Source organism: Jaculus jaculus, chromosome 7 (assembly GCF_020740685.1).
Source record: "Jaculus jaculus isolate mJacJac1 chromosome 7, mJacJac1.mat.Y.cur, whole genome shotgun sequence".
Classification (NCBI taxonomy): domain Eukaryota; kingdom Metazoa; phylum Chordata; class Mammalia; order Rodentia; family Dipodidae; genus Jaculus; species Jaculus jaculus.
In genome coordinates, this window is record NC_059108.1 from 118,386,743 (window position 1) to 118,458,831 (window position 72,089).

At 44.5% G+C, this 72,089-nt stretch overlaps 1 protein-coding gene across 1 annotated transcript; it reads right to left on the reverse strand.

Moving 5' to 3' along the window:
* Window positions 1-20,136: 20,136 nt before the first annotated feature.
* Window positions 20,137-40,359, reverse strand: Sgpp1 (sphingosine-1-phosphate phosphatase 1). Its single transcript, XM_045155428.1, has 3 exons — window positions 39,652-40,359; window positions 24,454-24,543; window positions 20,137-22,643 (listed from the first exon to the last, which is right to left on the reverse strand). The coding sequence occupies exons 1-3, from the start codon at window positions 40,312-40,314 to the stop codon at window positions 22,092-22,094; spliced, it is 1,305 nt and encodes a 434-aa protein (XP_045011363.1). The 5' UTR covers window positions 40,315-40,359; the 3' UTR covers window positions 20,137-22,091.
* Window positions 40,360-72,089: the final 31,730 nt, after the last annotated feature.

The following is a 72,089-nucleotide window of genomic DNA, read 5'->3' on the forward strand; positions in this document are numbered from 1 at the left end:
GGAGAATGGAATTTCAAAGGGAAAAGTGGGGGGGGTATTACCATGGGATACTTTTTATAATCATGGAAAATGTTAATAAAAATTGAGAAAAGAAAAAAAAAAACTTCGAGCCAGGTGTGGTGGTGCACGTCTTTGATCCCAGCACTTGAGAGGCAGCGGTAGGAGGATCGCCGTGAGCCCGAGGCCACCCTGAGAATATGAGACTACAGAGTGAAGTCCAGGTCAGCCTGGGCTAGAGTGAGACCCTACCTCAAAAAAAAAGAAAGAAGAGAAAAAGTTCAAAACTTCAAGGAAAGCTTGCATAGCAAAAATGAAAGCACTTTTTTGTAAATTTAATCAGAAATTTCAGTTTGTCATCTCTATCACACCTTCCAAGGCTTAGGGTCCATTGTAGACAAGGTGGTGGAAAGAAAATAAGAGCAGGCAGGCGTGGTGGCGCGCACCTTTAATCCCAGCACTCAGGAGGCAGAGGTAGGAGGATCACCTTGAGTTCAAGGTCACCCTGAGACTCCATAGTGAATTCCAGGTCAGACTGGGCTATAGTGAGACCCTGCCTTGAAAAATGAAAAAAAGTAAGAGCCAAAGGAAGGGTAGGACTCCTTACAACGTGCTCTTCCAGACACAAAATGGTCTGGATATCCATGACCTCACAGTAACTGGCACTACCTACACAAGACCATCATAATAATTAGGAGGAAAAGATCATGACATAAAAATAAAAGACCCAGGTTTGATTCTCCAGGTTCCATGTAAGCCAGATGCACGTGGTGGCGCATGTGTCTGGAGTTCATTTGCAGTGGCTATGATGGAGAAGGAGTTGTGAAGGGAAAGTGGGGGGGGGGAAAGAGGAGGGAATTATCATGGTTTATTGTCTATGATTATGGAAGTTGTCAATAATAAAAAATTCAGTTTGTTTACTTTACTTTATTTATTTATTTTTTAAAATTTAATTTTATTTATTTGAGAGTGACAGACAGAGAGAAAGAGGCAGATAGATAGAGGGAGAGAATGGGCGCACCAGGGCTTCCATCCACTGCAAACGAACTCCAGACATGTGCGCCCCCTTGTGCATCTGGCTAATGTGGGTCCTGGGGAATCGAGCCTCGAACCAGGGTCCTTAGCCTTCACAGGCAAGCGCTTAACCGCTAAGCCATCTCTCCAGCCCAATATTTATTTATTTTTAAGGGCAACCAACTTCTACATTTTTTTTTCCTGGTTCCTTTTTTTAAAAAAAAAATTTATTGACAACTTCCATAACCATAATTGTAAACAATATCCCATGGTAATTCCCTCCCTCCCCCCACTTTCCCCTTTGAAACTCCACTCTCCATCATATCCCCTCCCCCTCTCAATCAGTCTCTCTTTTATTTTGATGTCATGATCTTTTCCTCCTATTATGATGGTCTTGTGTAGGTAGTGTCAGGCACTGTGAGGGCCTAGATATTCAGACCACTTTGTGTCTGGAGGAGTCCTACCCTTCCTTTGGCTCTTACATTCTTTCTGCCACCTCTTCTGCAATGGACCCTGAGCCATGGAAGGTGTGATAGAGATGTTTCAGTGCTGAGCACTTCTGTCACTTCTTTCCAGCACCATGATGCCTTCAGAGTCATCCCAAGGCCACTGCCATCTGAAAAGAGAAGATTCTCTAGCCAAAAGTGAGTGTAGCATTAATATTAGGGTATGAATATTAAGAGAAGTGCTTACTGGGCAGTTTGGTGAGCATAGTATATACATTTAGCCAGACACCAGCAGACCAGACATTACACCTCTAGGGCTCATGACTACCCCTGTTGTAGGTTTTCAGTACCAGGAATGTATTCCCTCCTGTGGAGCAGGCCTCCAGTCAAATTAGAGGCTGGTTGGTTTACCCCATAACAGACATGCCACTATTGCACCCATTGGCTCATTTGGTCTGGCAGGCCAAATTCAATTTACTTTAGAAGAAATTTAATTTTAATACATGTTACTGAATATACTAGTGTTTTTTTTTTGTTTTGTTTTTGTTTTTGTTTTTTTAAGGTAGGGTCTTGTTCTAGCCCAGGCTGACCTGGAATTCACTATGTAGTCTCACAGTGGCCTTGAACTCACAACAATCCTCCTACCTCTGTCCCTGGCATTAAAGGCATGCACCACTTGCCTGGCTGTAGTGTTTTGTTTTGTTTTGTTTTTCAATTTGTTTTGGTCTTTTTTTTTTGACAGAATCCTTTTTTTTTTTTTCATATTTTGATCCTATGTTTTTTTCAAACTTTTTTTTTAGGATTTCACTGTACTCCATGCTGACCTGGAATTCAGTATGTAGTTTCAGGGTGGCCTTGAACTCATAGTGATCCTCCTACCTCTGCCTCCCAAGTGCTGGGATTAAAGATGCATGCCACCACACCTGGATTTTAAACTTTTTGTTGACAGCTTCCATACACATAGACAATATAGCATGATGGTAGTCCTCTCTCGCCATCCTCCCTTCCCCCCTCTGGAGTCCTCCCTCCACTGAGTCCTCTTCTTTCCAACTAGTTTCTCTTCTATTTTGATGTCACTGTTTTTTCCCTCCTATTATGCAGGTCTTGTGTAGTGTCAGTCACTGTGGTCATGACTATCACTTTGTGTCAGGCAGACAGTATTATAAGCACTCCTCTTCTTCTTTTGGCTCTTACATTCTTTCTGCCACCTCTTAGGCAATGGTCCCTAAGTCTTTGAGGGTGTGATAGAGATGTCTTACCTAGTGCGGAACCTTCCACTTATTAACCCGAACTGTCCTTGAACTTGCTTGGAGCCAGGATGACCTTAAATTTCTGATCCCCAGGGCTGGAGAGATGGCTTAGTGGTTAAGGCATTTGCCTGCAAAACCAAAGGATCCCGGTTTGACTCTCCAGGGCCCATGTAAGCCAGATGCACAAGGGGGCACATACATCTGGAGTTCGTTAGAAGTGGCTGGAAGTCCTGGTGCGCCCATTCTCTCTCTGTGTCTTTCTCTCTCTCAAATAAATAAATAGGGCTTGGGCTGGAGGGATGGCTTAGTGGTTAAGGCATTTGCCTGCAAAGCCAAAGGACCCAGGTTAGATCCCTCAGGACCCACGTTAGCCAGATGCACAAAGGGGCACACGCATCTGGAGTTCGTTTGCAGTGGCTGGAAGCCCTGGTGTGCCAATTCTCTCTCTCTACCCTCTTTCTCTGTTAAATAAATAAATAGGTCTGGAGGGATGGCTTAGTAGTTAAGGTGTTTGTCCTCAAAGCCAAATAACCCAGGTTTGATTCCCCAGGACCCACATTAGCCTTATGCACAAGGGGGCACACACATCTGGAGTATGTTTGCAGTGGCTGGAGGCCCTCGAGTGCCCATTCTCTCTCTCTCTCTCCCTCCCATTTTCTTTGCCAAATAAAGAAGCAAATTAAAAACAAGTTAGAGCCTTGATCATTTCCCATCCTGCTTCTATCCTCCCCACTCTCTCCCTCCTTCCCTCCCTATGCCATGATCTTAAAAAAAAATAAATAAGAGAGTGTCGGGGGGAGGGAGGGAATTACCATGGGATATTTTTTTAATAATCTTGGAAAATGTTAATAAAAATTTAATAATTAAAAAAATAAGATTAAATAAGTAAAATAAATAAATAAAAATATATTTAAAAATTTCTGATTCTCTTGCATCTACTATGCACCATCATGCTGTATGCCACCCCTATCCCCCAGGAGGAGCTAAGGGCCGAGTACATGCTAGACAAGAACTCTATCAGCTCAGCTACATCTCCAGCCTTGTTTTAGGGTTTTTGTTTTTGTTTGCTTTGTGTATGTGTGTGATGTCTGCATGTGCTCACATGGTGCCCCATCCACTTGCCTGTGGCATGGTGCTCTCGCCTGTGGTGGCTGGAGTGGAACTTTGGATATTATGCTCCGTTGTCCCCGACAGGACTTGACAGGTACTATGGATGTGTGTGAACACGCACGCACAGCTATTCATGTGGATCCTGGGAATGGAACTTCAGTGTTCTCTTGGGCTTCCTCAGGTCCTCATTCTTGCATAAGAAGTGTCCCTGCCTATGATTATGGAAGTTGGAAATAAAAAAAAAATGTGCCCCCGCCCAGGGTCTCACTCTAGCCCAGGCTGACCTGGAACTCACTCTGTTGGTCCATGCTGGCCTTGAATTCACAGGGATCCTTCTGCCTGTGCCTGGCATTAAAGAATTGGGATTAGAGCTGGAGGGATGCTAAGCGATTAAGGCACTTGCCTGCCTTAGGACCAGATCTGATTCCCCAGGACCCATGTAAGCCAGATGCGCAAGGTGGCACATGCATCTGGAGTTCATTTGTGATAGCTGGAGGCCCTGGCACTCCCATTCTCTGTGTGTGTGTCTCTCTCCAGCCTCCTTCAAATTAAAAACAAAAATAGGGCTGGAGAGATGGCTTAGCGGTGAAGTGCTTGCCTGTGAAGCCTAAGGACCCCGGTTCGAGGCTCGGTTCCCCAGGTCCCACGTTAGCCAGAGGCCCAAGGGGGCGCACGTGTCTGGAGTTCGTTTGCAGAGGCTGGAAGCCCTGGCACGCCCATTCTCTCTCTCTCCCTCTACCTGTCTTTCTCTCTGTGTCTGTCTCTCTCAAATAAATAAATTAAAAAAAATTAAAAAAATATATATATATATACATATATATATAAAATAAAGTGCTGCCACTGCAAATGGACTCCAGATGCATGCACCACCTTGTGCATCTGGCTTACGTGGGTCCTGGGGAATCGAACCTGGGTCCTTTGGCTTTGCAGGCAAGTGCCTTAGCCACTAAGCCATCTCCCCAGCCCCTATTTATTTATTTTCTTACTGTCATCTTTTGATTAAATGAAAAAGCCATATTGGAAAAAATAAATAAAGTGCTGAGATTAAAGGCATGCACCACCATGTCTGGCTAAGTGCCATTAATCACTGAATCATCTTTCTAGCTCAACATTAGCTTTTGAGACTAGGCTTCACTATGTAGTCCAGACTGGCTTCAAATGCTGGTCTCAGTGCTAGGATTACAGGTGTGTGATGTTGTAATTGGAGTCTTAGGACAGAAACCTCAACTCTGGGAGCCCCAACTGGCTCAGGCACTTATCTCAATATACCAATTAAGACTGGAGGAATGGCTTACCAGTTAAGGCATTTCCCTGCAAAGCCAAAGGACCCAAATTCAATTCCCCAGGACCCACATTAGCCAGAGGGGTGCATGCATCTGGAGTTCATTTGCAGTGGCTGGAAGCCCTGGTGCACCCATTCTCTATCTCTCTCCTGCTTTCTCTGTCAAGTAAATAAATAAAAGTAAATAAAACTTAAAAATATGCCAATTAAGGATGCATAATCATAAAAAACAGAGAATGAGTGAATTGGAAAGAGGAATAAAGAGGTCCAGTGATCTTGAGTTTGTTTGAAAGGTAATTATATGAGCTTTAGATATAACTAGAAAACTTGGACAGAAGCAAGAGGTAAGCATAGTTGAGCAGTCCTGGTTCAGGCATGGTTTTGCCAATCATTGTCTCGTCACTGGTCTTGAAAGATGGCTGGATAAATTATTAATCCGTTTATCTCGGTCATGGCCTGAGGAGACCAGTGTGGTTCCTAGAAGACGTTCTGCTCATAGACAATTGTTCTTCTCCTGGGGGTATTCAGTCTTGCAAAGACTTGCTGTTCCAGGAATCCAAGGTTTAGGACCATGACTTATCTTTGTTCCTTCAGCCTGAAAGGGGAATAAGATAGCTGGGTACGTAGACACTTCTTAGTGACCCACATGCCTAGGCAGAGTGTCAGTGACTTTCCCATTGCTAAGAACAATACCTAACCAAAAGCAGCTAAAGGAAGAACAGGGTTTATTTATCCTGGTTTAGTTTCAAGGGGACATTGCCTAGTGGAAAGGCCTGGCAGATCAGCTTGCCAATTGTAATCAGGTAGCAGAGAATGAACAGTAAGTGGGGCTGGGCTATAAAACCTTAAGGCCAGCCCCTCAAACCCACTTTAGGTTCCACCTAAAGTTTCCACGAGCTTCCAAAACAGTGTCACTAGCTGGGGACCAAGTGCTCAAACACATAAACCTATTGCGATTTTTTTTTTTTTGAGGTAGGGTCTCACTCCAGCCTAAGCTGACCTAAAACTCACTGTGTAGTCCTGGGCTAGCCTAAAACACACAGCAATCTTCTTACCTCTTCCTATCTAAGACAAGTGTCTTAACTGCTCAGCCATCTCTCTAGCCTTTATGATTGCTTTTGTTTGAGACACAGTCTTACGGCATAGTCCAGGCTGTTCTGAACTCACTGTGTAGTCCAGGCTGGCCTTGAGCTCATGCTGCCCTGCCTGTCTCAGCCTCCTGAGTATGGGATTGCAAACTTGAGCCATCATGCCCTGCACTGGTGTTTTATATGTTTTTTTATTTTTATTTTTTATTTTTTCAAGGTAGGGTCTCACTCTACCCTAGACTAATGTAGAACTCACTCTATAACTCCAGGCTGGCCTTGAACTCACAGTGATACTCCTACCTCAACCCCCTAAAGAGTGATGAGTTAATAGGTATGAGCTGCTTTTCCTAGCTTTCTTTCTTTCTCTATTTGTTTGTTTAGTTGTTTTTAAATATTTTATTTTGTTTATTTGACAGAGGAAGAAGGGAGGGGGGGAGAGAGAGAGAGAATGGGCATGCCAGGGCCTCCAGTCACTGCAAATGAACTCCAAACTTGTGCATTCCCTTGTGAATCTGACTAACATGGGTCCTCGGGAATTGAACCTGGGTCCTTTGGCTTTGCAAGCAAATGCCTTAACCACTAAGCAATCCCTCCAGCCCATTGTTTGTTTGGTTGTATGTTAAAATCATGATGGTGGACTGGAGAGATTTCTTATTGGTTAAAGCTCTTGCCTGTGAAGCCTAAGCACTTAGGTTCAATTACCCAGAACCCATGTAAGCCAGATGCATATGGTGGCACATGTGTCTTGAGTTTGTTTGCAGTAACTAGAGGCCCTAGTGCACTCATTCTCTCTCTTTCTCATAAATAAAAATAAATAAATATTAAAAGAAAAAAGAGCCGGGCGTGGTGGCGCACGCCTTTAATCCCAGCACTCAGGAGGCAGAAGTAGGAGGATCACTATGAATTTGAGGTCAGTCTGAGAGTATATAGTAAGGTACAGGTCAGCTTGGGCTACAGAATGAGAACCTACCTTGAAAAACCAAAAGTGAGAGACAGTGGTAGGTGGATCGCTGTGAGTTCGAGGCCATCCTGAGTCTAATAGTGAATTCCAGGGCAGCCTGAGTAAGAGAGTAGAGTGAGACCCTACCTTGAAAAACAACAACAAACAAACAGGATAGAATTATGGATTTAAAGAAAAGAGCAGCACTCAAGCACTCAGGAAACTGATGTAGGAGGATCACCATGAGTTCAAGGCCAACCTAAGACTACATCACGAATTCCAGGTTAGCCTGGGATAGAGCGAGACCCCCTACCTTGATGAACCAAACCAAACCAAAACAAGAGCTATAGGAGAAGAGCAGAGCAGGTCTGCTAAGTGGTCATTGGGTACTAAATAAAGGAAGAATAAACATGCAGGCGTGGAAGCTGGATGGGGGTAGAGAGTGAATGCAGTCTGGCCTGTTTGTTGGGTTCGGTTTCCAAGTTTGTCAGTCCATTTGTGTTGGATCACAGATACTGCTCACACCCTGGGTGACTCTGCTCTCACCTCCCTTCCTTTGGGAAACCAAGTCACAGGTGCTGATCTAGGCCGTGGGTGGTGCTTCCCAGCTGGAGTCTCACATGCAATTCTCCCCTCTGGGCAAGGCTTCCGGCGCCTAGTTGGGAATGCTGGCCTTGTCCTTGTGCAATCCTTCCTCATGCCCAGTGTCTAAGTCCTGCAGACCCTGCCTCCGGTGAGGAGTACTGCAGCTCTGATTCTCTCCCACAGCCTAGCTGTCTCTGCCAGCCAGGTTTCAGGATATGGTCCTGTGACAATTGCTTCAGGTTTCCTGAGAGTGGATTGCAGAGGGTCTTGGGCAGCCCTACAGCCAATGCAGCAGGACACTTCCTAAAGTAGTATTCCATGGGTGGTTGAGCACCAAGTGCTGAGAAGCGAGATCTTCACAGTGTCTCCTGTCAATGCTGCTGCCACACTGGGTCCCCCTCCCTGTTTTTCTGCTCTTTGCAATATCCACTAGTAAAATACAGTGCAGATTTTCTGGGTCTGTCTTAAGCCTCAGCTCCCACAATCTGCTGTTGGAACGCTTTCTCACTGGGATATGGGAGTTCCCCAAACTGAGCCAATCCCTCTAAGACAGACTCCTTCTGGCTTTGTAGTTTCCTACTGTACTTTGCTTTTAAGCTGGAGATAGATGTTCCTGGGTCACCACCTCTTCTAATGGCTGTGACCTGCTTTCCTCAGTTTCTTTCCTGGACACTGGCAGAGCGCTCGTGGGTACATTTCTCCTCTGCTTTCCCACACTGGCTCTTTCCTGGTCGTAAGGTTTCTGGATGTAGTACAGCCAGCCTCCTCACAAAGCAGGTATGATTCCAGGCTAGAAATCATGCCAAGAACAGAGTGGGTTGAAACCACAAACAGGTGCATCGTTGCAAAGTCTCTCATCTAAACTGCATCATGGAGTCCAACACTCAGTCAGTCCTCCATTTCCTATATCTCTAGCATTTTCTAAGGTCACTTGCAGCTGAAAGACAGGAGGAAAATGACACATCACTTTATTTTAAAAAATATTTTATTTTTTCTTATTTATGTGAGAGAAAGAGGCAGGTAAAGTAAGAGAGAATGGGAGCACGCTAGGGCCTCTAGTCACTGCAAACACACTCCAGATGCATGTGCAGCTAGCTTACCTGGGTCCTGGGGAATCGAACCTGGGTCCTTAGGCTTTGCAAGCAAGCACCTTTGCTGCTGAGCCATCTCTCTAGCCCTGACACATCACTTTAAATCATAACATTCCATCTCTGGCCCCTAAACTCTTATTTTCCTCTCAGAATGCAAAATAGATTTAGTCTATTTTGAAAACATTTCAGTCTTTTTTTTTTTTTTTTCTTTTCTTTTTCCCCAAGGTAGGATCTCATTCTAGTCCAGGCTGACCTGAAATTACTTATGTAACCTCAGAGCAACTCAGGACTGGTTTCAAAGTCTATACCAGTCCCAATATTGTCCAAAGGTCCAGTCTCCTCTAAGAATCAAGGCCATTTATTTTATTTTTTCATTTTTAAATACTTTACTTATTATTTATTTATTTATTTGAAAGAGCATATGTGTGAGAGAAAGAGGCAGACAGGGAGAATAGGCACACAAGGGCCTCTAATCACTGCAAAGAACTACCTATGCATGCACCACCTTGTGTATCTCGCTTTATGTGGGTACTAAGGAATTAAACTTGGGTCCTTAGGCTTTGCAGGCACCATTTATTTTTTTAAAAAACATCTTTTAAGACTTTTTATTTATTTATTTGAGAGAGTGCCAGAGCGAAAGAGGCAGATAGAGAGAAGGAGAATGATGGGTGCACAAGGGCCTCCAGCCACTGCAAACGAACTCCATATGCATGCGCCACCAGTGCATCTGGCTTATGTGGGTCCTGGGGAATGGAACCAGGGCTCTTTGGCTTTGCAGGCAAGCTTAACCATTAAGCCATCTCTCCAGCTCTCAAGATAATTTCTTCCTTCCTTCCTTCCTTCTTTCCTTCCTTCCTTCCTTCCTTCCTTCCTTCCTTCCTTCCTTCCTTCCTTCCTTCCTTCCTTTCTTTCTTTCTTTCTTTCTTTCTTTCTTTCTTTCTTTTTTTCCAAGGTAGGGTTTCACTCTGGCCCAGGCTGACATGGAATTCACTATGTAGCCTCAGGGTGGCCTCGAACTCACAATGATCCTCCTACCTCTGCCTCCCAAGTGCTGGGATTAAACTGCACCCAGCTCTTTTTGTTTTTAATTATTCATTTATTTATTTTTAAGAGAGAGAGAGAATGGGCATACCAGGGCCTCCAGCCCCTACAAACAAACTCCAGACACATGTGCCACCTTGTGCATCTGGCTTTACATGGGTCCTGTGGAATTGCTCCTGGATCCTTAGGCTTTGCAGGTAAGCACTTTAACTGCTAAGACATCTCTCCAGTCCAAGGGAACTTCTTTCTTTCTTTTTTTCAAGGTAGTGTCTCTCTCTCTAGCCCAGCATGACCTGGAATTCACTATGTAGTCTCAGGGTGGCCTTAAACTCATGGTGATCCTCCTACCTTTGCCTCCAAGTGCGGGAATTAAAGATGTGTACCACCATGTCCAGCTCCAAGGCGTTTCTTAACTGTGTGCAGCTGTAAAATCAAAATACAAGTTACACACTCCTAGTGTAAAATGGCACAGAGTGCTGGACATGCTGGCGCACGCCTTAATTCCCGCACTTGGAAGCAGAGGTAGGAGGCTCGCCATGAATTTGAGGTCACCCTGAGACTACATTGTGAATTACAGGTCAGCCTGGGCTAGAGCAAGACTAACTCAAGAAAAAAGAAAAGGCACTGAGTTAAAAAAAAAAAAAAAAAAAAACCTAGCTGGGCATGGTGACATGCTCCTTTATTTTTATTTATTTATTTATTTTGGTTGTTTCGAGGTAGGGTCTCACTCTAGCCCAGGCTGACCTGGAATTCACTATGGAGTCTCAGGGTGGTCTCGAACTCACAGAGATCCTCCTACCTCTGCCTCCCGAGTACTAGGATTAAAGGCGTGCGCCACCACGCCCGCGACATGCTCCTTTAATTCCAGCACTTGAGAGGCTGAGGTAGGAAGATTTTTATAAGTTCAAGACCAGCCTGAGGTGGAAAGTGGAATGTAAAGGGACATAATAGCAGTGGTTAAACATCCTCCTGTGCAGCCCTTGCCTTTAAGGGCACAGAATGGAGGCCCCCACCCAAGCTGATCTTCCTGACAGATAAAGGAGAGGTTCCAGGAATCGTTTCCACAGGCCTTACTGCAAAATGCAGGTGTTTTCTGTTATCTAAGAAATGGGATGACCCCTCTGTGCAAGATATCATGACCTTCCTGTACCTCTTTGTTTCTGAATATCTTTGTGATTACATAGCATAGAAGGTTTCTTGCCTCAGTTCTGCCTATTTGATCTATGTAATGAACACTTTGTGACTTCTTGTAATAGCCTCTCCTCCCCATTTAACTGTAACTTCATGGCTTAACTATCATCCTGTTTTTTTTTTCTTCTATAAACATCATATGGTTATTTCCAATAAGAGTGGACACTCCAAACAGTTCAGGGTCGGGGTTACATCCTGAGATCCTGACCTGTGGGGGTATAGACCTGGTGCACCAGTTTCTTTCTTTTTCTTTTCTATCTTTTTTTTTTTACCCAATAAAACATTGCCTCACATTCCACGAGTCAATGGTCTCACTTGTGTAACACTGGACCCCATAACAGGGGTACACAGTAAGTTCCAGTTCAGCCTGGGAAAGGGTGAGACCTTGCTTTAAAAAACAAAACCCAGGAGCCGGGCGTGGTGGCGCACGCCTTTAATCCCAGCACTCGGGAGGCAGAGGTAGGAGGATTGCCATGAGTTCAAGGCCACCCTGAGATGACAGAGTTAATTCCAGGTCAGCCTGGACCAGAGTGAGACCCTACCTCGAAAAACCAAAAAAAAAAAAAAAAAAAAAAACCCAAAAAACAAAACCCAGGGATAGAGGGATGGCTTAGCAGTTAAGGCATTTGCCTGCAAAGCCAAAGGACCCAGGTTCGATTCCCCAGGACCCACGTTAGCCAGATGCAAAAGGTGGTGCATGTGTCTGGCGTTTGCAGTGGCTGGAAGCCCTGGCACGCCCATTCTCTCTCTCTCCCTCTCTATCAAATAAATAAATAAAAATAAAATATTTAAAATATATATATTAAAAAAACAACACCACCCAGATGGGCGTGGTGGCGCATGCCTTTAATCCCAGCACTCGGGAGGCAGAGGTAGGAGGATCTCCGAGAATTCGAGGCCACCCTGAGACTACATAGTGAGTTCCATGTCAGCCTAGGCTAGAGTGAGTCCCTACCTTGAAAAACAAAACAATAATAATAATAATAATAATAATTTAAAAAAGCACCCAAACCAGCCAGCAACTCCATATCTGGCACCTGCAGCTCTTGATGGAATCCTCTCTTCCGACAGGCTGGGGCAGCCACAGGTTTGCAGGTCAGTCACCAACAGCACCCACAGCCTCTCTCTTGTGACTCCTTGACTGCATCTGTCCCAGGTGTACATCACATGGTCCTGGGGTCTCCAGCATGCTGGCCTCTCCATTACAGTTTAAGCTTCCCCTTCCTATGTTCACACAGTGGCCTCAAGCTCTCCTTACAGGGAGTCTGCCCCTATCACACACTGCCTGGCCTTAGCGGCTTTCTTGAACTTGGGCACCTGACTCCATGTTCACCTCACTCTTGCATCTTTCATGCCTGCAAAACCAGTGCTATTTAGACGACACTGCCAAGGTCAGCTGCCACCTTGAGATCTAGTCCGGTTCCCTCCTGCCACAGCTACCATGGCCTCCGTGGGTCTTGGAAGGTGAAACTAGGAAACACTTCCCTAGGGGGTTGTTTTGGAGCAGGGAGCACCTTCAGTGGCATTCTTAGTTGAGACCTTCACTGGGTGAGGTCTTGCCATGGGTGGGGGTGGGTGGGGCACATTTCCTATAGTCCCAGGGCAGAGCAAGTTTCTCTTAATGGTGTTAATATCTTTAACAATTGCAGTTGCTTTCTCTGCACCCACATTCCCTACCACGTTAAACTTGATTATGCCCCTTTCCTTGGCAAACTGTGCTTTTTTTGTTTGTTTGTTTGTTTTTTAATATTCAACTCCAGACACGTGTGCCCCCCTTGTGCATCTGGCTAACGTGAGTCCTGGGGAATCAAACCTGGGTCCTTTGGCTTTGCAGGCAAATGCCTTAACCACTAAGCCATCCCTTCAGCCCATTTTTTTTCTTGAGGTAGGGTCTCACTCCAGCCCAGGATGACCTGGAATTCACTGTGTAGTATCCAGGTGGCCACAAACTCATGGTGATCCTCCTACCTCTGCCTCCTGAGTGCTGGGATTAAACGCAGGTGCCACCACACCTGGCAAACTGCACATTTTTCATAACTTACAGTCTCTCTCACCGCGGATCAGAAAAATGGCAACTAGCTGTGTAAGTTCCCAGGGTGTAGTTGTACATATATTTTTTTTAAGTTTTTATTTATTTATTTATTTGAGAGCGACAGACAGAGAAAAAGAGGCAGATAGAGAGAGGGAGAGAGAATGGGCGTGGCAGGGCCTCCAGGCACTGCAAACGAACTCCAGATGCGTGCGCCCCCTTGTGCATCTGGCTAACGTGGGTCCTGGGGAACCGAGCCTCGAACCGGGGTCCTTAGGCTTCACAGGCAAGCGCTTAACCGCTCAGCCATCTCTCCAGCCCTAGTTGTACATATTTTAACCATCATATGAGGCCGATTGAGTGATAGAACCTCTGTGACTATGGAGAGATGGAGTGGTGCAAAATCAGAGCCAAATTACCTTGGGTTACTTTTAGCCCCTTAGTAGCCATTTTTGACCACCTCTGTGTCCAACGTAACATCCTGTGACTCTCAAGCAATCAAGTGAAACTTTTGGAACGTACTAACAGACGACCCGAAGTTTCAGAATATTATCAGACAACATCCGAGGCCTACAGTCCTGCTTGGCTGTAGGCCACCTACCAGATGTTTTCACCAGTGTTTTGGATTATGGCCTTCTTTTTTTTTTTTTTTTTTCCCGTACCCGTAAAGACATCATAAAATTGTTAACACGTTAGAACATGGAATTTAGAATAAGCTGAATCTGTGTTCCTGAATCACGGTGGCTCATATTTTGCTCCAGAATAAACTGTCCCTTTGAAGAAACAGCCATGTGCTTTTCACCAGCAGCATTAAGCATGCCACGGCCTCAACAATTTCCTGTCTTTAAATTTCCTCTACCAAAAAAAAAAAAAAAAAAAAAACAAAACCCAAAATAGACCATTCATTTTCAGTTCAGTCTCATACAAGTTTTCGGGACAAGAGCAGAAGGCAGCCAGTTTCTGTGCCAGAATGCACCATGAATGGCCACTACCCCAGTTCCAGCAGCGTCCTCCGCCTCCTCTGAAACCTGAAGAACCTAGTGGCCGCGGTCTATGTTTCTCTTGGCAATCTGGTCTTCAGAACCCCCACCATACCCGTTACGCTCTGCTTACAGCACTGTAGCGTTTATGGCCCAGAACTCCAAACTCTTCCATAGCATCCCACAAGCCAATTCTTTTTAAAAAATATTGTATTTTTATTAATTTGAGTGGGAGAGAGAGAGGGAGGATGGGTGTGCCAGGGTCTCCAGCCACTGCAAACGAACTCCAGATGCCCCTTGTACATCTGGCTTATGTGGGTCCTGGGGAGTTGAACCTGGGTCTTTTGGCTTTGCAAGCAAGTGCCTTAACCACTAATCCATCTCCCCACCCCCACAAGCCAGTTCTAAAAACTGCCTATGAACCTCAAAGTGAAGGTTGTCACAGACCCACTCCTCAGCACTAACTTTCTGTATTAGTTAATTTTACATTACTATGCCCAAAAAAGCTGATAAAAAGTATCTTGGTGAGAAAAAAAAATTTTTTTTTAACTTAAATTTAATTTTTTTTTTTTTGTCAAGGTCAGGTCTCACTCTAGCCCAGGCTGACCTGGAATTCACTAGGTAGTCTCAGGCTGGTCTTGAACTCATAGCAATCCTCCTACCTCAGCATCACAAGTGCTGGGCTTAAAAGCTTGCACCACCATGCCAGCTGGAAAGGGTTTAGTTTGGTTTATTAGTTTGAGAGTGTTCTATGGTGGGAACGACACTGCATCCCCAGTCAGGAAGTGAAATGAGTGGTGGTGTTCAGCTTGCTTCTTTTTATTCATCTGGGATCCCAGCTTTTGGGACAGTGCCACCCACAGCCAGGGTGGGTTTCTCCTCCTCAGTCAAGCCTTTCTAGAAACACCCATAAGGTGTTTGAGGTACTTAGAGAGGTGTTTTCAGGTGATTCTAAACACAGGGATGTTGATAAGGTTCACCATCACACCTTTCCCTTCTGCCCCTTGTAAAACTGGTTACTCATGATCTTTATCTTAGTCCAGCCTAACTGGATACTGAATATACATTAAAATGTCAACTCTGGAGGCCTGCATGATGGCGCATGCCTCTAATCCCAGCACTCAGGAGGCAGAGACAGGAGGATCATCATGAGTTCAAGGCCACCCTGAGATTACATAGTGAATTCCAGGTCAGCCTGAGCTAGAGTGAAACCCCTCAAAAAAAACCAAAAAAAAAAAAAAAAAAAACCAACCTCTGAGCTTTCTAATAGACAAATGGTTAGGATTTTGTACTTCCCAATGTTAATTCTGGAAACACACACACACACACACACACACACACACACACGCACGCACGCACAGTGACAGAGAGATGGAGTGGGAAAGAAAACCCTTGCTGCTGGGTTTTCAAAACAGATTGCAGAAATGATTTATAACACAGGTTTAAAACAAGCAGATTTTTTTTGGTTTTCAAAATATGGTCTCCCTTTAGCCCAGGCTGACCTGGAATGCACTATGTAACCTCAGGGTGGCCTCAAACTCGTGGAGATCCTCCTACCTCTGTCTCCTGAGTGCTGGGATTAGCCAGGTATGGTGGCGCATGCCTAGAGTGAGACCCTACCTGGAAAAACCAAAAAAAAAAATAAATAAATAAAAGGAAAATAAAAGGGCTGGGATTAAAGTTATGTGCCACCATACCTGCCTGGATATCTGATTTTCTAAAGCAAATATTTAAGAACAATAAGTTAACCATCTAACAGAAAAGCCTTACTGAAATACATACAGTTTATATAAGACAGTATTCATTGACTTGTAAATGAATTAAAGTGGTTAAAAGTGCTGGCTTAGAAAGACTGCTGGTCTCAGTTTAATTCTCTGGTACACACGTAAACCCATCTGGAGCTCATTTGCAGTGCAAGAGGCCCTGGCATGCCCATTCATATTTTCTCTCTCTGTTGACAAAATAATAAATTTTTTTTTTCACCATGGTAACGAATGCCTTTAATCCCAGCACTCAGGAGGCAGAGGTAAGAGGCTCATTGTGAGTTCGAGGCCACGCTGAGACTCCATAGTGAGTTCCAGGTCAGCCTGAGCTAGAGTGAGACCCTGCCTCAAAAACTAGAACAAAAAAAAATATTTTTTTAAGTTACAAAATTTTGGATTGGCTATATAGATTTTGAAAAGTTTTTTTATTGTTTTGTTTTGTTTGTTTTGGTAGGGTCTCACTCTGGCCAAGGATGACCTGGAATTCACTATGGAGTCTCAGTGTGGCCTTGAACTCACAGCGATCCTCCTATCTCTGCCTCCTGTGTGCTGAGATTCAAGATGTGCACCACCACGCCCTGTGGGTTTGTTTCTCCTTTTCCCCTGAAGTAGACTTTGAAAAGAAATTATTATTTCCATTTGTTTCCATGAATAGTGAAGAATAACAGGAAAAGGCTGTAGAAGTGGTTCAGTGGTTAAGATGCTTGCCTGTAAAGCCTAAGAACCATGGGTTCAATTCCCCAGCACCCAGGTAAAACCAGATGTACAAGGTGGCATATGCGTCTTGAGTTCATCTTCAGTGGTTAGAGGCCCTGGCCCAACCTTTCTCTGTCTCTCTGTCAATCTCTCTCTCTCAAAAAACAAACAAACAAAACTCACACTATATATATGTAATATATATACACTACACACACACACACACATACATAAATACAGTTTAAAAAAGAATAACAGAAAACAAGAGGACATTTATTTATACAGTTTAAAAAAGAATAACAGAAAACAAGAGGACATTTATTCCTTTGTGTTAATCAAAATACACTAGCTTAAATACATTTAGAAAATACATAAAAAATCCACAGCCAACTGGGTGTGGGTGGTGTACACCTTAATTTGCCGCACTTGGGAGCCTGAAGTAGGAGGATCACTATGAGTTAGAGGACAGCTTGGGCTACAGAATGAGTTCCAGATCAGCTTGTCCCAGAGTGAGACCCTACTCGAAAACAAAACAAAACAACAACAACAAAAACCCCAAACCCAATCAAACAAACAAACAAAAAAGGAAAGGAAGAAAAAGAAAAAAACAATTGCTGGGCATGGTGGCACACTTTAATCCCAGCATTTGAGAGGCAGGTTGCTGTGAGTTTGAGGCCAACCTGGGACTACAGAGTGCTTTCCAGGTCAACCTGGACTAGAGTGAGACCTAACTCAAAAACCAAAACAAGAAAATCTACAGTATTCATTACTCTCTGCTTCCTCCCACTTCACATCTTCCCTGCCATGATGAAAATGCTCTTGGGAACTATAAATTGAAGCAAACCTTTTTTCTTTAACCTCAGCACTTGGGAGACAGAGGTAGGAGGATTGCAGTGAGTTCAAAACCAGCCTGGGACTACATAGTGAATTCCAGATCAGCCTGGACTAGAGTAACACACCCTATCTTGGAAAAAAAAGCCTGACAGCTGGGGTTCCATTCTCCAGCACCTACATAATAAAGCCAGAAACAAAAGTGATGCAAGTACCCAGTATCCATTTGTAGTGGCTGCGGCAAGAAACCTTGAAACACCTACACACATGCAAATAATTTTTTTTGGGGGGGGGGTAGGGTTTTTCTCTAGCCTAGGCTGACCTGGAACTCACTCTGTAGTCTGAGGCTGGCCTCGAACACATGGTGATCCTCCTACCTCGGCCTCGCAAGTGCTGGGATTAAAGGCGTGCACCACCACACCTGGCTTAGTAAAATGCTTTGTGGGCTAGTTATAAGATATATTTAAGACAATGTGGCCATCATGTGCATAATAGAATGATATAAATAACAGGTAATAGAAAACCAAACTTGGGCTGGAGAGATGGCTTAGCGGTTAAGCACTTGCCTGTGAAGCCTAAGGACCCCGGTTCGAGGCTCGGTTCCCCAGGTCCCACGTTAGCCAGATGCACAAGGGGGCGCACGCGTCTGGAATTCGTTTGCAGTGGCTGGAATCCCTGGCACGCCCATTCTCTCTCCCTCTATCTGTCTTTCTCTCTGTGTCTGTCGCTCTCAAATAAATAAATAAAATAAAATAAAAGAAAACCAAATGCCTTCTTGGACAATAATAGTAAAACAACAAAAACAGTCTGGTGGCATCTGTGTGTATCTGTATCTCCTCAGATACACAAAACACATTTGTGGCGTCTGATTTCTCGCATATGTACCCTTCCCACCCCTACCCGGAATCTCCAGGTTTCCAGCGAAAGGCGAGCCAGATGTGTAGTTGGTTCTGATTTCACTGCACAGAGAAAGACCCACAGTGTTTTCAGTTCCAGAGCATGCCTGGAACGCCCAGACAGAGTCTCTTGGAGACTGGTCCTCTGGCTATAATTTCTCATTGCCTCAGAGTAGATTTCTGGGTTTGTCACTGAGCTGTACAACCATCCTGGAGGGTTCCCCTCAGTCCTAGGGTCTCCAGTGCAGCTATAGAAGTCATAATATCATGCCACCAAAATCCAAGGGCTTTTTCATAATATCCGGGATTAGTATATAAACTTTGCTTTCCTTTCTTTTTTTTTGGGGGGGTGGTGGTGGTTTGAGGGTCTCACTCTAGGCTGACCTGGAATTCACTATGTAGTCTTAGGGTGGCTTTGAAACACTGCAATACTCCTACCTCAGGCTCCCCAGTGCTGGGATTAAAGGTGTGTGCCACCACGCACAGCTAAAAAAAAATTTCTTTAAAATCTATTCCAAGGAGGACTGGGTGGGATGGCACATACCTTTAATCCCAGAATATGACTTCCAGGCCATTTGGAGTTACCAGACTCTCAAAAACAAACCAGAATCTGTTTTTCTTCTTCTGAAGGCAGTGAGAACTGTGGAGATGACCCTCTCCCACATCAGCCGGGGCCCAGGCGCAACCTCAGCGGGAATTGGCGAGATGGGCAGAGCCTGACAACCTGCGTCAGGGCGATGGAGACAGACAGAGGACACGCAAGTCTTACCAAAGCAGAAACCCAGAGGCTGCTGAGAGCTCAACACTATTGTAGACTTAAAACACACCCACCGTGGCTCAGGGACCTTTGCAGAAGAGGGGGCGGAAGGAATGCAAGAGACCGAGTGGGAGGAAATGTCCAGAGCCACGATGACTGACTGCTCCTTTCACAAGTCCTAAACTCAACCCCATGGTGACTATCAGCAATCCCACTTGGCCCTCAGCAGAATAGCGGCAGGGAGGAAGAAAATGATGGTACCAACACATCATGTGTCCATACAGCTTGGATTTAAAAAAAAAATTAAGCTGGGCGTGGTGGTGCACATCTTTAATCCCAGCACTCGGGAGGCAGGGGCCGGAAGATTGCTGAGAGTTCAAGGCCACCGTGAGAATACATAGTGAATTGCAGGTCAGCCTGGATTAGAGAGTCTCCATACCTCAAAAAACCAAAAATAAAAATGAGAATAACTTTGGGGGTTGGAGAGATGGCTTAGTGGTTACAATGTTCGCCTGCAAAGTCATGTTCTACTCTTCAGGTCCCAAGGACGCCAGATGCAAGAGACGCAGGTGCACGAGGTAGCACATGCATCTGGAACTTGATTACAGTGGCTGGAGGCCCTGGTGCACCAATCCTCTCTCTCACTATGGCTTCTGCTCTTGCTTTCTTGAATTAAAAAATAAAAAAAGATTAGAAGGTCAGCCTAGACCAGAGTGAGATCGTACCTCGAAAAACCAAAGAAATATAAAACCGAGGTTAAATAATTATCAAAATTTTGCCAAACTTGGGCTGGAGAGATGGCTTAGCGGTTAAGCACTTGCCTGTGAAGCCTAAGGACCCCGGTTCGAGGCTCGGTTCCCCAGGTCCCACGTTAGCCAGATGCACAAGGGGGCGCATGCGTCTGGAGTTCGTTTGCAGTGGCTGGAAGCCCTGGCGCGCCCATTCTCTCTCCCTCTCCCTCTATCTGTCTTTCTCTCTGTGTCTGTCGCTCTCAAATAAATAAATTAAAAAAAAAATTTTTGCCAAACTTTCTTAGTGTCCCTTCCCCGCCCTTCTTGGTGTGATTTTCCCCATGCCTAATAAAGCACTTCACCTCCCCCCAAATCTCTACCAGAAAACACAAACATAAGTCCAACAGAGACAGAAATCTTTGATCTTGAATTTGGCTTTTATTTTTAAATATATTAAGCATAGAACTGTCACAGAACAGAAAATAATAAAACACAAAGGAATTTTCAAACACATTTTAAGCTACACACAAAAATTAAAAGGCTAGCATAGACCCAAAGTGCGGGAAATAGTCCATAAAATTCAATTTACTAACCTACATATTTTGAAAGAGAAATTCTTCTCACATTTTCCAGCGTACCAACAGGTTTCTAAAGGGTCCTGGTTTGTTTTAATAGGTAAAGAACTCAAATCTAGTTGCTTAAAGTGATCAGATTCATTTTTGATAAAACTACCATGCCCTTAAGCTTACTATCAGAATTATAAAAATATGAGCTCAAATAGGTATGCTGTCCAAAATAGAAATATCTTAACTGATACTTCTAAATGATCATGGATATTGCACTAAAATCAGTAACCCCTTACCTGATTTCCATTTATATGGAAAGTTAATTTTCTTTGTGAAATAAATGTAATATTAACCTAATTATAATCACACTTCAAAATATAAAGGCACAGACAGAAAAAATAGTTTAATACTACACTCAATGTTTCCACTGTGAAAATAAGGTGGAAAAAAATAGAATCTAAACTGCTTTTTATAATTTAATCTTAGGGTTACTAAAGAGTGGGGATTAAAAGGTAACAGTAGGAGATACAATCCTTTCCAAATAATTTAGAAAAATCGTTCTTTTACATAGGATACAAGTGCATTGTCCCATCTATAAGTTTCAACTACCATTTCCACTCACTGGAAATACCTACCTGACATATAAACAATCAAGACAATGTACAAAAAATATATATTGCTCCTATAACTTACAATACACAGAAAAATACCTACAAAAATGGAAATATTTATCCATTTAGCTTTCCAATAAATTAGCGAGAAATTTTAGCCCATTCCACATTTCCTTCTAAATAAAGACTAAAGATTTTAGGGTGGTCCACTCCTATCTCTGTTAGCTTGACATATGTTTTACCTCACAGTATACATGGCATCGCTTAATTCAGCAACAGAAAGGCACAATTAGCCAGCAATCAAGTTCAGTACCTGCATCATTAACCCAATGTCCAAAATTGTTGCAAAAAAAAGTACATTCAACACAGTGTATAGAACTTAAAAAACCAAAAAGGAATCAAAACCCCAATTTTCCTGAAAATTTGGTCCATTAAAAATGCCTCCCATGTTCAACATCATGGATAACATGAAAGGTGATGGCAGTGTAAAAAGAGGCATTGAGTCAGTATGTGGTAGCATGTGAATTCTCCTCTAGAAAGTATTAATTCGGTTAGGAAATGGCTCCCATCGTAAGTAAATGTGAAGCCTATTTGTTAACAACATACCTGCATTAATCTCCAATACACAGGCACAACTACATGTTATTCGTTTTGTAGTTCACCCCAGTTCTTTTTTTTTTTTTTCTCGAGGTAGGGTCTCACTCTGGTCCAAGCTGACCTGGAATTAACTCTGTCATCTCAGGGTGGCCTTGAACTCATGGCAATCCTCCTACCTCTGCCTCCCGAGTGCTGGGATTAAAGGCGTGCGCCACCACGCCCAGCTCACTCCAGTTCTTAAAAATGTAGGTATATTATTTTATATATAACATATATTAGATATGTAATTTCATATTATGTACCTTAATATATATTATATATAACTTGAGTTCACAACAGCACAAAACTCACCACACATTATGTGAGCATTCTAAGTGGTAATTATCATTTTCTCAGTCCTAGAAAGAGGACTCTCTTAAAACAGTATCTGGATATGCAGTGATAAAATACACTGACTCTTAAGAACTTACTTAAATAGATATTTAAGTGAAATTCTTGCCAACACCTCTGATCTTTTACATAGAAAATATTTTGAGAGATCAGTAACTGACAGCCTCCTTTTTTTTTTTTTTTCCCAAATCATAAGTGGCATTTTCCCATCAAGAGATACCAATAAAAGAAAATATGTAGGGGACCAAAAATGTGATGGAGAAACCAACTATTCCATAGGTAATATACTGATATGGGAGTTCTACCTCCATGTGCTGCCTTGCTTTGCGAATATCATCACATGATATACCAAAGATTTTACAGGCTAAAGAAATGGTGACCTTTTTCATTATGCATCTTACTATCGCTACAAATCCCATTCCTATGAGGATCCGTAATATGGCTTTTCCAAGCAGTATGACAGTAACGGGGGGCCTAGCTAAAGGGAGCATGTCTAGAGAAGGATCCAAGAGCAGGCCCATGCGATAGGTAACGTGAGAGCCACAAGCAATGCCAGCACCACTTCCCAGGATCTGAGCGGTGTCTCCTCGCGATGTGCTCCAGGTGTCAAGAGTAAAAGAAAAGATCCCCAGTGCCAAGTGAAGCCCGATGATGAGCAGGGGGGCGTATCTGTGAGTTTGGTTGAAGTTATCAATCAGGTCCACACATGGATAGAAGACAGCTAAGATGAAAATGGCATAAAGGAATCCAGCAATGATGTCCTAGAAAAACACAAAAGTAGAGTTGTTCAGTGCAATACTATTTTTGGTATTTAAAAATGGTACATATCCCATCTTTACAAAGTCAAATTCTCAAAGTAAACTTACAAACTGACCACAGAATATTACTGTGCTGCAAACCATTTTTGATTATAAGAAGGGTTTATTAATACTAAGAGACCTAAGAGATTATTTCACAGGTCTACCCTTTCATAAATAAGCTACATATGAAACATACACAATTTTATATTCAGGTTCTGAACAATGTTTATAATTGTGCAGCTATGCTTCTGGAGTATTTATTATTCCGAGAAATGATATTTCCTGGCTGTCATGGTGCTTACAGTTTAGTGGAAAGACTGAAAATAATGATGCTAGTGACAAAGCAGATCAGAGCCAGGCACAGTGCTACACACCAGTAATCCCAGCACTTGGGAAGTAGAGGGAGGAAGATCAAGAGTTCAAGGCTAACTCGCTCCAGCTACATAGTTAAGTTTGAGGCCAACATAGGATACCTGAGATCCTGTCTCAAAAAGCTAAAAAATGGCCGGGCATGGTGGCCCATGCCTGTAATCCCAGCACTCAAGAGGTAGAGGTAGGAGGATCACTGAGAATTCAAGACCACCCTGAGACTACATAGTGCATTCCAGGTCAGCCTGGGCTAGAGTGAGACTCTACCTTGAAAAACCAAAAGGTGGGGGAGAGGCTAAAAAGTGTCTGGAGAGATCGCTTGGCTTAGTGGTTAAGGTGCTTGCCTATGAAACCTAAGTAACCAAGTTCGACTCTCCAGGACCCACATAAGACAGATGCACAAGGTGGCACACACATCTGGAGCTCAACTGCAGTGGCTGGAGGTCCTGGCACACGCCTTTAATCCCAGCACCTGGGAGGCAGAGGTAGGAGGATTGCCCTGAGTTCAAGGCCAGTCTGAGACTCCATAGTGAATTGCAGGTCATCCTGGGCTAGAGTAAAATCTTACCTCAAAAAAACAAACAAAAGGACTGCCAGAGATGGCTTAGTGGTTAGTTAAGGTGTTGGCCTGCAAAGCCAAAGGATCCCAGTTCGATTCTCTAGGACCCATGTAAGTCAGATGCACAAGGGGGCACATGCATCTGGAGTTCATTTGCAGTGGCCCTGCCACACTGATTCTCTCTGCCTCTTTCTCTCAAATAAATAAATAAAATATATTTTTTTAAAAAGGAGGCAGTGTCTTCACTCTAGTCTCACTCTGTACTCCCAAACTGGCCTCAAACTCACAGCGATCCTCTTACCTCAGCCTCCTGAGTGCAGGGATTAAAGGTGTGTGCCACCATGCCCAGGTGACCTTAAACTTTTTGTTGTTTTTGTGAGGTAGGGTCTCACTCTAGCTCAGGCTGACCTGGAATTCACTATGTAGTCTCAGGGTGGCCTCAAACTTACGATGATCCTACCACCTCTGCCTCACAAGTGCTGGGATTAAAGGCGTGCGCCACCACACCTGGCTAAACTTTTTAAAAATATTAATTTAATCGAGCCGTCTCTCCAGCCCTGACCTTAATTTTTGATCCTCTTCCTTCCACATTTCCAGGGCTGAAATCCTAGAAGTGGACCACCGCACCCAGTTCACTGCTTGGGAAGACATGCTAGCTAGGCAGGCACTCTGCCCCCTGAGCTACATCCCCAGCCCCGTGTTATTTTGGCAAAATGAAGAATACTTACGGTTCCTATATTTTGTCAGTTGAGTTTCATACGAGCTTGCAAATGATTACACATATAGTTTTCGGTCAACCTCAGAAAAAGTCAAGCATCAAGGAAGGACATACATTTTCCTTACCAGAATGGAGTGCATCCCCATGTAGACTCTACTTAGGCAGACCAGTGAGCTCCAGCAGGGAATGAGAATGAGCCCGTATATGACAGGGTACTAAAGGGGGGAAAGTAAAGTCAGTTACACCTACTTATAAAGCACTGGGCGTTCCTTCAAAGGCACATGTGTTGTTTTCCTAGCACCTGATTCCAAGTTTGGCACACAGCAGACAGTGCTTTTGCAAGGACGAACAAATCAACGAGAGCTCATGTTTCTGCTTCTACCCGCATTCAATGAGGAGATGTCCCTTTAATACGGCTCCAAAACGTAAGAGACTTACAACAGCATCCGAATCCGGTCCATGTAAACGGCCTGACTCCTGGGAGAAGGGCCGGACCTCACCACTCTTCTTCGTGACTGCAGTGGTACTCCTTCCAATACAACCCCCCCCCCCCCAGTCCAGGCTATCCTGAACTCTCTCTGTAGTCTCTGTAGTGCTACCATGTCCGGCTTCCAATACACATTTATGTAGGGAATGTTTTGTAATTAGTTTTCTACTTGTGTGCCCTCCACTAAAATTTCAAATGGCAATCTCATTGAAAATAATTCTGGTGAGAGTCAGGCATGGTGGCACACGCCTGTTAAATGCCAGCACTCAGGAGGCACAGGCTGGAGGACCTCTTCATGTCTGAAGCCAGCCTGGGCTGCACAGTGAGAACTTACCTTGAAAAGAAAGGGCGGTCAGTCGTTAAAGCAGCTTGTTTGCAAAGCTTGCTGGCCTGGGTTCCACTACCAGGCTGCCCACGCAAGACAGGCAAAAAGTAAGTAGCACAAGTGTCTGATGTTTGTGTGAAAAGGTAAGATGCTCTCGTGTGCCCATGCACATGTGTGCAAACACATGTACATGCAAATAAATAAATAATAACTGTGATATGATACTGGGAGCAGGAACCATGAAAAAGGGAAAAAGAATAAACAGAAAGTAAAGACTACTCTCTCACCACCAGGGGCACCAGTGGAAGAGCTGAGCTTGTGTCCTGAGATGAGAGGGCAGATGGATTTGACAGTGAGTGTGTAAAGAAAGGAGAGGGATGGAGAGATAGCTCAGTGGTTAAGGTGCTGGCCTGAGAAGCCTACGGATTCAGGTTCGATTCCACAGTACCCACGTAAGCCAGAGGCACAAGGTGATGCACGTGTCCAGAGTTTGTTTTCACTGGTTACAGAAGCCCTGGTGTGCTCATTCTCATTCATTCATTCTCTCTCTCAAATAAATAAATAAAATACATCAAGGGCTGGAGAGATGGCTTAAGGTGCTTGCCTGCAAAGCCTAAAGACCCATGTTCGACTCTCTAGGTACCACATAAGCCAGATACACCAGGTGACACAGTGTAAGGTCACACATGTACACAAAGTGGCACATGCATCTGAGTTAGATGGCAGTGGCTGGAGGCCCTGGCATGGCAATTCTCTCTCTCATAAAGGTATGTGCCACCACACCCAGAAAAAAAAAGGGGGTGGAGCTGGAGAGATAGCTGACCTGGAACTCACTCTGTTGTTCCATGCTGGCCTTGAACTCACAGTGATCCTTCTACTTCTGCCTGGGATTAAAATGTTGGGTTTAGCAGAGATGAACAAGGTAACATCACAACAGATTCCAGAGAAATTCAAAAAATCATAGGGACATACTATAAAAGCATATACTCCACAAAGTATGAAAATCTGAAAGAAATGGATGATTTCCTTGATCTATATGACCTACCTAAATTAACTCAAAATGAGATTAATCACTTAAACAGACCTATAACAAACATGGAGATCCGAACAGTTATCAATAATCTCCCAACTAAAAAAAGCCCAGGCCCGGATGGATTCACTGCTGAATTTTACCAGACTTTTAAGGAAGAGCTAACACCATTGCTTCTTAAGCTTTTCCAGGAAATAGAAAAAGAAGGAATTCTACCAAACTCCTTCTATGAGGCCAGCATCACCCTGATACCAAAACCAGGCAAAGATAGAACAAAAAAAGAAAATTACAGACAATCTCTCTCATGAACATAGATGCAAAAATTCTCAACAAAATATTGGCAAACAGAATACAAGAGTATATCAAAAAGATCATTCACCCTGACCAAGTAGGCTTTATCCCAGAGATGCAGGGATGGTTCAACATACGCAAATCTATAAATGTAATACATTACATAAACGGGTTGAAGGACAAAAATCACATGATCATCTCATTAGATGCAGAGAAAGCATTTGACAAAATCCAACATCCCTTCATGATAAAAGTCCTACAGAGACTGGGAATAGAAGGAACATATCTCAATATAATAAAGGCTATTTATGACAAGCCTACAGCCAACATATTACTAAATGGAGAAAAACTGGAAGCTTTTCCACTAAAATCAGGAACAAGACAAGGGTGTCCACTGTCCCCACTTCTATTTAATATAGTTTTGGAAGTCTTAGCCATAGCAATAAGGCAAGAGACACACATAAAAGGGATACAAATTGGAAAGGAAGAAATCAAGTTATCATTATTTGCAGATGACATGATTCTTCTATACATAAAGGACCCTAAAGACTCTACTAGCAAGCTGTTAGAGCTGATCAAAACCTACAGCAATGTAGCAGGATACAAAACAAATACACAGAAATCAGTAGCCTTCATATATGCTAACAACAAACACACAGAGGATGAAATCAGAGAATCACTCCCATTCACAATTGCATCAAAAAAAATAAAATACCTTGGAATAAACCTAACCAAGGAAGTAAAGAATCTATACAATGAGAACTTTAAAACACTCAAGCGAGAAATTGCAGAAGACACTAGAAAGTGGAGAAACATCCCTTGTTCCTGGATTGGAAGAATCAATATCGTGAAAATGGCAATCTTACCTAAAGCAATCTACACATTTAATGCAATCCCTATCAAAATTCCAAAGGCTTTCTTCATGGAAATAGAAAAAAAAATCCAAAAATTCATTTGGAATCACAAAAAACCTCGAATATCTAAAATAATACTGAGCAACAAAAAAGAGGCTGGTGGTATCACCATACCTGATTTTAACCTATACTACAGAGCCATAGTAACAAAAACAGCATGGTACTGGCACAAAAACAGACATGTAGATCAGTGGAACAGAATAGAGGACCCAGATGTAAGCCCAAGTAGCTATAGCCACCTGATATTCGATAAAAATGCCAAAAATACTCATTGGAGAAGAGACAGCCTCTTCAGCAAATGGTGTTTTGAAAACTGGATAAATATCTGCAGAAGGATGAAAATAGATTCTTCTCTCTCGCCATGCACAAGAATTAAGTCCAAATGGATTAAAGACCTTAACATCAGACCGGAAACTTTGAAACTGCTAGAGGAAAAAGTAGGGGAAACCCTTCAACATATTGGTCTTGGCAAAGACTTTCTGAGTACAACCCCAATTGCTCAGGCAATAAAACCACAGATTAACCACTGGGACCTAATGAAATTACAAAGATTTTGCACCGCAAAGGACACAGTGAAAAAAGCAAAGAGGCAACCTACAGAATGGGAAAAAATCTTCGCCAGCTATATATCTGATAGAGGATTAATATCTAGGATATACAAAGAACTCAAAAAGTTAAATAATAAGGAATCAAACAAGCCAATCAAAAAATGGGCTATGGAGCTAAATAGAGAGTTCTCAAAGGAAGAAATACGAATGGCATATAAGCATCTAAAAAAATGTTCTACGTCACTAGTCATCAGGGAAATGCAGATTAAAACTACATTGAGATTCCATCTCACTCCTGTCAGATTGGCCACCATCATGAAAACAAATGATCATAAATGTTGGCGGGGATGTGGAAAAAAAGGAACCCTTCTGCACTGCTGGTGGGAATGTAATCTGGTCCAGCCATTGTGGAAAACAGTGTGGAGGTTCCTAAAACAGCTAGAGATTGATCTACCATATGACCCAGCTATAGCACTCCTAGGCATATATCCAAAGGACTCATCTCATTTCCTTAGAAGTACATGCTCAACCATGTTTATTGCTGCTCAATTTATAATAGCTGGGAAATGGAACCAGCCTAGATGTCCCTCAACAGATGAGTGGATAATGAAGATGTGGTACATTTATACAATGGAGTTCTACTCAGCGGTAAAGAAAAATGAAGTTATGAAATTTGCAGAAAAATGGATGGACCTGGAAAGTATTATACTAAGTCAGGTAACCCAGGCCCAGAAAGCCAAGCACCACATGTTCTCTCTCATATGTGGATCCTAGCTACAGATGACTGGGCTTCTGTGTGAGAATGAAAATACTTAGTAGCAGAGGCCAGTAAGTTGAAAAGGAGACATAAAGGGTGGAGAAAGGAAGGGAGGAGGATACTTAATAGGTTGATATTGTATATATGTAATTACAATGATTGTAACGGGGAGGTAATATGATGGAGAATGGAATTTCAAATGGGAAAGTGTGGGGGTGGGGAGGGAGGGAATTACCATGGGATATATTTTATAATCATGGAAAATGTTAATAAAAAAAAAAAGCATGCACCACCATGCCCAGCTTGAAATATATGTCTGTATGTATGTATATATATATATATATATATATATATATATATATATATATATATAAAAACAATAAATAAAATTAAATTAAATTAAATTAAAAAAAATGTTGGGATTAGGGCTGGAGGGAAGGTTTAGCAGTTAAGGCATTTCCCTGCAAAGCCAAAGGACCCAGGTTCAATTCCCCAGGATCCACATAAACCAAATGCACAAGGTGGCGCATATCTGGAGTTCATTTGCAGGGCCAGAGACCCTAGTGTGCCCATTCCCTCTCTCTCCCATCTCTCTCCCAAATAAGTACATCAAAATAGGAAAGGAACTGGGTGTGGTGGCCTGAGCTACAGTGAGACCCTGCCTTGAAAAAGACCAAATAAATACACAAATAAATAAAATAAAAATAAAATCTATGTGACAAAGACAAGCACCAGCAAAGCAATGCTATTTTCAATTCTATAATGTACATAGTATTTACAGAGCAAATGGCAGCGATGTCACTCAGAAGATAGTCCTTGTTCTCATACGCTGCTAATGGAAAATGCACTATCTGCACACAAAGAGTTTTGTTAATATCCGAGAGAGATCTCAAGGTTCATAGACAACATCCCAGTACTCCTTCCAGGATTCTACACTGAGCATATAAAAATTTTAGTATGGATTCACACATAAAAATGTTTATCATTAAATTACTTATACCATAGAATGGTGAGTAAGTTGATATGTACTTCAAGGAATTGGGTAAGGCCCAGCCAGCCACATTGTGAACAGTAATCTGCTTTAAAGACTGTTAACATTTTAGTGAAAATATTAAAATATTTTCACAGGGGCTGGAGAGATGGCTCAGCAGCTAAAGCCCTTGTTTACAAACCCTGACAGTCTGGCTCAATTCCCTGATACCCACATAAAGCCAGATGCACAAAGTGGTCATCTGGAATTCATCTGCAGCATCAAGAGACCATGGCATGCCCATTCTCTCTCTCCTTGCAAATAAATTTATCTTTTAAAAAATACTTTATTTGACAGAGAAAGAGGGAGGGAGAGAGAATGGGCACACTACAGCCTCCAGCCATTGCAAGTGCAAACGAACTCCAGATGCGTGTGCCCCCTTGTGCATCTGGCTAACAGGTGTCCTGGGGAATCAAACATGGGTCCTTTGGCTTTGTAGGCTGTGAGGAGCTGAGACAGTCGCCATTACAAGATGGCGCTTACTTCCTGCCAAGGGACAGGACAATCAACTCGCCTTACTTGGTCATGTCTTAGCGGCAGTCGTGCTTGATGCTGCGCATGTGCGTGATGTAATGCACCCTGGGCCTATCCCGTGGCCCTGGGTGGTGGGTGAACAGGTGGCAGCCAATCCGTAGGTACCTCGTAGTGCTACACCCTATAAAAGCAGCTACACTCCCGTGCCCCGGCCCCTCGCCATCAGCTTTCCTGTTAACCAAGAGGCTCTCCAATAAAGTGTGATCAAGAAGGATCTTCGTTTGCTGGTCATTCTTCTCCTGCTGGTCAGGGGGTTCGCCGCAGTAGGCAAACACCTTAACTGCTGAGCCATTCCTCCAGCTCCTAAATTTTTCTTTTAAAAAAATTTCTTGATTCCCCCACCCCCAATATCTTCACATAAACATCTAGAATAATTTGATCAAAGACCACCGGGCATGGTGGTACACACCTTTGATTCTAGCATTTAGGAGGCTGAGGTAGGAAGAGCCAGCCTGGGCTACAGTGAGACCCTACCTCAAAACAACAAAAGAAGACCTAGGTGTCAGGCTTGAGGATGCAGCTCAGTTGGTAGAGCTCTTGCCCCCCAGTGCTGCATCAGGAGGCATGGGGGCAAATACCTATAATCCTAGCACAGGGGCAGTGAAAGCAGGAAGAGCAGGAATTGAAGGCCAGCCTCAGCGACCTAGAGCTTTTGAGGTCAGCCTGGGATACATGAGACCCCATCTTAAAACAAGAAGTGTAGGCACAGCAGCTTAACCAAACTGACAGATAAAAGTAAGTATCAATATGACATTAAATAAGAAGTAATAGGGCGCAAAGCCTAAGGACCCAGGTTCAATTCCTCAGAACCCATATAAGCCAGATGCACATGGTGGCACATGCACCTAGAGCTCGTTTGCAGCGGCTGGAGGCCCTGGTATGCCCATTCTCTCTTTTAAATGAATAACTAAAAATAAAATATTTAAAAAAATTCAAAGTAATAAACTGAGCTGAGAGATGGCTTAGCAGTTAAGGCAACTGCCTATAAATCAGGCTTGGTTCGACTGCCCAGAACCCATGTGAGCCAGATGCACAAGGTGGCACATGTGTCTGGAGTTCATTTGCCCTGGAGGCCCTGGCTTGCCCATTCTTTCTTTCTTAAGTAAATAAATAAATAAATAAATTTTTAAAAAGGAAAAAATTATTTAAAAGAAGTAATAAACTTGGACTGGAGAGACAGCTTAGCAGTTAAGGCACATGCCTGCAAAGCCTAAGAACCCAGGTTCGATTCTCCGGGACCCATGTAAGCCAGATGCACATGATGGTGCATGTGTCTGCAGTTTGTTTGCAGTGGCTAGAGGCCCTGGTGTGCCTATTCTCTCTCTCTCCGTCTCTAATAAATAATAAATCTTTAAAAACTTTTTAAAAAGTAATAAAATTGTTAGGCATGATGGTGCACACCTTTAATCCCAGCACTGAGGAGGCTGAGGTAGGAGGATCACTGTGAGTTCGAGGCTAGCCTGAGACTAATTCCAGGTCAGCCTGAACTAGAAAAAGACCCTACCTTGAAAAAAAAGGTAATAAACTTGATATACAATATGGTCCTATTATTTTGAAATTATAAAAGCAATACACAAAAAAGGTCAATGTCCTGTTCCCTCCCCCACCCCCCAAGATGTAGGGTTTCACTCTAGCTCAGGCAGACCTGGAATTCACTGTAGTCTCAGGGTGGCCTTAAACTCACAGCAATCCTCCTACCTCTGCCTCCCGAGCACTGGGATTAAATGCCCGTCAGTTTTTTCTTGTTCTCTTTGTTTTTCCAAGTCTCCCTGGGTTCCAGGGCTTACCCTGCTCCTCAGCAGAACTGACATGCTATCTACTTCACTTCCCACAACACCCTGTCTTACTTTCACTTCTGCTTTCCTTCCGTGGTCGTGGCCGCTTCTTTTTGTGACACTGTCTAAGCTATGCCTATTTCTTTGAGAACCTCGTCACACAGACTCATGGGCAGTGAATATTTGAATCCAGCTTTGACAGTTGGCCCTGGCAAGGCAGATCTGGTGGCTGGGCTGAGCCTATCAGACTCTTACCTCCCAGTCCCAAAGTGCTCTTATCTCTCAAATGGCTACTTAGATTATGTTACAGGTTTAAATATTGATACCTAACGAGGCATTCTGCTCGACCCTGATCTCACAGCATGTCCTTTCCCAGAGCACCACTCCATCCGTTCTCACCATCTTAGTGAGCAGTTACAATGCTGACAGCGTCAACCTGCCCAGATCTCTTTTCATGGGGAGAACTACGTTCTACACAGGGATAAGGGGCTGCCTTAAAATCATCTCCTTGGAGCCCCAGCACAAGCTGCTTCTCTAAAATCTGCCATCTCCACAAATCCAACTACCACTACAGAGCTTCCCAAACAGGAAATCTAGACCTAATCTTTTATCCTGTTTTCCCTCCTTAATGACAAATCCAATGACTCACCCTGTTTTGATATTCCTCTTTAAAATCTATCAAATTCAGGGCTGGAGATATAGCTCAATTGGTAGAGTCCTTACCTACCTACCATGCATGAAGCCCTGGGTTTGATTCCCAGCATGGCATGAACTGGGTGTACTGATGCATGCCAGTAATTCCAGTACTCGGGAGGTGGAGGCAAGAGAACCACAGTTCCAGGTCCTCCTTGGCTACACAGTGAGTTCAAGGCCAACTTGAGGTACATGAGAGCTTGTTTCCCAAAAATAAAAATAAAAAATAAAAATCAAGATTCTTGTCTTTAACCACCCAGCCATCTCCCCAGCCCGATACACATTTCTTTCCACAGCCATGGGCTTTTAGACTAGGAGTACCCAGTTTTTTTGACCAGAGTCAGAAGTAACTACTTTAAGCTGTGTGAATGAACCTGCCATCTGTGAGATAACTACAGGATCCTGCTTCTGCAGCCCACAAGAGCCACAGACAACAGAAAAACATGGGTGGCACACATCTGTGATCCTAGTGCCTGGGACAGGGAGACAGGAGGATTAGGAGTTCAAGGCCAACCTTAGCTACATAATAATTTAAAGGCCAAACAGGCTTACATGAGACCCTGTCTCGGAAAAACCAACCAACCTAGAGCTGGGAGTGATGGCTCACACCTTTAAATCCCATTGCCTGAGAAGCTGGAGAGGTTCACCATGAGTTCAAGGCCAGACTCAGCTCGAGTGAGGTCAGCCTGGGCTAGAGGAAGTTCCTGACTCAAACAAACCAGCAAAACCCTAAAACAACTAACCAACCAAACTACAGCAAACCCAATGGACAAGGTTAATTCTCATAAGCTTTATTTACAGACATAGACATTTAAAGTTTTATGGCATAAAATATTACTTTGGTTTTTCATATTTAAACATATAAAAACCAGTTATACTTCTCAGGTCATTAAAAAAAAAAAAGAAAAAGCCGGGCGTGGTGGAGCACACCATCATAATAGGAGGAAAAGATCATGACATCAAAATAAAAAGAGACTGATTGAGATGGGGAGGGGATATGATGGAAAACAGAGTTTCAAACGGGAAAGTGGGGTGCGGGAAGGTATTACCATGGGATGTATTTTAAAATCATGGAAGTTGTTAATAAAAAAAAAATAAAATTGAGAGCCGGGCGTGGTGGTGCACGCCTTTAATCCCAGCACTCCAGAGGCAGAGGTAAGAGGATCGCCATGAGTTCAAGGCCACCCTGAGACTACATAGTGAAGTCCAGCTCAGCCTCAACTAGAGTAAGACCCTACCTCAAAAACAAAACAAAACAACAACAACAAAAAAAAACTGCCTGGTGTGGTGGTGCATGCTTTTAATCCTAGCAGTTGGGAGACAGAGGTAGGAAGATCATCATGAGTTCGAGGCCACTCTGAGACTACATAGTGAATTCCAGGTCAGCCTGAGCTAGAGCGAGACCCTACCTTGAAAAATAAAAACAAGAACAAAAACAAAACAAACAAAAAAGATCCTATCATCTCTTCCTTGAACTAGTAAAATGAGCTTTCCTGCCTCCCTTCAGAGCTTCCTCTAGACGGAGACAGACAACTCTAACTAAAATATCCAACTATTTTGTTTTGTTTTGTTTGGTAGCCCAGGCTGATCTGGAATTCACTCAGTAGTCTCAAGGTGGCCTTGAACTCATGGCAATCCTACCTCTGCCTCCCAAGTGCTGGAATTAAAGGTGTGCACCACCACACCTGGCCAAATATCCAACTATTCTTGATAATACAATCCTGTTTGTGTATTCATGTTCCCATGTGTAGAACCTATCTAACATTGCCTAGAATCGATGAGAAATAAAGAGTTTTTATTTGTTGAATCAAATGTTAATAGCTTATTTAAAGCTTTCTATTCAATAGGAGAACATATATATTATTCTTTAAAAACTGCTCTGCAGGAAAATTTATTTACTGGAAAGCAGAGAAAGAAAGAGGGAGGGAGGGAGCATGCCAGGACCTCTAGTCACTGCAAACTATCCCAGATGTATGCACTACTTTATGCATCTGGGTTTATGTGGTTTTAGGGAATCAAACCTGGGTCTTTGGCTTTGCAGACAAGTGCCTTAATCACTAAGCCATCTCTCCAGCCCCCTCCTTTTTTGTTTTAATAAGAGAGAGATAGAAGAGAATGTGCTTGCCAGGGCTTCCAGCCCTGCAAATGAACTTCAGATGCATGTGCCACTGTGCATCTGGCTTTACATGGGCACTGTGAAATTGAACCTGGATCCTTAGGCTTTGCAGACAAGTGCCTTAACTGCTGAGCCACCTCTCCTGCCCAGGGCCATTGTATTTTTGTTTGTTTGTTTTGGTTTTTCGAGGTAGGGTCTCACTCTAGCTCAGGCTGACTTGAAATTCACTAGTAGTCTAAGGGTGGCCTTGAACTCATGGCAATCCTCTTACCGCTGCCTCTGGAGTGCTGGGATTAAAGGCGTGCCCCACCATGCCTGATCCCTTTTTTTTTTTTTTTGAGGTGGGGTCTTACTCTAGCCCAGGCTGACCTGGACTTCACTCTGCAGACCCAGGCTGGCCTCAGACTCACAGTAGTCCTCCTACCTCTGCCTCTTGAGTGCGGGGATTAAAGGTGTATGCCCAGCTATTTGGGCTTTTTTGAAAGTTCCCAACTGGGGCCTGGGGAGATGTTCATTGGTTCTAGGCACTTGGTTGCAAAGCTTGCTGATCCAGGTTTAATTCCCCAGCCACACACATTAAGCTGGACAGGTATTTATTTGCAGCAGCAAGAGACCCTAGAACGCCCCCTTCTCATATACATAAATAAATTATTTCTTTTTTAACATTTTTTGTTTATATTTTTATTTATTTACTTGAGAATGACAGACAGAGAGAGAAAGAGGCACAAAGAGAGAATGAGAATGAACGCGCCAGGGCTTCCATCCACTGCAAATTAATTCCAGATGTGTGTGCCACCTTATGCGTCTGGCTTACATGGGTCCTGAGGGAATGAATAGGGTCCTTTGGCTTTGCAGGCAAATGCCTTAACCACTAAACCATCTTCCCCAGCCCCTCCCTTTGTTTTTGAGTTAGGGTCTCACATTAGCCCAGGCTGATCCAGAACCCACTCTATAGTTCAGGATAGCCTTGAACTCACTTCAATTGGACCTCACTTTCCCAAGTGCTGGGATTATAGACATGAGCCTCCATGCCTAGCTCAGACAAGGAAATTAAAGAGCTGATTTCACAATGTATATTGAGATTCCGGTGTGGTAGCAAGGGCTGCCAACCCAGCTACTTGGAAGGTAAGGAACAGGATTACATATTGAAGGCCAGAATAGGCTACAAAGTAAACTCAAGGGCAACTTGAGGAATTTATCAAGACCTTGTCTCCAAATAAAAATACAAATTAAAGCCAGGTGTGGTGGTGCATGCCTTTAATCCCAGCACTCGAGAGGCTGAGATAGGCTGTGAGTTTGAGCTAGTAGAGCAAGACCCTGCCTTAAGAAAAAAAGATAGAAAAGAAAGAAAACCCAACAAAAATAAAACAAACAAAAATAGTCACAAAAGACCATAATTACATGTCTCTGTTGATATATAATGTACAAAATAAGAATATCTATGAACACATAAGGTGGGTTTGTGGTTTCCCAGAGAGATGTTTAAGACTATCAATTGTTGAGCTCACATTTCTAAAACTGTAGGATATACACATTCCTTACACATTGAATTAAATATACTCAGTTGTTTCAAAACTACGAAGTAGGGCTGGAGAGATGGCTTAGCGGTTAAGGTGCGTGCCTGTGAAGCCTAAGGACCCAGTAAACCAGATGTACATGGAGGCACATATATCTGGAGTTTGTATCCACTGGCTAGAGGCCCTGACATGCCCATTCTCACTATCTCTCTCTCTAATAAATAAAAATAAGATCTTTTAAAAAAAACAAAGAGCCGGGCGTGGTGGCGCACGCCTTTAATCCCAGCACTTGGGAGGCAGAGGTAGGAGGATCACCTTGAGTTCGAGGCCACCCTGAGACTACATAGTGAATCCCAGGTCAGCTTGAGCTAGACTGAGACCCTACCTTGAAAAACAAACAAAAAAAAAAAAAAAAAAGAGAGAGAGAGAGAGAGAGAGAGAAACTTAAAACTACAAAGTAAGCTTAGCCTGAGAGTTCAAATGACCCTGAAATGTTAGAATATTGACAGCTACATCCCATCAACAATTCAGCAGTACTATTTCCAGACTTCCTGTTAGCATGTGTCCTGAATAAACGAAGAGCAAAATCCAGCTATTCTCTCTTACACTGCTGTCTTCACAGCATGTGATGTAACGACTCATGGAGGAAGCATCAGAAAAGGTCCCCCTATCTGATCATCTTGAAATAACCAGTAGACAGCATGCTAAACACAGCTTACTGACAATCTTAACCTGCTGAAATATTATTCAGAGCAGATGAGAAAGTTTGGAGATATTTACCTGCCATGCAAGACAGACAGCATTACTTCACAATCTGAATGTCACCACATAGCTCCGAGGGTTAAGTAGGAAAGATGCGATACTCTTCCCCTCTCTGCCCACGTTGCCTGCTTCCTTCAAGTATAAAGGCCATGCAACTACCACAGGACAAGATTTTACCCACGTGGAAACTAATGTGGGTTAAGTAGGCACATCATAATGGAGTTTTACAGACCATCACAATGGAGTTTTACAGACCGTGCATTTCTTTCTTTTTTCTTTTTTTAAGTTTTTCGAGGTAGAGGTTTCACTCTAGCTCAGGCTAACCTGGAATTCACTATGTATTCTCAAGGTAGCCTTGAACTCTCGGTGATCCTCCTACCTCTGCCTCCCGAGTGCTGGGATTAAAGGCGTGCGCCACCACGCCCGGCTCTGTACATTTCTTAATGTAAGATGCCTTGGGCAGTAAAAGGAAGAAAAATAGAGGAAGTCAGTTTCATAGATTCTCCATAATTAGCCAATTTATTTTTAAGGGACAGACTCAAAACACTAACAAATTATACTATTTAGAGAGAAAGCAAGCCTGGTAGTTTAAGAATGGCGCTTCCACATGTAAGGTAATTTGATTTTAAACCCTAATTAACACTTAGAAACCATAGAGAATTCAAAATAGGGAAGTTAAATGATGTAAATAAAAATGACTCCAACGAAGCTGGGCATCGTGGCACACACCTTTAATCCCAGCACTGAGGCAGGAGTTTGGCAGTGAGTTCGAAGTCAACCTGGACTACAGGGTGAGACCCAAATCAGCCTGGGCAAGCATGAGAACTGGCCTCAAAAAAAGCCGGGCATAGCCGGGTATGGTGGTGCACACCTTTAATCCCAGCACTTGGGAGGCAGAGGTAGGAGAATTGCTCTGAGTTTGAGGCCACCCTGAGACTCCATAGTGAATTCCAGGTCAGTCTGGGCTAGAGTGAGATCCTACCTCGAAAAACCAAAAAAAAAGAAAAAAGAAAAAAAAGCCAGGTGTGGGTGGTGCATGCCTATGCCAGCACTCGGAGGAAGAGGTAGGAGGATTGCCATGAGTTCGAAGCCATCCTGAGATTACACAGAGAATACCAGGTCATCCTGGGCTACATACAGCGAGACCCTACCTCCCTCGGATGGTCAAGCTGACCCCGATGTCTTATTTGACCTTTTTCTGAACCAGCTCCTCCGTTCAAGAACCCTACCCTAGCTGGGTGTGGTGGCACATGCCTTTAATCCCAGTAATCAGGAGGCAGAGGTAGGAGGAGATCACCCAGAGCTCGAGGCCACCTTGAGACTACATAGTGAATTCCAGGTCAGCCTGAGATAGAGTGAGACCCTACGTCGAAAAACAAAACAAACAAAAAACTACCCACATCTCAAGAAAGACTGTGACACTCTGTTTTTAGTCATTGCAACAGCGATACTGTAGCAACTCTACCATTCCTTTTACAGAGCGTGGTCCAAAAGGTAAAGCTGGCTGCCCCTTTAGTCCCTGACAGCACTCTGGTGGCTATCCTAGGAGGCCTGGAGAAAGGGCAAAGCCAGCTCCGGGCTACAGAGCGAGTTCCAGGTCGGCCAGGGCTACACTGAGATCCTGCCTCAAAAAACAAACCCATGGGAGATGTCTTAGCCATTAAGGCACTTAATTCACAATGCCTAACAACCCGGGTTCAATTCCCCAGTACCCACATAAAGCCAGATGCACAAGGTGGGGCAGTCGGCTGGAGTTCATTTGCAGTGGGTAGAGGCCCAGGGGCACCCATTCTCATTCACTTCCTCTGTTTGCAAATAAGTGAAATTAGCAAACAAACACACCCAGAAGATAAGTTTGTGTCTCTCAGCAAATGAACCACCACATCCCTTACCCACAGTACTAGCCTAGTTTCTGCTCCACTAACTTCAAGTTTTGTTTTTTTTTTTTTTTTCCTTTCAAAATTCAGGACTTCACTGCTTGGAATCACCGGGTTTCTTTCAGAACCACATCACTGTTTTGTTTTGCTTTGTTTTTTGTTTTTTTCAAATACCATCTCTCTAAGAAAGAGAACGACTTTACTACCTACCTCTGAAACCGGCTCGGTGTTGCGGAGGGCCACTATCTTATTGCGGCGAAACTGGGTCTTAGTTACTAAGTGACTATTATCATTGTTATTATTTTAGGGGGAAAAAATACACTGCCGCTGTGTAGCACACGAGCTGAAACTGTTTAAAAAACTCAAGCCAAAGTCCGAGGATATATGGGGGGGGGGTTCCCTGTGAGTTCTCAGGAAAAGCACTGCTATTAAAATATAACTTCACAGTCAAGCCTGTAGGTTTGCCCCCCCCCTCTTCCAATCATTTAATTATTTAAAACCCCCAAAAGGGTCTGTTTGAGGATACTGAGAAACACATACATACAACCCGCGAGAAGGGAGAAGCGCTGGCGGGGAAGTCAAGACAGCCAAATAAACACGGCAAGGCGCCGAAGCCGAGGGAGCGTCCCCGGGGCTCGGGCTGCAGCGGGGCGGACTTGCTCCCTACCTGCCAGCGGCCGTAGGTGAGCAGGACCATGGAGATGGGGATGGCCGTGCCGGACATGGCGTGCGTGGAGGGCATGCTGTACTCGGAGTTGTAGAAGACCTCCAGCTTGACCACGGGCGGCGAGGCGGGCCGGGGCCGCCGGATGATGTCCTTGGTGCACTGGCCCAGGTACATGACGAGCACCCAGAGGATCACGAGCCTCCGGCCCACCAGGGGGTCCAGGTTCCAGATCCAGAAAGGGAAGAAGGTGATGTAGAAGGTTTCGTTGCCCAGCTCGGTGCCCAAGCGGAACAGGTAGTAGAGCGGCCAGTTGCTCACGCGGCCAGGCTTGCCCCGGGCCGGGCCCAGCTCGGCCGCCAGCCCGTTCCGTACACCATTGGGGGCGCCGCCGTCCCGCTTAGCCGCGCACTGATTGCGCTCGTCCCCGGGGCACCGGCGATCTCCGCTCGTCCCCGGCGGCCGTCCCCGTCGCCGAAGGTCTGCAGGCGCTTCGAGCTGCTTCTCATCTTCCTCCTCTTCCTCCTCCTGCTGCTGCTGCTGCTGCCCGGGCTCGGCGGGCCGGCTGAACGGCGCCTCCACGCCGCACAGACGCTGGAAACCGGCCACTCTCTGCGGCTCCTGCAGACGGACGGCCAGCTGGACCAGCCGCTGCGTCAGGGACATGATAACGGGAGCCGCGGGAGGCCGAGCCGGGGCCTCCCCAAAGCCCGCGGCGCAGCCCCGACCGCGTCTCCGCGGCGCACGGCGAGCGGCGGCGGCGGCGGGCTCCGGGCTCGCTCGACTGTGCAGGCGTCAGCGCCAACAGGCCGCAGCGCCCGCCGCACGCGCGCCCGCCCCGCTCGCCCCCGCGCCCCTCCCTCGCGCGCGCGCCCCGCCGCCGCCTCCACGTGCGCGCGCGCGCCCCTCCTCCCCTCCCTCGCGCGCGCACGTGCGCCCCGCCTCCTCCCGCTTCTCTCCAGCGCTGCAGGCGGCTGCGGCGAGCCACGGGCCCCCGAGCTTCCTCCTTCCGTTCCCCCCCCACACACACCCCGCCGCCAGCATCCACCGGGCATCACCCACCCCTCCCCTCCCGCCAACTCCTCCTGGCACGCCGCTGTCGCGGGTTTCCTTCTGCCCGGCGGGTGGCTTGGACAGGCCGCGATCCTGGTGCTGGTGATGACTTGAGCAAGCCGGACATCCTATTGGCTCGGGATCAAATGGTGCATGATGAATGAAGGCGAGGTAACCACCAAGCATCCGGAATCGGTCAAGTCATTAATTAGCAAGTAATTACAGAGCTGTCTCTCATGGCTGATGTCCGGAAAGCCACGTGCCAGTTTGACCAGTGGTGGCGAGATTAGATGTAGACAGCGGGGACAGAGCCTGGATATAGTGATCAAACAGCTGTGCTCTGCAAAAGAAAATCCTACAAATTCAAAATACGTTTGTTATGCAGGACGTATGTTGGCATCTCGTTAAAGGCACCGATGTGTAAAATGTCCTCGATAAATTCCAATAGCCAGGAGGAGTGAACAGGAGATGTAATTAGTGTTTAGAATTTGAAGCTTGATAAGGTTGATTTATAGGCTTAACTTCTGTGTCCACCCCGTGCAAACTTGACTTCTAGACAGAACCGTTTTTATGATAAGGTCTCTGCATTTTAATTCCAGGAAGTGGCTTCAAGCAAAGTGAATGCTTATAATTAAAGAATTTGAACAGTTTCCAAGAAACAGGCTAGAAAATGTACCATGCTCTTAAGTCACTAAAAATACTTTTTGTTAGCTGGGCCTGGCAGCGCACACCTTTAAACCCAGAACTCAGGAGGCAGAGGTAGGAGGATCGCCTTGAGTTTGAGGCCACCCTGAGACTACATAGTGAATTCCAGGTCAACCTGGACTAGAAAGAAACCCTACCTTCCAAAACCAAAAAGAAAAAAAAAATATTGTTTCCCAGGAATTACGGCTCCCAGCTCCTTTCACTCCTTGTAGAAAGGAATCAGTCTTTATCCTGGTCCTCAAGTAATTTATAGGATAAGGATGTAGGTTAGACAAAGGTGTAATCCCAGCAGGAAGATGTGCAGTCTGAGGCTAGTCTGGACTACATAGTGAGACACTCTCAAAATGCAAAAGGAAGGTAGGACAGATTTTAAACTCATTTCATTTATTTATTTATTTATTTATTTTTGAGGTAGGGTTTCACTTTAGCTCAGGCTGACCTGGAATTCATTATGTAGTCTCAGGGCCTTGAACGCATGGCAATCTTCCTACCTCTGCCTCCCAAGTGCTGGGACTAAACGTGTGTGCCACCACACCGGGTTTTAAACTTCATTTTAAAAGGTGTGGAAATTGAGGCCTGTTCCAGCAAAGGGAATTCATGTCTGGTACTGAAAACTTACTCAAAAGCCTATGGCTGGGGAGGTCATAAGCCCTAGGGAAAAGCTATTGCTGTTGTCTGGCTAAGTGCCTATATTATGTCCATCAAACTGTCCTCTAAATGCTTATGTTTAAGGCTGGGCATGGTGGTGCATGCCTTTAATCTCAGCTCTTGGGAAGCAACTGTAGGAGGATTGTCATGAGTTTGAGCCCACCCTGAGACTACATAATGAATTCCAGGTCAGCCTGGGCTAGTGTGAAACCCTACCTCAACCCCCCCCCCCCCGCCTCTTTCTCTGTCTGTTGCTCTCAAATAAATAGATAAAAATAAACAAAAGAAAAAAAAAGAAGAATAAAAAAAATTTGTTTTTTAAGTAGGGTCTCACTGTAGCCCAAGCTGACCTGAAATTCATTTTGTAGTCTCAGGATGACATTGAACTCATGGAAAGGCAATCCTAAAAGGCGGGCACTACCACCCCCTGCTTTGTCAGTAAAGTTTTTAAAAAAATTGCTAAGGAATTGTACTTGAATTCTAGGCAACAGCTAAAAGGAAAAGAGCAAAAAGAAGGAAGGAATTCTGGGATTGGATAAATTGCTTTTTTTTTTTTTTAGAAGGGTAGGTCTCATACAGTTCTAGACTGGCCTTGAACTCACTTTGTAGCCAAGAAGATGACCTTCAACTCCCGATCCAGCCTCCTGCCTCCACCTCCTGAGTGCTGGGACTACAGGTATATTGGCTACCTAGTGACTTCAAGGCCAGTCTGGTGCACACCTTTAATCCTAACACTTGGTAAGCAGAGATAGCAGGATCATCATGAGCTCAAGGCCACTCTGAGACTACATAATGGAATTCAGGTCAACCTGGGCTACAGCGAGACTGAACCTGGAAAAACAAAACACATACACACAAAAGACAAATTTTTCAATACTTATAAAACATAAAAATTACAGGCCTAGGGCTGGAGAGATTGCTTAGTGGTTAAGGTGTTTGCCTTCAAAACCAGAGGACCCCAGTTCGATTCTTCAGGACCCATGTAAGCCAGATGCACAAGGGGGCACATGCATCTGGAGTTCCTTTGCAGTGGTTCGAGGCACTGGCGTGCCCATTGTCCCTTCTCATTCTCTCACTCTGTACCTCTTTTTCTCTCAAATAAATAAATAAAACATATTTTAAAAATTATAGGCCTAGGGCCTGGAGAGATGGCTTAGCGGTTAAGTGCTTGCCTGTGAAGCCTAAGGACCTCGGGTCAAGGCTGGATTCCCCAGGACCCATGTTAGCCAGATGGGGGGAATCTCTCCTAGAGGGAGAAGAGGGTCAGGAGGTCAACAAGTCTGGGGGATACGTTGCCAAGACTCCTCCCTCAGGTTATATAAATGTTAAACAAGTACCTGGGAGAAGACCCTCGAAGACCCTCTGACCAGCAGAGCTGCCTGCACGTCTGCCAGTCCTGCAGGGAGCTGCAGAGATCGAGCTTCTGAGAGCCATCACCTGTGTTGGGGTGGGCTTTTTGGTGATGCAGCGGCCTCTGAGTTATCTATCGCTCTTGTAAGCACTCTCTTACCCTGATGTGTAAGTAACCTCAATAAAGTCACTGGTTCCCCAAACTGGCATTGGTGCAGTCATGCTTTGGTCTGTCGTCTGTGCCCATCCTGTTCACATCTCCCCAGGAAAAAAGTTCTTCGCAACAGGCAGGGTTTCACTTTGCAGCCCAGGCTGTCCTGAACTCTGTGCAGACCAAGCTGGCCTTGAACTTACAGCAGTCCACCTCCCTCGGGATTATGAACGTGAGCCACCGTGGCTGCCTTAAATTCTCCTTGCAAGCCAAGAAGATTACTCCAGTGGGAAGACTGTTGCAATAGACAAGATCAGGGGCCCCAAGACCTAAAGGCTCTGGGCAGCTAGGCAACCAAGGCTTTTCCTTCAGAGAAGAATGCTGAGGGTTGGAAAGAAGAGGGTATTGGGAGTGGGGATGCAAGGGCGGTGTCTTGGGATAGTAGGGGAGATAACGCTTTTCCCTGAGGCCAGAACATTCTCAGCACCTTTATAAAGAAGGGCTCTGGGCTGTTGAGGCTCAGAGTGGGTCAAAGTTCTGGGTCCTTCTGGAAGGAAAGAAACAAGTTCAGCCATAACACATTTTGCTGCTGCTCATTCCTCCTCCTTCCCCTTCCGCTGCGTTCACCTCTTCCTCCTGAGCGCATCTCCCTAAGTGCGTAGGCAGACCTGGAGCTCCCGCCACAGCCTCCAAGTGCTGGGATTCGGAGAGCGCCGCATCCCTGGTACATTTTGTTCCCTTTGATCAGTGCAGCTGAAACAGTTCAGCTAATGGTTTATGAAGCAAGACAAGGGAATTTGAGAATCCATTTGATATTGTCATAGATAAATCAGGCATTCCTTAGTTAAGTAAAACCAAGAAGAGTAGTTCTTGACAGTAGCTCTTTTCAGAGAAATAAAAGGGTGAAAAGATTTCCTCACTCCCAGGTAAATTCAATGGTGTCAAATAAAAGAGAGAGAGCCAGGCATGGTAGTGCACACTTAATCCCCAGCACTGTGGGAGGATCACTGTGTATTCAAAGTCAGCCTGAGACTACATAGTGAATTCCAGCTCAGCCTGGGATAGAGTGAGTCCCTATCTCAAAAACACAAAAAATAAAATAAAATACAGATAGCGCTTTACATTCAGATTCCTACTAAGCAAAAAGTGAGGCTGGAGAGATGGCTCAGTGGTTAAGGCGCTTGCCTGCAAAGCCAAAGGACCCAGGTTTGATTCTTCAATACCCACCTAAAGCCAGGTGCACAAGGTGGCACATGTGTCCAGAGTTCATTTGCAGTGGCTTGAGGCCCTGGCATGCCCATTCTCTCTCTCTCTCTGCTTGCAAATAAATAAAAAAATAAAATAATAAAAGAAGCAAAAATTTCACTATTTGAGTGTAAGGGACAACATTCTTTTATTTTCTTTCAGCACTTAGGTTTGGTCATGAGCTCTGACACAACTACATTTGTGTGTGTATATATACACACACATATATATTAATAGTTTATTTATTTGAGAGAGAGAAAGGCAGGCAAAGAAAGTAGAGGCACACCAGGGCCCCCTGCCAATGAGAACAAACTCCAGACACGTGCTCCACTCAGTGCCTCTGGTCTTACAGGGATACCCAGACCTTGTTTATATTTTAAGACCAGTTCTCAGTAGCCCAAGTTGGCTTTGAAGAGCACTGTGTAGGTAAGGATGACCTTGAATTCCTTTTTTAAATTATTAATTATTAAGTATATTTAGGGGGAAATTACAAATTTTGGGGCTTAAGGGAGAAATTGCAAATAATGGGTTTAGGAAGCTCACTCTCATGTGGAAACACTGCATTGTTTATAAGATTCATTTAAGAGAAATTGAGGGGCTGGAGAGATCGCTTACTGATTAAGGAACTTGCCTATGAAGCCTAAGAATCCCGGTTCGATTCCCCAGTACCCATGTAAGCCAGATGCACAAGGTGGCATATGCATCTGGAGTTCATTTGCAATGACTAGAGGCCCTGGTGTACCCATTCATTCATTCTCTCTCTCTCAAATAAATAAAAACACAATAAGAGAAACTGAGGTTTTGGGGGGGAAGAAAACCCGGAGTGGAGCACAAGCACGTAGAGGGAAATTAAATTGAAGCTTTCAAGGAAAGACTGAGGCAGAGCAGTGCTGCAGTTTACTTCCTGTGGCTGCACAAAGGACCAGACCAAGAGCAGATTGTGGGAGGAAAGGATTTATTTTGGCTTACAGACTTGAGGGCAAGCTCCATGGTGGCAGGGAAAACTGATGGCATGAGCAGAGAGTGGACGTCATCTTCTGGCCAACATCAAGCCGACAACAGCAATAGGAGAGTGTGCCAAACACTGCCAAGAGGAAGTTGGCTTTAACACCTATCAGCACACCCTTGACAATACACTGCCTCCAGGTGGCTACAATCCCCAAATTGCTACCAGCTGGGGACCTAGCATTCAGAATGCATTAAGTTTATGGGGAACACCTGAATCAAACCACTACAAGCTGCAAACATGTGGATAAGAGTTAAACTGAAGTTTTCAAGGAAAGACTGAGGTACAGCCACAAGGATGTGGACAGAACTTAGGAGCATATGTAGAGAGACTTACAAAGAGCACACGTGGCATCTGCCGTGTGCTCTCCTATGGAGGGAAGTTGAGGGCAAAATGGTGAGGCTTAAGGAAGAATAAGAGGAAACATATCAAGGCAGAGACCAAGAAAACCAGAGGAGAAACGAGTAATGAAGGGAGTTACACTCATGGTTATCCCGAGTTTAAGGAAATTGCACAGGTAGCAGTTCTGGAGTTAGTGAGAACACCCCCACCTGGTAGATCTGGAGTGTAAGGGGAAAACACACGTGGTAGATCCAGAGACCAGAGGAAAATCACGTGTGTTGTCAAAGTGAGAAGGTACCCCAAACTATAAAGCAGAGGCCAGCACAAAAGTCCTCCAGACCAAGAAACTATATCATGTTCTGCCCTCCCACACAGCCAGGCTGGGTGCGGGGGAGGCCAGACTCATGTGAGTCCCTGTGGCCCGAATGAAGAGAAGGCAGGCGGAACTGGAGCAGAGCCGAGCGGAGCCTTGAATCCTTTTCAAAATCTATTGAGTAACTTTTTTTTTTTTTTTTTTGGCATTGAATTCTTGGACTTCTGGCCTCTTTTGCTTTCTTTCTTTCTTTTTATTTTCTTTTTTTAGCTAAGTAGAAATTTTGCATGGATACATCTTGTGTTGGTACCATCATTTCTCTCCTCCCTGCTTCCATTCCTCTGGGGCCCCTCATAGTGGGATTGCTGGTTGTGGTGGTTTGATTCAGGTATTCCCCATAAACTTAGGTGTTCTGAATGCTAGGTCTCCAGCTGATAGAGAATTGGAAATTACTACCTCTTGGAGGCAGTGTATTGTTAGGGACAGGCTTATATGGATGTTATAGCCAGTTTCCCCTTGCCAGTGTTTGGCACACTCTCCTGCTGCTACTGTCCACCTGATGTTGGCCGGGGGTGATATCCACCCTCTGCTCATGCCATCATTTTCCCCTGCCATCATAGAGCTTCCCCTTGAGCCTGTAAGCCAAAATAAGCTTTTTTCCCACAATTTGCTCTTGATCAGATGATTTCTGTCAGCCATGTGAACCTGACTGCAACAGTAAAGTTGGTACTGGGAAGTGCTGTCATTGCTACTACATGCCAGAGTGTGTGACTTTTGGCCTTTTGGAACTGATTTTTGAGGAAGGAATGTGGAAGAATTTGAAATCTTGGCCTTAGAGATGCCTTGCAGTGCTGTAAGTACAGCTTGATGGACTATTCTGGTCAGAGTTGAAAGGCCTAAATGCAGTAAGAACTACGGACTATGAGGTTTGGCTTATGAGGGTGAGAAAGAGTTTTTGCCTGGACTGGGCTAGAAACAGTTTGTGTGAGAAGCTTGTTGTTATGGCTGTGTGCTGAGAACTTCTGTAGGGTTGCTTTGCGTAGAAACAGACTGATGTGTGCAGAGGAATATGACACAGAAAGAATGAAATCTTTGGGCCAAAACAGCTGCCTGTTCAGCTCCAATTGTATGAGAGATTACTGCATTGGGACAACAGAAAGAATGCAGTCTTTTGAGGGGACCTGAATGCTGAAGGAGTGTCCTGTTCTTCAAAAGTCTACTTTATCCACCCTTGGATTAACAAATTGGCACCCCACCTGGTATTATGGAGTATACGAAATGCAGGAAAGAGAGGGTCATTGAATTTGCAACATGGTCTTGTGTTTTGGAAATGGCCATGGGCAGTGTGAAGCAGGTTTGCTGGATGCCTGCATGGAGACCCCGTGGAGCTGTGAGGCTGGACCATGGCTTGCAGTGGAGACCCAGTGGAGAGGCCAGGGCCATGACATGGCTGCTAAGGAGAGCTGCCGGCTCCAGATGAAGTTTCCCAGGACTGTGAGCTCCCTAGCTGGAGGGGCGGAGTTGGAACTCCAGAGACTTGTTGCTGGTTAGAATTATCAGACTTGGAGACTTGTCACTGACTAGAGTTGTTGGACTTGGAGCTACAGAGTTTGATGTTTGCCCTGTTTAAATCTTGTATTGGTTGAATATTTCTTTGCTATGCCCAATGCTGTCTTTTGCAGTGTGAATGTATATTTGGTGCCATTATGGGGTTTTTGGTTTATTTTTGGTATTATGACTCAGTTAAAAGACTTTGGACTATGGGGATGTTTGAACATCATTGGGAGTGATAAAAACTATGGGGACTTTTAGAGTTGGACTGAATGCTTTGCATTTTACATCATGCATGGTTGATGCAGGTGTCCCCCATAAATTTAGGTATTCTGAGCTAGGTTCCCAGCTGATGGAGATTTGGGAATTGACACTTCCTGAAGGCAGTGTATCGTTGGGGGTGGGCTTATGGGTGTCATAGCCAGTGTCCTCTTGACAGTATTTGGTACACTCTCCTGTTGCTGTTGTCCACCTGATGTTAACGAGGAGGTGATGTCCACCCTCTGCTCATGCTGTTGTTTTCCCCTGCCATCATGGAGCTTTCCCTCGGGTCCGTAAGCCAAAATAACTCCCTTCCCCCACCCCCCACAAGCTGTTCTTGATCAGGTGTTTTCTGGCATCAGTGCGAACCTGACTGCAACACTGGTACTCACCATGGGTTTTGGGTTATAAGTGGTGAGAGCAGCAGTCCCTGTGTGTGTGTGTGTGTGTGTGTGTGTGTGTGTGTGGTGGGGCGGGGAGCAATGCCTCGCGACATTCCTTTCCACTCTGTGGCTCCTACCATCTTTCTGCCCTCGTACTGGGTGTGTTTTAAGTCTACATTGGTGCTGTGCTGTCAGCTGTTTCTGGGTTTCTGCTTTGGTGTGATTTGAGTGTCTTCAGTGTCTGTCTCCATCACCCTGACACAGGTTGTCAGACTCGCCATGGAAGCAGCGCTCTTGCCCATCTCACCAGTTCCTCTGTGGTTTCATCCGGGCCCTGGCTGATGTGCGAGAGCTAAGTCATCTCCTTAGTTCTCACTGCCTTCTGCTTTCAGTGAACACACTTCCAGGGTGGTCTTGTTTTTTTAATTTTTTTTTTTTTTTTTTTTTTTTTGGTTTTTCGAGGTCTTGCCCTAGCCCAGGCTGACCTGGAATTCACTATGTAGTCTCAGGGTGACCTGGAACTCACAGTGATCCTCCCACCTCTGCCTCCCGAGTGCTGGGACTTAAGGCATGCACCACCACATCTGGCTTTACTCATTGGCATTTTTATTGAACAGCAAAAAAGCAGTGATACGCGAACAAGCAGTACCTTGCATGAACAAAGGGTAAGGAACTTTTGACTTTGAATAATTCTTATACATCTGCTAAAGGAAGGGATTTGGGGGCACGGCTTGCTGAACTCTGCTGATCCAGAGCACACATTCGCCCTGATCCCAAGAGCAACCACACGAAGCCCACCTGTTGCCTTCAACAAGTCTGGGCGCCCATGGTTACCGACCCTGTAGTCTTCAGTGCTGTGATCAGCACATCTTAGGCATGTGTGTTTGTTCTGAGTCGGGAGTCCAACCAGGCCTCTGAGGAAAGGAACACAGAGCATATGCTAAGATCAGCCAGCAGACAGACATGGTGGCACACATCTTTAATGCCAGCACGCGGGAGGCAGAGGTAGGAGGATCACTGTGAGTTTGAGGCCAGCCTGGAACTACAGAATGAATGCCAGGTTAGCCTGGGATAGAGTGAGACCCTACCTCTGGGGAGGGAGAAAAAGATTTTGTCAGCATCTCTGAACATTGCTTGTCAATATTGGTTATCTGTGCTGTTCAGGCCAAAGATACACCAAGACAGAGGAAACTTAGTCCCATTACATGAAGCAGGTGGATTATATAGTTGTAAGCAAGTTACAAGTATAGAATTTAGCATCTCAGAGTAGTAACATCACAATAATCTTATGGATTTGTCAGATCCATAAGCAGTATTCCCAGTTTTTCTTTTCATAGTTCATTCGTATAGTCCGGCACACAATGTATGTTTGACCATACTCACCTTCCATTTCTTCCCTTGACCCACCCTTCCCAATGAACTGCTGCTTCTCAACTTGCTCACTTCTACTTTGATCTCTTTTTTCTTTTTTGGTTCAGTTAGGGTTGTGTGAATGAGAGAAGGTTTACTTACCTCAGCACAGCCGTTTACCAATGGCTACACCACACATGAAGCACCTTGTCTGACGAGCCGGGCATGATGGCTGTGGAAGTTTGAATGTATGTCCCCCATAGACTCAGGAGTTTTATTGAAGCTTGTAACTTTGAGTTTACAGCCACCTGGCTGGAGGAGGTGTCACTGGGGACAGATTCTAGGGTCCAGCCCTAAGATGTATTTGGAGGCAGATCTGTTTTCCAACCCAAAGGTTTGCAGAGCAGTCTGAGCTCTGTTGGGGTTCCTTTTGCTTGCTGCAATATATATATATATCTCCTCTCAAGTGCTGGGATTAAAGGTGAGTGCTACCATGCCTGACTTTCAAGCATAGTTTTATTGTTTTTGCTTTCTTTTTAAGCTTGAGGCCTTTACTTATTTATTTTAGTTATTTTGCATATTTATTTATTTATATTTATATTTTGTTTTGTTTTGTTTTTGGAGGTAGGGACTCACTGTATCCCGGGCTGACCTGGAATTCACTAAGTAGTCTCAGGGTGGCCTTGAACTCATGGCAATCCACCTACCTCTGCCTCTGGAGTGCTGGGATTAAGGGCGTGCATCACCACGCCCGGCTAGCTTGAGGCCTTTTATTGACAATTCTCTATACACAGAATTCCTTCCCAGAACCAGTGACCCTCACCTTCTACCGTGACAAAGGGACATACCACGCCTGCTGGTCTCCCAAGGACCACAATCCGGCTGCCCGTGTGCGGCCTGGTAGCAAAATGGAAGTTCATCTGTCCCCATCTACCTTCCTTCCTTCCACCGAGCCGCCTCACTCCCGAGGCCCCTGCTTAGGGCACAGAAGCATCTCCATGCCACAGTTCTGGGTCCAGGCAGCCCGTGACTCTAGCTAGGGAAGGGTCCCAGGCAGGAGTCTTCATTCTCTTCCCCACACTCCTGTGCTGCGTGCTTCCGGGAACCGTGAAATAAATAAACAAATACTCTGAAAAGGCAGGGCAGCCTCAGGGGAGGGGTGGCCCTGAGATCTGCATGGCTCATGGGGCCCTCAGAATCTAGAGGGAACATGAAATCAGTCAAATGGCCTCACCTTATAACTGCTACTGCCCTCCAAGAGCAGTTCTGGAATCTCGGAAGCATAGTTTTTAAAAAATATTTTATTTATTTATTTATTTACTTGAGGGAGAGAGAGAAAGATGCTGTTACAGAGAGAGAATGCAGGGCGGGGTGGTCAGGGCCTCTAGCCACTGCAAATGAATTCCACATAATGATACACGTGCCACCTTGTGCATCTGGCTTTACATGGGTTCTGGGGAATCGAACCTGGTTACTTTCCCTTTGCAGGCAAGTGCCTTAACTGCTAAGCCATTTCTCCAACTCTGCATAGTTTTATTTTTGGAGGTAGGGTCTTACTCTAGCCCAGACTGATGTGGAATTTACTCTGTAGTCTCAGGATGACCTTAAACTCACGATAATCCTCCTGCCTTAGAACAAGATTTTACTAAATTGCCCAGGCTGGTCTTGAACTCATTCTGTAGCCCAAGGAGGCCTTGAACTTGGGATCTTCCTGCCTCAGCCTCCCAAGATGCTAGATTTACAAACCGGTGCCACTAGGCTCACCTTAGCACTGGGGTCTTTAAAACAATTGAAGAATAATTTAAGTTGTAGTATATCAAAAGAAAAAAAGTTAGTTTACGTTAGTTGTCTTTATTTTCAGTTCTAGAACAGGGCAATATGTCATTATCCAAAATAGAACAAGGGTGAAGGAGGCTGCTTTCATAGAAAAAGGCTGAGGACACTGAAACATCTCTATCACACCTTCCAAGGCTCAGGGCCCATTGCAGAAAGAATGTAAGAGCCCAAAGAAGGATAGGACTCCTTACAACGTGCTCCTCCAGACACAAAATGGCCTGGATATCCATGACCTCACAGTGCCTGACACTACCTGCACAAGACCGTCATAATAGGAGGAAAAGATGATGACATCAAAATAAAAGAAAGACTGATTGAGACGGGGAGGGGATATGATGGACTGTGGAGTTTCAAAGGGGAAAGTGGGGGGAGGGAGGGAATTACCATGGGATATTGCCTACAATTATGAAAGTTGTCAATAAAAAATAAATAAACTAAGCTGGGCATGCACACACCTTTAGTTCCAGCATTCGGGAGGCAAAGGTAGGAGGATCGCCATGAGTTCAAGGCCATCCTTAGACTGCAGAGTAAGTTCCAGGTCAGCCTGAGCTAGAGTGAGACCCTACCTTAAAACAAAGAACAACAACAAAAAGCCGGGCGTGGTGGCGCACGCCTTTAATCCCAGCACTTGGGAGGCAGAGGTTGGAGGATCACCATGAGTTCAAAGCCGCCACCCTGAGACTCCATAATGAATTCCAGGTCAGCCTGGGCTGGAGTGAGACCCTATGTCAAAAAACAAAAACAAAAACAACAAATTAAAGCTGGGCTGGTGGTGCATGTCTTTAATCTCAGCACTTTGGAGGCTGAGGTAGAAGGATAGCTGTGAGTTGGAGGCCAACCTGAGACTACATAGTAAATTCTAGGTCAGCCTGGCCTAGAGAGAGAGAGAGAGACCCTACCTTGAAAAATGACCCCCCCAATTAATTAATTAACTAATTTAAAAAAGGCTGAGGAAAGACAGTTGAAAAAAAAAAAAGAACAAAAAGCAAATTAGTTGCTTCTAAGTTACTTTCCTTGTGAGGCAGGGAAGGAGCAACTGGAAAATAAGTGATTAGATAGCATTAAGTTCCTTCTTGTTACCAAGTTTGTGCAAGGATTTAGACACAGGGAAGTTTATTATCATGCTCTGGTGGTTTAAATGTGTGCCCCAAGGGCTCAGGCTTGGATCTTGAGCCTCCAATGGGCGGAGCCCTACTAGGAAGAGGTATGGTATGCCACTGGGGGCTGTCTAGCAGCAGTTGTAACTCTCTCTGGCTCTGGCTGTTTTGTGGTGCTGGCTGTTGATGATGTGTCTCTCTGGAGCTATGGAAGTGAGCCAGCTTCTTTCCCCATTGACGGTGTTCCCCTGGAATTGTGAGCCTGAAATAAACCCCTTTTCTCATGAAAGTTGTTTTTGGTGATGTGTTTGTCTCAGCAACAAGAAACACTGCAATACATGCCAATTGTAATTGGCTTTTTGTGAAATTTGGCGCTCTCTCTCTCTCTCTCAACAGATAACAATTGTCTCAATTTGGTGATGTCAAACTCTGATGTAAGTGACTCCATATGATTTTTAGCCTGCTCCACTGGGACCATGCACAAAATTAGTATAAAATAATGGCATTCTATAATTTGTTGTTGTTGTTGTCTTTACAAGGTAGGTCTCACCTGGAAGTCACTCTGTATTCTCAGGGTGGCCTCAAACTCACGGCAATCCTCCTACCTCCCAAGTGCTGGGATTAAAGACATGCGCCACCACGCCTGGTTTACAATGTTTTTTAAGAAGTATGTGTCTCCAAATAGCAATTCGAACCCTGTCCACTAATTTATTTTTTAAGTATTTACTTATTTGAGAGAAAGAGAGAGAAGAGAGGGACACACATGGAAGGAAAATGGGCACACCAATTTGCCATTGCAAGTGAACTCCAGACATATGTGGCACTTTGCATCTGGCTTTCTGTGGGTACTAGGAAATCAAACTCGGGTTATTAGGCTTTATAGGCAAGTGCCTTGACCATTGAACGATCTCTCCAGCCCCAATTAAAAAGAAAAAACTGTCCAGGAAGCTGGGTGTGGTGGTAATGTCTGTAATACCAGTATTTAAAAAACAAAACAAAAGTGAGAGTAGCATTAACATATGGGCATACACATAAATATTTAGAGGACAATTTGGTAAACAATATATATTCATGTAGCCAAACAATAGTAGCTTCCCCCTACTGCAGGGTTTATGACCTCCTCAGCCATAGGCTTTCAGTACCAGCCATGAATTTCCTTCCATGGAGTGGGCCTCAAGTCCAGTTGGAGAGCAGTAGGAATTCCCTATAACAGATATACCAGCATTGCACACGGTGCATTTGGCCTGGCTGGCTGGCCGTGTAGCCTGCGGGGTCCACTGCAAAGGAACTCCAGACACATGAGCCCCCTTGTGCATCTGGCTTACATGGGGGCTGGGGAGTCGAGCCTCGAATCACGGTCCTTAGGCTTTGCAGGCAAGCGCTTAACCACTAAACCATCTCTCCAGCCTTATACCATCATTTTTTTAAATTTAAGTTTTTAAATATTTTATTTATTTATTTGAGAGAGAGAAAGAGGGACAGAGAATGGGCATACCAGGACTTCTAGCCAATGCAAACAAACTCCAGATGCATGCTCCACTTTATGTATCTGGTTTATGTGGGTACTGGGGAAACCAACCTGAGTCCTTAGGCTTTGCAGGCAAGCACCTTAACTTCTAAGCCATCTCTCTAGTCCTATACTATCATTCATTTTTTTCCTATTTTTTGTTTATTTTTATTTACTTATTTGAGAGAGACAGATAGAGAGAGAAAGAGACAGAGATATATATAAAGAGAGAATGGGGAGGGAAAGGAAATACCATGGTTTGATGGTTGGCTGTCTGTAAGTATAGAAGTTGTCAATAAAAAATTATATATATATATATATTTTTTAAATTATTTATTTATTTATTTGAGAGCGACAGACACAGAGAGAAAGACAGATAGAGGGAGAGAGAGAGAATGGGCGCGCCAGGGCTTCCAGCCTCTGCAAACGAACTCCAGATGCCTGCGCCTCCTTGTCCATGTGGCTGACGTGGGTTCTGGGGAATCAAGCCTCGAACCGGGGTCCTTAGGCTTCACAGGCAAGTGCCTTAACCGCTAAGCCATCTCTCCAGCCCCTATATATTTTTTTTTAAGTCAGAACTGTGTGCCTTTAATTTCGGCACTCAGAAGGCAGAGGTAGGAGATTCAAAACCAGCCTGAGACTACACAGAGGGAGTTCCAGGTCCACCTGGGCTAGAGTGAGACCGTATCTCTTGAAAAAACTGAAAAAAAAGTATAAAAAAGGGCTAAAGCCAAACATAGTGGTTCACGCCTTTAATCCCAGCACTGGGAGGCAGAGGTAGGAGGATTTCTGTGAGTTCGAGGCCACCCTGAGAATACACCCTGAGAATTTCAGATCATCCTGAGGCCCTACCTTGGGAAAAAAAAAAAAAAAAAAAAGGCTGAGGTCTATATCTCATTGGCAAAGCACTTGCCTAAGTGTATGAGTTCTTAGGATCAGTCACCATTATCATGGCTTTTTGTTCCAGGCTGACCTGAAACTTACTATGTAATTTCAGGATGACCTCAAGCTCATGGCAATCCTCCTACCTCTGCCTCAAGTGCTGAGATTAAAGGCGTGCAACACCATATCTGGCTAACATTTTTATTTTATTTTTTTTGTTTCTTTGAGGTAGGGTCTCACTCTGTATTCTCAGAGTGGCCTCGAACTCACAGTGATCCTTCTACCTTTACCTCCCTAACATTTTTATTTTATTTTATTGGTGTGTGTTCATGTATATGAATGCTGGTGCACAATGGGAGGTCAGAGGATAGTTTTGGACTTGTCTCCTCCCTTCTTCTAGTAGGTACACTGGGGTTACTGAAGCCTGCTAAAAGCTTGTAGCTTTTTTGAAACCTATTTTATTTTTATTAGAGAGAGGGGGGGAGGGGGGGAGAGAGAATGGGTACACCAGGGCCTCCAGATGCATGCAACCCCTTGTACATCTGGCTTATGTGGGTCTTGGGGAGTTGAACTGAGGTCTTTTGGTTAAGCAAATACCTTAACTGCTAAGCCATCTCTCCAGCCTACCTTCTAGCTTTTATGTGGGATCTGAATTCAGGTACTCAGAGTTGCAAAGCAAATGATTTATTCACTAAGCTATGACCACAAAATTAAAATATAATAATAACAGGAGCTGTATGTCCTGGTTCATGCACTTAATCTCAGCCCTCAGGAGGCTGAGTTAGGAGGATCATTGTGAGTTTGAAGCCATCGTTGGTAAAGAGTGAGTTCCAGGTTAGCCTAGGCTAGAGTATGATCCTGCCTTAAAACAAAACAAAAATACAGTGAGAATATAAAGTAAATATTATTTATAAACAATTGCTTAAGATGAGGGGCACAGGAAATGCCAGTTTGGGTTCAATTCCTCAGTACCCACGTAAAGCCAAATGCAGAAAGTGGTACATGCATCTGAAGTTCATTTATAGTGGCGAGATGCCCTGGTGTACCCATACTTACTTCCTTACTTCCTCTTTCTCTTCTCCTTCCCCCCTCTCTGTTGCAAACAAAGATTAAACTAAATATATAGCTCAGAACCCCCCCCAAAAGAGTTGCAGTCATATGTTAAAGCACAGACTAAATGAAGAAAATGGTAAGAGTTTAAAAAAATATTTTTATTTAGCTGGGCGTGGTGGCACACGCCTTTAATCCCAGCACTCAGGAGGCAGAGGTAGGAGGATTGCCTTGAGTTCAAGATCACCCTGAGACTACATAGTGAATTCCAGGTTAGCCTGGGTTAGAGTGATACCCTTCCTCAAAGAACAAAACAAAACAACAACAACAAAATAACTAGTTTCCTGGGGTTGAGGATATAGCTTAGTAGTAGAGAATTTGCCTAGCCTTGCAAGGTCCTTGGCTTGATTCTCCCCCCTTCCCACATCACCTCATATCTTAAAATCAAACGCGTGTGCTTGATTCTCTGCATACTTTTACCTTCTTGTCACCCATAGTAATTGATTATCTCAGGTGAAGTGGTTCAGTTAGAAAATTCAGGCACACAAAAGAAACCATGATTACATGATCCCAATCCATTTCCAGTTAATTAATTAATTAGCATCAGGTTACTTCCAGTTATCATTTGTGGGCAACGTTTGAGACACAGCGCAATTCTCTTCTCCTTGAGATCCGTGGCTGGGTCCAAGGATTAAACTGATACAAGGCAGAAGAGCAGAAGAGCCGGCGCATGTTCCGCTCATTTTTGTCTTGGCTACGGGGACCTGCAGAGGAGGAAGAACAGCCAAAGGCATGACCGGGACAGAAAGCTTTTCAATTTTTATTTAGTTTTATTTCTTGCAGACACGCACTAAATTATGAAGACGTGACAAGAAAAAGAGCTTTGAGCCAGGGGCAGGGACTTGTACGGAAGTCACTAGGAGACATGGGCCGTAGGGAAGAGAAAACTGAGGAAGATAAGGATTATTTTGGAAAGCCAGTTTGGAAAGCACTGATTTGTAGCTGCTGGTGATAAGGTGTTCTTCCTTCCTGCTGGCGGAAGGACATTATCTCATGGGACATTTCGTGGCCAACCTCAGGAAGAACAGGGTTGGGCAGCTCATCCTTTCTGCACCTATTTCTCAAGAGTCTTTAGTTCAAAATGATCAGCATGCTAAGTTGGTATGCTGCGGGATGGCACATCCTTAACTACTATAGTACTTTGTGCTCTTTTTTTTTTTTCTTTTCACAATTTTTATTAACATTTTCCATGATTATAAAAAATATCCCATGGTAATACCCTCCCTCCCCCACCCTCCCGCACTTTCCCCCTTGAAATTCCATTCTCCAACTCTTTTTTTTTTTTTAAGATGTTTTTAGGGCTGGAGAGATGGCTTAGCGGTTAAGTGCTTGCCTTTGAAGCCTAAGGATCCCAGTTCGAGGCTTGATTCCCCAGGACCCACATTAGCCAGATGCACAAAGGGGCGTGTGCATCTGGAGTTCTTTTGCAGTGGCTGGAGGCCCTGGCGTGCCCATTCTCTCTGTCACTGTCAAATAAATAAACAAAAATAAGCAAAAATGTTTAAAAAAATATTTTTATTTATTAACTTAATTGAGAGATAGAGAGTTGGGTGCATCAGGGCCTCCAGATGCTGCAAAAAAGCATCTGGCTTATGTGGGTCCTGGGGAATTGAAGCTGGGTCCTTTGGTTTTTCAGGCAAGAGCCTTGATGCCTAAGCCATCTCTCCAGCCCCTTTGTACTTCTTGTAACTGTGAACTTGTCAATTTGATCAGGTTTGTGAGGGTGTGTCCAGGAAGTATTGAATCCTTCCTGTTGTGGGCTGCAGGTATGGAAGCCCCAGGAGAACAGAGCCTTTGCCTTTGGCTGCCCATAACCCTCACTCTGCCACCTCTCCTTACACAGTGTTTCTTGAGCCTTGGTGGGTGTGATAGTCATGTCTCACTTGATGATGTATCCGTAAGTGTCACTGCTTTTTAGCATTTTGGTGAGTCTTGAGTCTCCCCAGAAGTTATTGCAAACTACAGAAGCTTTTGTTTTTCTTTTTCTAGATAGGGTCACATTCTAGCTCAAGCGAACCTGGAATTCACTTATGTAATCTCAGGGTGGCCTCGAACTCATGGCAACCCTCCTACCTCTGCCTCCCAAGTCTGGGATTAAAGGCATGCGTCACCATGCCTGGCTAGAAAGAAGTTTTCTGGGGCTGGAGAGATGGTTTAGCAATTAAGGCACTTGCCTGCAAAGCCTAAAGACCTCGGTTTGATTCCCCGGGATCCACGTTAACCAGCTGCACAAGGTGGCGCATACATCTGGGGTTCATTTGCAGTGGCTAGAGTGCCCATTCTCTCTCTCTGCTCTTTCCCTCTGTCAAATAAATAAATAAAATAGTGAAAAAACAAACAAACAACGAGCCTTTAATCCCAGAACTTGGAAGGTAGAGGTAGGAGGACCTCCATGTAATCCAGGTGCACAAGGGGGCACATACGTCTGGAGTTCGTTTGCAGTGGCTGGAAGCTCTGACACACCCATTCTCTCCCTCTCCCTCTCTCTCTCTCTATCTCTCTCTCCTTGCCTACTTCTTTCTCTGTCTCTCAAATAAATGAGATAAAAAGAATACAATAGAAGAAAACATACTGTATTGTCTTAGGGGCCTTGTGGGCCCCCCTGCCCAAAACTAACTCACTGGGAGGTGTCCCTCCCCTCACTCCAGTTTCTATTAGTATTATTTTTAAGCATTTTTAAAAAAGAGGTGTTTTTAAATTTATCTATTTTTTTCCATTTGTTCTTTATTAATTATGGACATGCTTAGAATGGCTACATCATGGGTTGGTATGATCCTTTCCTTCCTTTCCTATGATCCTCTCTTCCACTGGGGGCCTTCCTTGTGGGGTTGCAGGTATCCCCAATAGGTTTGTGGGTCCTGTGTTGTGGGAACAGCAGTCAGTTGTTGGGGGTAGGCAATGCCTCTGGGCATGATGTCCCACCCTGTGGCTCTAACAATCTTTCCACCCCCTCTTCAGCAACGTTCCCTGAGCCGTGGTGGGTGTGTCTACGTCAGTGATGAGCTCTTAGGAGCCTCTGGATCTCTGCTTTGGTAAGTGTTGAGTATCTTCAGTGTCTGTCTCCTTCATCTTGGTGCTGATTGTCAGGCTCACCATGGAAACTGCACTCTTGCTCATCTCCCCAATTCCTCTGTGGTTTCAGCTGGAGCCTGGCTGAAGTGCGAGGGACGGTTTATCTCCTTGGGTCTCACAACCTTCTGAAAGAGAAACAACAGATTCTCAATGGAGAGTGAAGTCAGCACAGGTTAACCGAGCTAAGCCTTATCAATTTAAGTAGAATTTGATGGATGTATCCCTTCTTTTTAGCCAAAGACTACTGGGAGCTTGACACCGGTGAGCAAAAACTTTGCCTCCATAAGATTCTGATCTGTTTCCCACTTCCAGAAATGGTTTTCTTTCCAAGAGCTGATCTCTTAGCCAATCAGAAAGCTATAAGGCTGTGCACTACGATTGCACTTGTGTGTACGCTTGTCAGAATGTTTGCTTAGGAGTAGCTTAGACTCCTGGTTGCTCAGACCATTGGTGGCCACTTTCCCCCAGTAGCTCATGTAGCACTTTCCAGCATTAGACAGGCCCACTGTCTGGGGACTGATTCTTTTCCAGATTCCAGCCAGGTCTCTCCATGTTCCGTGTCAGCAGCATATGGTGTCTTCAGCAATAGGGTCTTACCTTTTACCTAAGGTGGGTAATCAAGTGCTTTGACAGAAGCCTGTCTTTATTTGGGGACCTTGTAGGTCTCTCTTATCAATATCTCATTGTGGGTAACAACTACATTCTGGTACTGGGAATTATAGGCCAGAGCTCAAAAAAATTTTTAAGGTTAGGTTGGGTGTGATGGTGCATGCCTTTAATCCTAGCACTCGGGAGGCAGAAGTAGGAGGATCACTGTGAGTTTGAGGCCACCCTGAGACTACATAGTGAATTCCAGGTCAGCCTGAGCTATAGTGAGACCCTACCTCAAAAAACAAAACAAAACAAACAAAAAAATTAAGGTTAGGTTTCATTTCATTCTCTCTGGGGCCCTTCTTTTCAAGGGCTCCCCCCATGTTCTTGTTGAGGGTTTAATCTTTTAGTCTATCCTCAGGGATAAAGGTTTCCATGGTACCAGCTCATTTTGGGTTTAGTTTTGTGTTTTTTTCCCCCACCTTCCCTTTTCCCTCCCCTAAATCTTTCCTTCCTATGGTCTTGGCCTCCAGTTGCTTATTGGGTATGTCAGCAACTCTAGCTGAGCCAGGTTAGGAACTGCAGATGAGTGAGACCATGCGACGTTTGTCTTTCTGTGATGGTGTGAGTTTGCTGAGTATGATCTATGATAAGTCCATCCATTTTTCACATATTTCATTGTATCATTTTTTTTTCTTACTGCTAAGTAAATGTGCCATAACTTCATTATCCATTCATCCAGTGATGGGCACCTGGGCTGCTTCTAGTTCTTAGCTGTTATAAATTGAGCAGCTATGAGCATGGTTGAGCAAATCTCTGTGAAGTGGAGCATGGGGCATTTAAGGATTAGAGTAAATGCCAGTAAGGAAATGCCTGGGTCTGTTGGCAGCTCTCTATCCATCCTTTACAGGAATCTCCATATTGATTTCTTTTTTTTAATTTCCATAATTGTAGACAATAACCCATGATAATCCCCTCCTCTCCACTTTCCCCTATGCAACTCCACTCTCCATCATAGCCCTTTCCCCTCTGAATCTGTCTTCTATTTTGATGTCATCATCTTTTCCTCCTATTATTATTATTATTATTATTATTTTGCTTGTTTGCTTTTCGAGGTAGGGTCTCACTCTAGCTCAGGCTGACCTGGAAGTCACTATGTAGTCTCAGGGTGGCCTCGAACTCAAGGCGATCCTCCTACCTCTGCCTCCCAAGTGCTGGGATTAAAGGCGTGTGCCACCACGTCTGGCTGCTTTTCCTCCTATCGTGATGGTCTTGTGTAGGTAATGCCAGGCACTGTGAAGTCATGGATATCCAGGCCATTTTGTGCTTGGAAGAGTGCATTATTAGCAGTCTTGCTCTTCCTTTGGCTCTTTTTTTTTTATTTCAATTTTTTTTTTCAAGGTAGGGTCTCTGTCTAGCCCAGGCTGACCTGAAATTCACTATGCAGTCACAGGGTGGCCTTGAACTCATGGCAATCCTCCTACCTCTGCCTCCTGAGTGCTGGGATTAAAGGTGTGCACCACCATGCCCGGCCCTTATTTCAAATTTTTATTAACAACTTCCATGATTATAAAAAAAAAAATCTCATGGTAATACCCTCCTTCCCCCCACTTTCCCCTTTGAAACTCCATTCTTCATCATATCCCCTCTCCATCTCAATCAGTCTCTCTTTTATATATTTATTTTTTTAATTTAATTTATTAGTTTTGTTTTCAGCAAATACAGGCAGTTTGATACCATTATTAGACTCATCCATGACCTACCCCCTCCCCATTGGCCCCTCCTTGTTGAGGTATATGGGTCGTGCATTGTGGGGTTAGCCCACAGTTATTGGTACGATAAATGTCTCTGCATACCATGACCCAACATGTGACTCTGACATTCTTTCCACCCCCTCTTCTGCAAAATTTTCCTGAGCCAAGTTGGGTTCATTTTTGGTCTGCTTCAGTACTGAGGTGTTGGGGGCCTCTGAGGCTCTGGCTCTCTGATTTGGTAGGAGTTGATTTTTCTCTGTGTTGGTTTCCTTCCCCTTTGTGCTGGTATCTGGTTCATCAGGAAAACAGCACCCTTGCTTGTTTCTCCAATTTCAGTCGGGCCCCTTTTGAGGTATGATGGGGCAGCTCTCTCCTTAGGATCTGCATCTATCTGAAAAAGAGAAGCAGATTCTCCAACGGAGAGTAAGTTAGCACCTGGAAAATTGAGATAACACTTACTTTTTTAATAGAGAGTTTAGTAGGTGTAGGTCCTCTTGTATCCCATGATTGGTGGTAGCTTGATTTTGGAGAGTGGGCTTATGTTTGGATATGGTTCTGACTTGTTTCCCAGCTCCAGCTATGGGTCTCGTACCACTGAGGGGATCAGTTAGCCAAATCAAGAGCAGTTGGTTCCCCACCATGGCTGTGTGCCACTATTGCACTTGTGTGGGCATCACAACAGGTTATTTGTTGCTAAGTAGGTTAGATCATGAGTTGCTTGGTCAGATATTGGTCATTTCCCCCAGTCGCCCATGTAGCACCTTCTGGCACTAGACATGCTGACTGTTTGGGGACTGACTCTCTCCTGGCTTCCAGCCATGCCATTCCATTTTATGTGTCAGCTGCGTATGGAGTCTTCAGCAATAGGGTCTTACCACTGACCTTTGGTGGGCCAGCTAGTACTCTGACAGAAGTCTGTCATTCTTTTAGGAAACATTGTAGGTTTCTCTGATCAAAAGCTCATTGTGGCCGGGCATGGTGGCGCACGCCTTTAATCCCAGCACTCGGGAGGCAGAGGTAGGAGGATTGCCATGAGTTCAAGGCCACCCTGAGATGACAGAGTTAATTCCAGGTCAGCCTGGACCAGAGTGAGACCCTACCTCGAAATACTGAAAAACCAAAAAAAAAAAAAAAAAAAAAAAAAAAAAAAAGCTCATTGTGGGTGATAGCCCCATGCTGGTAGTGGGGGTTACAGGTCAGTGCCCACTAAGAAAATGAGGAAAAAAATAACTAATATACAAGAGTTAGAGAGGAGGGGGGAGGGGGAGAGGGAGGGAAGGAAGATGTAGAAGATTTAGGTTAGACTTGATCCTACCCTCTCCAGTGTCTTGTGGTTCAGGTGTTTCCTGTAAGGGTCTAGTGATGGTTCAGCCATTTGATCTGCCTTTTAGGAAGTAGAATTTTATGGTATCATTGCCGCTTGGGTCTAGATTAGCATTTCCCACCCCTTCGATGCCCTCCCTTCCCTCCCCATCCATCCTGGTGTCTAGTCCATGAGGTGCTTGCTGGGTGTGTAAGGTATCTTGGGTGGATTCAGGTTAGGTGTTGTAGATGAGTGAGATTATGTGTCGGTTTTTTTTCTGTGATTGGGCAAGTTCACTGAGAATGGTCAATCAGTCTCTCTTTTATTTTGATGTCATGATCTTTTCTTCCTCTTATGATGGTCTTGTGTAGGTAGTGTCAGGCACTGTGAGGTCATGGATCTCCAGGCCATTTTGTGTCTGGAGGAGCACATTGTATTCCTTTGGCTCTTACATTCATCCTGCCACCTCTTCTGCAGTGGACCCTGAGCCTTGGAAGGTGTGATAGAGATCTCTTTTGGGGGTTCTAATGTTTTCTTCAATCACATTAAGCCTATTGAACTCCAGACGTGTGTGCCCCCTTGTGCATCTGGCTAACGTGGGTCCTGGGGAATTGAGCCTCAAACCGGGGTCCTTAGGCTTTACAGGCAAGCGCTTAACCACTAAGCCATCTCTCCAGCCCTTATTTAGTTACTTATTTTGGGGTTTTTCAAGGTAGAGTCCCACTGACCTAGAATTCCCTATGTAGCCTCAGGGTGGTCTCAAACTCATGTCAATCACCTACCTCTGTCTCCCAAGTTCTGGGATTAAAGGCGTGCACCACCACACCTGGCATTTATGTATGTATGTATGTATGTATGTATGTATGTATGTATGTATGTATGTATTTGAGAGAGAGAGAGTGAAAGAGGCAGAGAGAGGGAGAGAGAGAATGGGCACGCCAGGGCCTCCAGCCACTGCAGACGAACTCCAGACACATGCGCCCCCCTTGTGTATCTGGCTTATGTGGATCCTGGAAAGTTGAACCAGGATCCTTTGGCTTTGCAGGCCTAAGCCTTAACTGCTAAGCCATCTCTCCAGCCCAGTTTAACTCCTTTTAGCATTCCAGCCTTTCCTTCCACTGTACCCCTACTTAGATTTTTTTGGGGGGTGGGGGTGCTTCGAGGTAGGGTCTCACTCTAGTTCAGGCTGACCTGGAATTCTCTAGGTAGTCTCAGTGTGGCCTTGAACTCATGGCAATCCTCTTACTTCTGCCTCCCTAGTGCTGGGATTGAAGGTGTGTGCCACAATGCCCGGCTTTTTTGACTATTAAAAAAAATATTTGCCCTTTGTATTTTCATTGTATTAGATAAATAAATGTGAATGTAAAATTGTATAAATTACTGTACTTGAATACTTCTTTTCTCCCAGTATTGCTTGCTGGATATTTTAGAGCTTTGGACTTCTATTGCTTCTGCCGTTAGCATCAATTTTTCAGACCCCAGGTCACCAAAGGGCATGTGGAAAGAAATCTTAAAGGGTCCATGTGACCCCAGCAGTGGATATGCCGAAAGGATATATATATATATATATATATATATTTTTTTTTTTTTGGTTTTTCGAGGTAGGGTCTCACTCTGGTCCAGGCTGACCTGGAATTAACTGTAGTCTCAGGGTGGCCTTGAACTCATGGCGATCCTCCTACCTCTGCCTCCCGAGTGCTGGGATTAAAGGCGTGCGCCACCACGCCCGGCTCTAGGATATATATTTTTAATCATTCAACAATTTTACCTAGAACAGGTCTAAGTATGATGAGAAGTTAACATTCTGTGGTTGAAAGCAGAAAGTTCTGTTTCAAGAATAATGAGGCAGGGTGTTAAACAAAATTGGGCAATTTTAAAGATTAAGGGAGGTGTGAGCTATATGAAAGACAAAGGAAGATTGGAGAAGGGAAAACAAACTTGTTCTGACAAGATGTCAGATTCCTGGCTAACTACTGTCACAGATCTTGAGCTGGGCTAGAACCAACAAGAACTAGAAGAAAATAAACATAAAAGGAAATGGGGTGCTTTTTAAGGTAGGAAGTGTGGTAGTGATGAAAGGCAGACAGAGGAAGTTAATAAAGCCTGTTTGGGTTGCCCACTCTTGGGGTACTGCATTATGGAAAATGGATCTGTTTCTAGTTTAGTTAAGATTCTAAGGGGGGCTTATTTCCTACCCATTTGCCCTATGATATCTAAGTGGTTGCACGATCATAATCTTGTATTTCTCTATAATAGTCTCATGTTTTCTGTTCATAGTCCCTTTAAATAACTGCAACCAACCAGTATTATTTAGTGCTGTGACTAGTTGTAATGGGCAGTTCTGTGACTTTCAGAGCTTTCTGAAAATACTGACCCTACTTGGCTTTGTTTAAGATCTATTCTCAAAAGATAAACTAAGCCGGGCGTGGTGGCTCACGCCTTTAATCCCAGCACTCGGGAGGCAGAGGTAGGAGGATTGCCGAGAGTTCAAGGCCATCCTGAGACTACATAGTGAATTCCAGGTCAGCCTGAGCCAGAGTGAGACCCTACCTCGAAAAACAAACAAACAACAAACCCCCCCCCCAAAAAAAATAAAATAAAATAAAACTCTTAATTTCTTGGGTGCTTTTCTTGACGTATTTCCAACTTTTTGCCCACCTTAATGGCACACCACAGAAGTCATCATGATAGAAAGAGCCTGGCTATCTGAATCCTGTTCAAGGCCCTGCTTTCTTTAAGTTGGCCTACGCCCCAAAGGTGCAAACAAGAACTGAAGGTGTTAGGGATGTAGAGGTATAAAGAGCAGAGGTTTCAGGCCCTTCTACCAGTGCTGACTCATTGATTCTTTGAGGGAGGGCAAGAGTAAAGAGAGAACAGAGAAGGTGCCAAGTAAATGAGAAGTGGACTTAGAATGAATGAGACACTTTCTACCAGAGTAAGAGGGAGCCAAATGCAGCACGCACATTGTTTTGTTATTTTTGGTTTAATAGTTCTAAGGTCTTTTCATCCATTCACAAAGATTTATTTACTGTTGATCCCCGCCCCCCACTCCTGTGGATGAAATAACTGAAGCCTAGAGGAAGGAGCTAGTGCTACTGAACTGTTTAAATTATTTTTGTGTTAATAGTACACTTTGAGTATCTTTTCCACATTAAAAAAAACTTTCTGAACTATAAATGTTTTCCTTACATTATCTAACAATGTATACTTGTTTTAAAAAACTGAATTCAATTCTAGGGGTTTCTCAGCAGCCATTGATTGTGCATTTTGCACTAACTCTGGGTGTTGTGCTTCTTGTAAGATTGTGCTTTGTGCTTCAGTTTGTTACCTTTGTAGACTTATTTAATGAAACCATTCAAATAAACCAAACTTGCTTTTGTTGAAAAAAAAATTTGTATTTATTTGAGAGGGAGAGAAAGGACAATAAGGCACAAAGAGAGAGGCAGAATGAGTATAGGCGCGCTAGGACCTCCTGCCACTGCATACGAATTCTAGACACATGCCACCCTGTGCATCTGGGTACTGGGGAATCAAACCAGGGCCTACAGGCTTTGTAAGCAAAAGCCTTTAATCACTGAGCCATCTCTCCAGCTCTTGACTATTTTTTTTTTCTTTTTCTTTTTTCTTAAGGTAGGGTCTCACTCTAGCCCCGGATGACCTGGAATTCACTTTGTAGTCTCAGAGTGGCCTTGAACTCACAGCAATCCTACCTAGGCCTTCCAAGTGCTAGGAGTAAAGGCATGCACCATCAAGCCCTTCTATTTTTTTTTTTTTCAAGACCAAATGATGCCACTTCTGTGTTCTTAGGAATGTAAGATGACATTTGTAAATAGAAAGTAATTCGTGGAGCCTGAAAAATTTTGTTACAGTAGGCCCAAGCAATCCCACTCCTAGGTATTATGCCCAACTATACACATATTCACACAAAAACACACAGACATGTTCCTAGAAGCATTCATAAGGCCAAGAAGTAAAAACAACTCAAAGCCCATCAGTCAAATGATGAGTCAAAGGAAATCTGATATGTCCATATAAATCATACAACCATCAAAAGGAATAAAGTGCTGGGCATGGTGGCGCATGTTTTTAATCCAATCCCAGCACTCGGGAAACAGAGGTAGGATCGCCATGAGTTTGAGTTTGAAGCCACCTTGAGACTACAGAGAATTTCAGGTCAGCCTGGGCCAGAGCAAGATCTTACATAAAAAACAGAAAAGGAAAAAAAAAAGCCAGGTATGGTGACACACACCTTTAATCCCAGCAGTTGGGAGGCAGAGGTAGGAGGGATCACCTTGAGTTCCAGGCCACCTTGAGACTACATAGTGAATTCCAGGTCAGCCTGGCCTACAGTGAGACCTGGCCTACAGTGAGACCCTACCTCGGAAAAATAATAAATCCAGTGCTGGAGAGATGGCTAAGCAGTTAAAGCACTGGACTGCAAAGCCTAATGACCAGGGTTTGATTCCTCAGTATCCATTAAAGCCAGATACAAAGTGGTGCACACATCTGAAGTTTGTTTGCAGTGGCTGTAGGCCGTGGCATGCCCATTCTGTCTCTTGTCTCTCTCTACTTGCAAATAAATTTTTTAGTTTTTTTTTTTTTTTTTAAAGATGAATCCAAGGGTGGTAAGGTTCTAAGTGAAAATGTACTCGAAGGGGCTGAGGAGATGGCTCAGTAGTTAAAGGTGCCTGTTTGCAAAGCCTATTGCCCAGATTCAATTTCCCAATCACCCACATAATGCCAGACAGGTGTCCATTTACAGCCACAAGAGACCCTGGTGTGCCCAGACACAAATGTGCAAATCATAAGTTTTGAAATGGAGTTAAATGGCAAAAGCTGACTCTCAGTGGTTTCCATTCCTGGCTGTTCATCCAAACTACCTAAGATGAGGTGGGGAGACTTCCAAATCTACTGTGTAGACCCACACTCAGAGGTTCTGATCCATTCACAGTCGAGTAAGCAGGCCTGAAGCATCAGTTTTCCAAGTGCCCATGGGTTTCCAAAGTGTGGCAAAGTTGATGACCATGTCCCCAGCCCCAGGTGTAGAGTTCTCCTGTCCGTGTGACCACAGCCGGGTGCCGGGACCCACAGCTGGCCTGGACTGCATCTGAGCCCAGCGGAAGATCCAGTAAAGCTGGGAAGGGCTGGACAGCTATGAAGGGGACAGGGACTCCATCCTTGGCCCTGGCTGCTGCTTCCTCTCCATTGGAACAGTCCTCATCCAATCCTTCCCATGTGACTGTCTCCTCATCCTCTGCCAGGCTCCTTGCAGGTAGGGCCAGTTGCCCTGACTCGTTCCAGCCCCAGGTATAAATATCCCCAGTTTCTGCACTCGGGGCCTCCGCTGAGCCGCTACCTCGGCTTAGCGCGGACACCCGCGTGTCGCCGGTTAGGACCACTGAGGGAACACCCATGAAGATCCGAGGGAAAGAACTGGTGAAGAGCAGTTCCCGAGACCCGCCATTCTCAAGCCCCGGAGGTCGCTACTGGACACGCGCAGGACTCCTATTTTTTTTAACTTACAATTTCAATAATTAGATAATCAACCATGATAATTACCTCTCCTCCCCCACCTCCCCTTTCACAACTCCACTTTCCATCATATCCCCTCCCCATCTCAATCAGTCTCTCTTTTATTTTGATGTCATCATCTTTTCCTCCTCTTATGAGGGTGTTGTGTAGGTAGTGCCAGGCATTGCAAGGTCATGGGTATCCAGGCCATTTTGTGTCTGGTAGAGTGTTTTATAAGGAGTCCTATCCTTCCTTTGGCTCCTTGACTTTTTTTTTTTTTTTAATTTAAGCCGGGCATGGTGGTGCATACCTTTAATCCCAGCACTTGGGAGGCAGAGGTAGGTGGATTGTGATGAGTTTGAGGCCAGCCTGAGATTATAGCTTTGGCTAGAGCAAGATCCTACCTTGAAAAAAAAAATTATTTACGTGTACGTGTGCGTGCATAGGCATGCCTGTGAAGGCGAGAGGACAATTTCAAGGTGTCTGTGGTCCACTTTCTTTGAGACAGGGTCTCTTGGGGTGGCAAGCGAATTGCCAGCCTGCAAAGGAATGTCAGACTACTTTCAAATTCTCTTGGCTTTGCCACCCATTGTCATGGGCAGGTTGGGATCACAAGGGCAAGCACTGCTTTGCATCCAGCTTTACCTGGGTGATGGGGAATTGAACTCTGGCAGGCAGACTTTGCAAGCAAGTGCCTCTAACCACTGAGCAATCTGCCCAGCCCCCACACAGCTTTTGTTCTATCCCTTTTGGTGCTCACATAGCATGCAGATTTCCCTTCTTCTTCCTCTCTCCTTCCCTTATTTCCTCACTCTCTAGTAGAAGTTCTAGCCAATACCTTAAGGAAAAACATGGCATACACCTTTAATCCAAGTACTACAGAGTAAGTTCCAGGTCAGCATGGGCTAGAGTGGGACACTATCTCTACAAAAATGAAAAATTTTACACACACACACACACACACACACACACACGCTCACAGTGACTTCAAGGTGACATTGTAAATGACCTGGAAAGTGGTTCCTGTGGTAAATGCCTCTGGTCTACGAGGCCATGGAGAACCTCTCCTTGGTATGTTGTATGTATAGGGGAATGCATATATTTCATTGTCCAATCTTATTCTTTCATGTATGTGTGTACTTTTTTGGGGGGGAGTTAACTATTTTGGTTTTGTTTTCAAGATAGGGTCTCCCTCTAGCCAGGCTGACCTGGCACTCACTCTGTAGTCCCAGGCTAGAACCAACTCACAGTGATCCTCCTGCTTCTGCCTCCCAATTGCTGGGATTAAAAGCATGTGCCACCACACCTGGTTTTTTTGTTTTTTAAAGGTGGGATCTCTATCTAGCCCAGAGTGACCTGGAATTCACTATGTTATCTCAGGCTGGCCCCAAATTCAGTGATCGACCTACCTCTGTGTGACAGTTTGATTCAGGTGTTCCCCATAAGCCTAGGTGTTCTGAATGCTAGGTTCCCAGCTGATGGAGGTTTGGGAATTAACACCTCGAGAAGGCAGTGTATTGTTGAGGGCAGATTTATATGGGTGTCATAACAAACTCCCCCTTGCTAGTGTTTGGCACACTCTCCTGTTGCTATTGTCCACCTTGTGTTGGCCAGGGGGTGATGTCCACCCTCTGCTCATGCCATCATTTTCCCTGCCATCATGGAGCTTCCCCTCGAGTCTATGATCCAAACAAACCTCTTTATTCCCACAAACTGCTCTTGGTTGGGTGATTTCTACCAGCAAAGAGACACCTGACTGCAACAGTAAAGTGGTACCGAGCAGTGAATTCCTGTTAGACACCTGACTGTGTGGCTTTGGCCTTTTGGAGTTGATTTTTAAGAAGAATATGGAGGGATTTGAAACCTTGGCCTGAGAGACACCTTGCATTGCTGTAAGTACAGCTTGATGGACTATTCTGGTCAGAGTTGAAAGGCCTGAATGCAGTAAGACCTATGGACTGTGAGGTTTGCTTATGAGGGTGAGAAAGAGCTTTGCGTGGACTGAGCTAAAGGCAGTTTGAGAGGCTTGCTGTTCTGCCTATATCCTGAGAAGTTGTGTGGGGCTGCATTGCATAGAAATGGACTGGTGTGAGCAGAGGGATATGGCACAGGAAAAATGAGATCTTTTGGCCTAAACTTCTGCTCATTCACCTGCAAATTGTTTGAGAGATTACAACCGTTGAGACTGGGCCAGCTAACCTGCACTGGGGCAACAGGAAGAATGTAGACTCTTTTGAAGGGGCCTGAGTGCTCAAGGAGTGTCCTGTTCTTCAAAGTCTGCTTTATTCCCCCTGTGGATTAACAAATTGGCACCCTACCTGGTATTATGGAGTATGAGAAATACAGGAAAGAGAGGGTCACTGAGTCTTGTTTTGGAAATGGCCATGGGCAGTGTGAAGCAGGTTTGCTGGTTGTCTGCATGGAGACCCCATGGGGCCGTGAGGATGAACCGTGGATTGCAGTAGAGAGTCCGTGGAGATGCTGGGACCACGAGATGGCTGCTAAGGAAAGCTACCAGTCCGTGAAGTTTTCTAGAACTGTGAGTAGCCTAGCTGGAGGGGCAGAATTGGAATGCCAGAGACTTGCTGCTGGTTAGAATTATCAGACTCGGAGCCCAGTGCCATCTTTTGCAGTGTATTTATTCTGTACCATTATGGTTTTGGGTTGGTTTTTTTTTTTTTTTTTTTTTTTTTTTTTTTGGTTCTATGGCTCAGTTAAAGGACCTTGGACTATGGGAATGTATGAACATAATTAGAATTGATAAAAACCATGGAAACTTTTAAAGATAGACTGAATGTATTACATTTTACATCGTGTATAGTTATCAGTTTATGGAGGCCAGGAGCAGAATGTAGTGGTGTGAGTTAGGTGTCCCCCATAAACTTAGGTGTTCTGAATGCTAGATTCCCAGCTGATGGAGATTTGGGAATTAATGCCTCCTGGAGGGAGTGTATTGTTGGGGGCGGGCTTATGGATGTTGTAGCCAGTTTTCCCCATGCCAGTGCTTGGCACACTCTCTTGTTGCTATTGTCCACCTTGTGTTGGCCAGGGGGTGATGTCCACCCTCTGCTTATACCTTTGTTTTCCCGGCCTCATGGAGCTTCCCCCTTGAGCCTGTAAGCCAACATAAACCTCTTTTTTTCCCAAGCTGCTCTTGGTTGGGTGATTTCTTCCAGCAAAGAGATACCTGACTGCAACAGTAAAGATGATGGAGGAAGGAACGTAAGATTAGATCAGAATGAATTGACTGAAATGAGACCATTGAGCAGAGATTTTAGATTTCACACTGCAGCTCATGCAGTTGGAAGAGGTGCCAAGAGTTTATTTGATTGGTTGGCTTAAATATAGATCCAAAGATGGCCTACTGTGAATGAGCTCCAGCTGCCTGATATCCCTTGGCTTAATGTTGACGAAGAGATT

Coding starts and splice junctions, on each gene's coding strand:
- Sgpp1 (XM_045155428.1), bottom strand. CDS start 40,314: ATGTCCCTGACGCAGCGGCTGGTCCAGCTGGCCGTCCGTCTGCAGGAG. Junction 24,544..39,651: donor TCACCTACGGCCGCTGGCAG/GTAGGGAGCAAG, acceptor TCCCCCCTTTAG/TACCCTGTCATATACGGGCT. Junction 22,644..24,453: donor TGGGGATGCACTCCATTCTG/GTAAGGAAAATG, acceptor GTGTTTTTCTAG/GACATCATTGCTGGATTCCT.